Raw genomic sequence first — 63844 nt, forward strand, 5'->3', positions numbered from 1 at the left:
GTGCTTTTTTTCCCTGAGCTGTGATACACTTTAGATTCTAGCCAATCATTTTACGTTTCCGAGGATAGTAGGCGGGGCCAGGTACGTACGTTCTGTTAGAGCAGAGCTACAGATTAAAAATGTCCAAGGCGAAGCGGTCAAAAGTCTGGCTTTACTTCATAGCAAAATATGCAAACTCAGCAGCCTGCAACAAGTGCTTTAAGCTGATACTGTGATACTGTCAAAGGAGGTAACACCTCAAATCCGATGAAACACCTGGCGACGCATAGCGTTTTTTTTAAAAGCCCAGAAATGTGCCGTATTTGATAGCTTGCTGCGAGACCTCACACCTAGCACATCTACTGCGGGTGGGTTGCCTGTTATGCAACATCCCCCAAAAACACGAAGAGGAGAGTCCTGGCCCCTAGCCCTGCCAGTGTAGCAGAAATGATGACGGATGATGGTGGCAGCAGCCGTTCTTCTCTGCGTGAGTAGCTAATTTACGTTGAGTAGGCTAACCACGTTATTACATTAATGCATGTAAGGTGAACTAGCAAACATCATCATAGCTACATGCGGCTGTCCTCTTGTTTGATGGCAGATACTCCCTTCACCCTGGCTAAAAAGGCTAAAATGACCAAAGAAAAAGTGGAAAACAGTTAAACATGAGAGGTTTAGGACAAAGTTTGTGTTTTTTCCATTGTTTAAGCACTGCTTCCAGCCAAGAGTGATACCATATATGCCCCATAGCTGCAGAAAAGGCTAACATTGTTATATTTTTACAAAAAACAGCTGAACATGACAGGTTTTTGGACCAATTTTGTGTTCTCCATTCTTTAAGCACCGGTTTGAGCACCGTTTGAGCACCGGCACCGCTTCAAAAGTACCGATTTGGCACCGGTATCGGATAAAACCTAAACGATACCCATCCCTAGTCAGGACCGTGTCGGCTGTCGAGCTACTCGCTCGCTTCGCTCTCTCTCTCTCTCTCTCTCTCCGGCGGGAGCTGTCAGAGCGGCTTTTTGAACGTGGTCCCATGTTCCATGGTCCAATCAGCTGCTCACTACTCTTCATTAGGGGAGGGGCCTGCAAAGAGTCTTAAACACAGTAAAGAGACACAGAACAAAACAGCCCACACAGTGTTCTTATGGCCATAGCCGTAACACTGCCCTCTCATTCCGGCACTCCTGCTGGAAAAGCCAGAGAGGCAACCGTTAGTTCACACCTAAATCGCGACAGACTAACATTCACTGATAAACTGAAAACACTGATGGGTAGTCACGCAACGATCCAGCGTCGATGAGCGCTCAGCCACACTGCTATGTAGCTCCCCCCACTGTCCTGATCAGCTGCAGGTGTGTGTGATCCTTCTCCTCGGGTGTGGCCAGCCTCACACACCCACCAGGCTTGGTGTCCCAGCAAAACCAGGACACCACACACACTGTCTAAAGGAAACCCAGGGACACAAGCACAACACATAATCACAGTACACACCAGAAAGATACAAACAAGTCCAAAACTGCTCATGTACCCTGGGTCATAAGACCCAGGTGCCTGACAATGTTATAACATGAAGGCAAGACATTTCCTCTGAATAGGATTTTTATTTCATAACTTAATAATTCTCAGGAGAGATACCTTGCCATAAGTGTTCCATCGTTTTGTCTGTCATCGAAGAAAAAGGGTATGATGCTTCATAATTCAGAGGATACTCCATCACAACTTCTGTTCATGTCAGCAGTTTTTATATTTACCTTGTTTTCAGATGTTGCACATAAACATGATAAATAGTTAATGTGATTCTTAAAATGCTGGTCCATTGTACCCACAGCACAACAAGAAGACATTATTTGAGGATCTGAAATGAAGCCTGACAACCAGAGCGTTGGACTGTCTGGCCAGAGGGCCCTCACACCCTGCTGAGCTCACTGAATGGACAATTGAACACAACGCTTGCTTGTCCACACATTCTGTACTCTCACACACACATAGACACACAGGCATGAATAACAGAACACACACACTCAAGGGGAAGGGGAAAGAAAGATCATAATACAAACCCACAGGGACGTGTGTAGATGAAGGTAATGTTGTTGTTTTTTTAACATTCCCTTTCCTGATCTGAGTATTCTTCAATCTTAAAAGCACAGTTGCTTTAAATAGATTCATAATTTTAAATAGCCTAATATAAACTCGGCAATATACACACAAAAAGACACCTGACAGCCTGTGAAAACTACCAGAGCTGCTCCTCTCTCCACCTACTCATGAGATGAGTCAACCTTAGATTTCCCTCATTGTCAAGGAGTCTAGAAATACCTCATTGGTGAAGGGATTTTATACTCTATATGACTGTATTATGCAAGGAAAATCCACACATAAACGGGAATATTTGTTTAACGTTTTGCCAGTTTTATGTAGAGCACGAGTATATTTAAATATGAAATTTACCTTAAAAAAAAGTTTGACCTGACACGATCTGACAAGTGTATCTGCTACATGAAAAGTTGGGGACTGTCCTGTCTTCTTCCCACCCACGGAATCTCTGAGCTGTCAGAAGGATAATAACGCAGGGAAGGTCACGCTTTATAATGTTACCTGTCAGCCAGCCAATATAGCATCGCCCCGGAAGAAATTCAATTAGCTTGAAACGGCAGCAGGGAGAGAGGCGACATTAAAGGAATTGAACGATAACCAGCTTTTAATCCCGTCCTGGCGAGAGAATAGAAGAAAAGGGGAAAAAATCGTTTTCTATTGAACAGTCGTGACTTTGATGGAGGTGGAATTCTTTTAAGGTGATGTGCGGGGTAATTAGTAATGCGCATGTGTTTACAAGATAAATAAACCACCCTCACTTGCTTTGATGTGTAATGGAACCTTCCTTAGAGATCAGAGGCTGGCGATGACTGTGCTCGCTGAGACAGCTATTTACACCACGTCCTATAGGAGCTGAGCAGGAAAAGCTAGTGCTTCAGTAAAGTGGAATGGGTAACACTTTATACTAAGCATCACCATCAAAAATTTGTAGTTAGCTAAAGCTTTTTTAATAATTATTTTACTGGCAACAAACAATGGGATGATAATTAACTAATTGAAAAATGATTGGTTTGTAAGTGCTTTGCAGTGGAATATTAACATGTCACAGTCTGGCGGCAAAGCTGACTGTGTGGACTGAGAAGGTGGACCCAAGAGCATCACGGGAAGAGACAAAACAAAACTTAAGTGACAAAAATGGGCGATTGTGGTTCAGGGGGTTGGGAAGCTCATCTTGTAACCGGAAGGTCGCCAATCCCCAGCTCTGTAAGTCTTGGTCGTTGTGGGCAAGACACTTCACCTACCGCCTACTGGTGATGACCAGAGGGGCCGATGGCACGATATGAGTGTAGCTTTCCTCCACCAGTGTGTGAATGTGTATGAATAGTGAATGAATAGTGTAAAGCGCTTTGAGGGTCTCGAAAAGCGCTATATAAATACAATCCATTATTATTATTAAAAAATATAAAATATGTGAAAGCTGCAGCAATCGCATGATAGTACCAAAAAAAAGTACAAAAAAAAGTACAAAACAAAAGGCAGAGACGAAACTAAACAATAACTTAAACTGGGTGAACTAAGATTAAAACATGAAAAAACTTGAGCGTGCGACCTGGCATGGATACATGGGAAAAACCTGGAAAAACGATGTGAACTTAGCAGACGACCTGACGACGAATGACTGGAAACTCACAGGCTAAATGCACACATGAGGTGATCAGGGAAAGTGGAAACACATGGGGACAGCTGATATGAATGAACATAACAACGTCGCAGGGGGAGAGTAAAACTAAACACGTTGAACATGGGAACTTAAGAGCTCTTCAAAATAAAACAGGAAACATAATGAGACACAGACATGACAACACAAGACACGCAGACATGAAACACATGAAGGGCTTTTTGTGATTTAAACCCACTGATCATGTCCTGTTTCATTCACTTTTAAGTTTTACTGGGTGAAATGCAACACCAAGCCATGACAGCGCTTCTACTATGTTTATAGGTAATTGCAGAAACTCACTGTTATACCTCTAGAATATCCTCCTCTCTACACATTGACACTGATTTGAACCATAAATGTAAATTTGGATTCTTCACTCTATAAACCTTTTCTCCCTAAATCCTTTGCTTAAGAATGATTTCTTGAAATTCACTTTTTCTATTAAGACCATTTCTGATGAGGCTTCAGCAAACAACAAACTAAAGATACAGATATGCTCACATCCTATGTCTAAAGAAAAATCCTATTTTATGTCTTTAAAACTGTGTAATCATTTTTCATACGTGGATTCAACTAAAGAAATTGGAAGACATTTTTCGGGGGGCATTTTTGCATTAAATGTTCTAGCACAAGTACTGCACTGAAAATAAGTGAAAAAGCAGCCAGTGTACAGGGAAAAACTTTAAAAGACCTCCAGAAATCCTGGACAACTACTGCTCAACATCACTTTAAAAATTACAATCAAGGTTTGTTAACGCTCTTTTACTGGCATGATAGTTGTATGATTTCAGAAAAACTTCTGAAAACTGAGCTCTTTCCAAATTTCATCACAAACACTGATCCATTAGTGACCAGGAAGAGTATACACGATGCATGCTCATGCTAACAAAGAGGTACCTCTTAGAGGCTGAGAAGCTTAAATTATGTTTCAAGGTGTTTGCTGGAGTCTTACCTCGGAGTTTATTAAATAAAATGAAATCATGGTTAAACTAATAAAACACCACTGTCTCCAACACAGACAGCAGATTTGGACTGGCAGTTATTAATGAATATATTAGGCAATTGTATTTTGGAACTAAAGGCCAATGTGAGTTATTTTTTCTTCAATTACACTGTAGCACTTTACCTTCTACTCCATCCTAATATTGCCTAGGCCACCTAAATGACTAAATCTGCCTTTCTTGAAGTATTCAGGGAGAGTTTGTTGAAGCTTGGCTCGACTACAGTGTGCCATTGATGCAGTTATTGGAACTGCAGTCTCACTGAAAAGCCAGGGTTTAAAAATTATTGACTGCATGCTTTCTGAGCAACTTTCTTGCTCCTTGAGTGAAAAGCCGAAGTCCTTCGAGGCTCAAATCTTGTTCTTCGGGGGTCCCTGATCCTTCACTTCAAAGGCAGTTTGCATTAAAATCCACATTTCTTGTTCAAAGGGCACATTTCATTAACTTTGGCAAAAACTACTCTTGTTAAGTGTATAGTAAGTTGCCTGAATATCCTTCTATGATTTATTAAATTCTTTTACTTTCCGTTAAGTCCTTTCACAATAGTCGTCCCTGAGAGATGCAGTCTTTTCACTCAAACTGAAGGTTTTTTTTATAAGATGTTCTGCTCTGTAACTGCTGATTATTTTTTTTCCATTCACCTTATAGTATAGTGAGAAATGGATGCATCCTCCAGGGTTGGCTAAAAAATAATTCAAAAATCTAAATGAATAGCATGAGCATAAAGCATAAAATCCTCTAAACAGTTGTAGAAATTTAGCATAATTGTGGCTTTTTGCATGCACATTAAATAAAGTCAGTGCAGACAATGAGCTCAGTATTATGAAACAGTTACAAAAACCCTGACAAAATTAATATTGTTTTTGTGTGGTCAAGACTTGGCTCACATTAAAGCCCCCAGTAGAATACACATTTGTACAAATTCATCAAAGCATCTGCTCAAGCGCAAAATACAAAAGAGCCATACAAAACATTTTCAGTTCCTGTAGTCCAGACTTTCTGGTATAGTTGTATTAGGCAAAATGCACAGATAGATACAAAGTGTGCTACAAAGGATGCTGCTGCAAATTACAAACGAGCACTCAGAAAGTGCAACCGGGAAGTGCAAGGGCAAGGGCTACACTAAAACTTTGATGTTTTATGATGTTTAGGTTACAAAATGCTGACGTCAGCCTGTTTTTGCTACAATGTAATAATGTTAGACTGTCTATTGAAAAAACAAAGTGTGTTGTACATTTGTCTCTATGCCCTTTCACATGACTCAATGTAGGTTCTTGAAATTTTTTTTAAAGGTCAAATGGCCTGTATTTGTATAGTGCTTTTCTAGTCCCTAAGGACCCCAAAGTGCTTTACACAACCAGTCATCCACCCATTTACACACACTTTCACACACTGGTGATGGCAAGCTACATTGTAGCCACAGCCAGCCTGGGGCACACTGACAGAGGCGAGGCTGCCGGACACTGGCGCCACCCAGCCCTCTGACCACCACCAGTAGGCAACGGGTGAAGTGTCTTGCCCAAGGACACAACGACCGAGACTGTCCAAGCTGGGGCTCGAACCGGCAACCTTCCAATTGCAAGGTGAACAAGGCGAACTCCCAACTCTTGAGCCACAATCACCCGATGTGTAGCTAGGCCCTGAGGCCTAGTATATTAAAATGTTGTTTAGAAAGGATCCATAAAATATTTTGGGTTATAAAAGGTTTTTACTGATTTTCACATTTGGTGTGACCTTGACCCAATTTTCACCATATTTTTAAATGAGCTTGAGCTGTAAATCGGTATCTACTATCACACTATTCAAAATTTGAACATGACATCTTGAAAAGTGTGCACGCTAGGCTTCTAGACACAGACAGATAAACAGAACCGATTACATACTCTTCCCTCTGTGTGAAGAAAGAAAACAAAATGAATGTAAAAATACAATACTATTCCCTTGAAAGTATACACTGCCCAGAGAGTAAGCTGCCTTAACATTGTTTTTTATCTGATGGTGATAATTCAACTTCCCTCATGTAATGGTCTGTAATCCAAGTGACATAATTTTATCAAAAAGAAAGAGGAATACACCTTAAAATGAGTTGAAACTTTAACTTGTTATTTAAAACAGATTATTAAGGATTTCAAAATCTTATTTGTTTTTCATACGTACCCATTTTCACTGATATCAGCTTGAATAGCAGGAAAGTAACTAGGCATGTAATTCTTTTCTTTCTCTCTTTTTTGCCAGATTTTTCAAGTAATCTATATTTGACAACATCATAAAAACACTGGAAACTCTGAATTTGGTGCGCCACCCCAATAATTTTAGTGGCCCCCCAATATGGCAACCCGTAAAACTTCTGGGCGCGTCCCTGTTTCAGCTTTTGTTCTTGTCTGGAGTCGTTCAGGGCTCCGTCTTCTAAAATATTCCCTCTGAAGCACTTAGCCTAATTAGAGATCATTTATTCCCAGAACTAATCAGTCCAAGTGTTTTTGTGTCTTCTAAAATAATAACATAAAAGAAGACTGTAGCGCTGAGGGTTCAGCGGCCTACGCTGCTTACTTAATTTGACTTGCATGTTTTAATTTGTGTGTGTGCATGTTTGTAGGGCTGCTGGTATGCAAACTGCTGCCTAATTTGATTAGTTGCTAGAATTTAATTAGGAAAATAAGACATATTGTAGGATTCCTCTGACGATCCATCTTCACAAATGTTAGTCAAAGTTAAAGAAGTGATACTCCAGGTCACAGATTTATGTTTGACTAGACCTAAAGTAAGAAAACAATCAAAATCGCATGTTTCCTTGATGTAGTTAAACATGGTATTAACCACAACTATGTTGCACATCTATTTAATTAAGATCAGTGGGAAGCCTTTGTGTCAAGAAGCCATTTTTAAATGGTGTCTAAATGTGTGGTTTCTTGTACCACTACAGACATATGTTATGTTTGTATACGTCATATGTATACATATATACAGTGGGGCAAAAAAGTATTTAGTCAGCCACCGATTGTGCAAGTTCCCCCACTTAAAATGATGACAGAGGTCAGTAATTTGCACCAGAGGTACACTTCAACTGTGAGAGACAGAATGTGAAAAAAAAATCCATGAATCCACATGGTAGGATTTGTAAAGAATTTATTGGTAAATCAGGGTGGAAAATAAGTATTTGGTCAATAACAAAAATACAACTCAATACTTTGTAACATAACCTTTGTTGGCAATAACAGAGGTCAAACGTTTACTATAGGTCTTTACCAGGTTTGCACACACAGTAGCTGGTATTTTGGCCCATTCCTCCATGCAGATCTTCTCGAGAGCAGTGATGTTTTGGGGCTGTCGCCGAGCAACACGGACTTTCAACTCCCGCCACAGATTTTCTATGGGGTTGAGGTCTGGAGACTGGCTAGGCCACTCCAGGACTTTCAAATGCTTCTTACGGAGCCACTCCTTTGTTGCCCGGGCGGTGTGTTTTGGATCATTGTCATGTTGGAAGACCCAGCCTCGTTTCATCTTCAAAGTTCTCACTGATGGAAGGAGGTTTTGGCTCAAAATCTCACGATACATGGCCCCATTCATTCTGTCCTTAACACGGATCAGTCGTCCTGTCCCCTTGGCAGAAAAACAGCCCCATAGCATGATGTTTCCACCCCCATGCTTCACAGTAGGTATGGTGTTCTTGGGATGCAACTCAGTATTCTTCTTCCTCCAAACACGACGAGTTGAGTTTATACCAAAAAGTTCTACTTTGGTTTCATCTGACCACATGACATTCTCCCAATCCTCTGCTGTATCATCCATGTGCTCTCTGGCAAACTTCAGACGGGCCTGGACATGCACTGGCTTCAGCAGCGGAACACGTCTGGCACTGCGGGATTTGATTCCCTGCCGTTGTAGTGTGTTACTGATGGTGACCTTTGTTACTTTGGTCCCAGCTCTCTGCAGGTCATTCACCAGGTCCCCCCTTGTGGTTCTGGGATCTTTGCTCACTGTTCTCATGATCATTTTGACCCCACGGGATGAGATCTTGTGTGGAGCCCCAGATCGAGGGAGATTATCAGTGGTCTTGTATGTCTTCCATTTTCTGATGATTGCTCCCACAGTTGATTTTTTCACACCAAGCTGCTTGCCTATTGTAGATTCACTCTTCCCAGTCTGGTGCAGGTCTACAAAACTTTTCCTGGTGTCCTTCGAAAGCTCTTTGGTCTTGGCCATGGCGGCGTTTGGGGTCTGACTGTTTGAGGCTGTGGACAGGTGTCTTTTATACAGATGATGAGTTCAAACAGGTGCCATTCATACAGGTAACGAGTGGGGGACAGAAAAGCTTCTTACAGAAGACGTTACAGGTCTGTGAGAGCCAGAGATTTTCCTTGTTTGAGGTGACCAAATACTTATTTTCCACCCTAATTTACGAATAAATTCTTTACAAATCCTACCATGTGAATTCATGGATTTTTTTTTCACATTCTGTCTCTCACAGTTGAAGTGTACCTCTGGTGCAAATTACTGACCTCTGTCATCATTTTAAGTGGGGGAACTTGCACAATCGGTGGCTGACTAAATACTTTTTTGCCCCACTGTATGTATACATTATGTTTTGCTGATGTGACTAACATGTGACTGACATGTGTCTAACCAGCGGCCTGTCTTTCCTTGCAGGTCACTCAACGTAGTTACATATGGCTCAAACTGTGTGCAGAATGCAATGATTTTCATTGGTAAATCTCATGAACCCATATTTTGATCACATACAAAAAGTTGAGATGTGGAAGCAAAAGGCCTAAGTGGTACTAAAAAGAAAGCACGGGGGTGGGTGGGGGTGTATAGTGATCTACCTGCAAAAAACTCTATAAGTCTTTTTTTAAAAGTATAAATTTCAGAGTATTGTTCCTCAATATAAAATTCTTAAGACTTTGAATATCTCATCATTTACAGTAACTAGTATTGTCAAAAGTTTCAATAAATCTGGAGAAATCTCTGTGCGCAAGAAATAAGACTAAAAATCAGTATTGGATGGTGGTGTTGCATTAGTAACTGGCAGAATGGGCTCAGGAAGACTTGCAACCTTCAGTGGGGTGATCTAAAAAATGTAGCTATTTAAAGGCTTTATTAAAGGCTTAATTTAAAAATGAAAAGCATCATGTTCTGTTTTTGAGGTGAGAAACTCAAACTGCATCTAGCACACACTTTACCTTAGAGTCAAATATCATGCTGACATTCTCTTTGGCATCTGTCCTTTTGTCATGTTTGTTTTTTGCTTCTGACTTTCATTTCAACTGCTTTTGTTCCCATAGTAGGAAATCCACAACACACGCCCATGCACATGCTCTCTTTCTGCCACACACACACACACACACACACACACACACACACACACACACACACACACACACACACACAATTGTCTGGCAGCAAACAGTGTGCAAATGAATTTCTCATTACTGTAGGTCACTGAATTCATTTCTGAAATGGCAATTGGTATAATCTCTCAAGGGACTTGTTGTGAGTAGTGGGCCACATTTACCCAGTTACCCTTATACCACAGTGCAGATTAAGAAATACATTTACCCCCTATCAACCCACCAACTCCAGCCCATTTGTTCGCCTCTGACAATATGTATTGAACTGCTTTTGTCTGTAGTTAATTTTAACTAGGATGCGGCCGACTGTGAAAAGTGCATCAGAAGACAGGCCAAAAGCTTTTCCTGGAGAACAAGCATCCTCTCTCTTATCTCTTCCTTTTGTTTTTGTTTTTTTTAATAAAATACCTTCCTCTGGGTTCATTAGGAGAAAAGCTGGCTTTTTCCAGCTTTATTTGCTGTGATCCAAACTGGAGTGCTCCGTTATACTATTCAGAGTTCGCCCTTCATCTGTAGTTAATAGCTCTGCATGAAACACCTCTCAGAAATCTAAAAGTGGTCTGCCACACCCTGAAAATCAAACTTCCATCATTAACAAGAGGAAAGATGAGTACACTCCATTACTGATTGCAGAGATTAGGCAAAAAAAAGAGAAAAGAAGTGCTGATTTAACACGTGTGTTACAAAAGAGTTATTACTATAAGTTCACAGAGCATCTATCGTTGCTCCTCACTGCTAAATTGACTCCTGTTGTCTTACTCTCTTAGAACGACCTTGCGGAGACGACTCTCCTCTTTAACCCCGAGTGTTGTAGCTAGCTCAGCGCTGTCTCTCCCACACCTTGTCCCTGCTGTTGCTGATCTTATCGTTCAGCCTATCAGAGGACTAATGACCCCAGCAATCGTTGCTGACCTGTCAGGGGAAGTGCAGCTGCCAAAGAGAAGGGAGGAGAGTCCATTAAAAGATTAATGTAAGGAAGTGGACACTGTCCTCCTGGACCTGTGGAGCTCTACAGCAGGAGTGGGGAATTTGATTTATCGTCCCCCCCCCCCTCCTCACTTGCTGAATAGGCAGAGAAGGATGATCAGGGTGAAGTGGCTTGCTTTGTCAAGAACCACTGGAGGTATGTCAGTGTGTTTGTTTTAAATTTCAATCATAAAAGAAGCATCCTATGATGTTGGCATAGTTTATCTGTTAAAGCAGTTTTATAGGTTAAAGATTTAGTTGGGCTTAAATGAAATGTTTCCAATTTAGGCTGGCATTAGTCAGCAGAAACTTTGCTTTGGAGTCAATGTCAACGCCAGAGCCTGGCAGGCCAATTAACCTGTGTTTTTAAGAGAACACGCTGCCCTATTTATCATTCAATATGCTGCAATTAAGCATTCTGCTACTTTGGCAAGTGGTTTTAATATTTATTTGATCAAAGCGTAGAGTGGCATGAGCCGTGCAACCTGCCTCCATTACTCATGCATACAGCGTAATGTTGGCATCTGTGCAGGGGGAAAAAAAAGTTTCCTATTATATGCTTTTAGTAAAGATTTGCTGTCAAGCTAGAGGAGCCCTGTTTCCCTGACTCCTTTAGTGACGGCCTGAACTTTTATAATGGGCTCAAACAACGACGTCTTCACTGCATGGGTACTGACAGAGCCGGCTTACTGCTGAGATAGATGCAGGGGAAGATAAATTATCCTCACTTTTGACTGTCAGGTTGGTGCCTCTCTGTTGTTTACATCCAATCTTGCGTCTAGCAATGCATGCAGCTGGAATTTCCATGTTGTCTGTTTAAAATACAGACTCTGGTACTTCACTCACAAGCTATAAAGCAGTGTTGGCCATCAGCAGTTTCACACAAAAAGCAGACATCCCTGATAGACGATCGCAGCCAAAATGAGGGTAATCTGCTTCACATTCCTCCAGTTAATAATATCAATTAATCAATCAATCTTTATTTATAAAGCACTTTTCATACAAAAATGTAGCACAAAGTGCTTTACATGGTTAAAAAAAATATAAAGGTGAAATGTTAATTGGGCAAAATCCCAGGTCTCCCTTCTTCTTAATGTGTCATATTCTCATTCACTGCCGCAATCACAACACACGATTTTAAGAGAGATGTGATGTATGTGACGGCTTCACAAACAAACTCTGCAAAGATTCGCTGTCTGCATTCTTCAGGCATAATGGGCTTGCTTACCATTTGCAGTGTTTGCACCATTACCCAGAGATGACTTTGCATCTAAGCCTGACTGAGATGAACAAGGGCGTCAGATGTCAAATGACAACAAATGGGCTTCTGAAACTAAGTGCTCCTGGACAGCATAGAACGACCACAATCAGCAATCAGCAATGACACACACAAAGTGCTTGAACTAGAGCAATTTCCCTTGCCAGGTGCAGCATTGCTGAGTTGGTTTCTTTTTATGTTGTTCATTTAAAAGCAGACTTAAAGTGTTTTAAATGATTTTTAGCCACCTAAGAGAAGCTGGAAGCTTTGATAATTCTGGCATATTTTCAAATTATATATTGATACAGGGGACTGTTCCCATTTATTGTTGGGTAAGTAAAACCCTTGCCTATCAGAATTTACAGAGCAATATTTTTTTTAAATTCATTTTAGATCTGAAGTTGGTTTCAAGGCTCTTTTTCAGTGTCAGGGGAGGTTTGGTCTGGTCTCTACTAAACAAATATAAAATGGAAATACCGTATCCGGTTAAATACTTAACTTTTCTTTTTTATAAACTGCTAACTGTAAATATTTAGGCTTCTCTTTGAGTTATTTACTTCAGGTAAGTCATGTGAAGATGTTCATTATACAATGTTGCTACAATATTGTTTTTTTGTTATTTTAAATGTGATATATAATGTGATTGCTTATAGAGTATTTTTAGTTATAAGCTTAATTTGTCCTTTAATCATGCTGCCCTAGGCTGGGATTATTCAAAAGTGACTCATCAGCATCAGGACATTTAATTTCATCTGAAAATATATCTGAGGATCATTTTAGTCAGTGTTATTTGATCTATTTCCTTTTTTAAATCTATAATGTTATTACAGATTAAAAACACTCACAGCTTTATAGTGAAAATAACTACAATATTGAGAAGGTGTTGAGTGAATCCTCATTTCTTTATAAATTATTTTGGTAGTAAAATGGGAAATAAGTGCACTGGTTTATTGAGATATGTGCAAAGATAAATGGTAGTACATGGTAGTTCTAATGAGGAAAGTCAATATTTGGTATGACCACCTTTATTCTTCAACACAGCCTGAAGTTCTCCAGGGTTCAGGAAGGACATTCAGTGTTCTGAGGCAGCCTTCTTCTTTTGGCTGCCTCTTGTTTAATTTTCTGTCAAATGATTCCACACTGTGGCAGCAATGTTGAGGTCCAGGATTTGCGGAGGCCAATCCATGACGGAAGGAAAACCACACAATTGAACACTATCTAGAAATGTTTTTACAGCACTGATATCATTGTCATACTGCAAAATGAAGCTGTTAAAAATCAGTTGCTTTCCAAATTTCCACATGATGGATAAATAACTGATGGCAGTTTTGACAAGATCCTAAACACCATTCAGTCCCACACCATAACAGAGCCTTCACTATGTTATACAGACACTAGACCCTCACTGTTGTACTTCTCTCCTCTGTACATTATTGATTTTGTTTCTAAAGAAAAAATTGACATTTGGATTCATCATTCCATAAGATGGGGCAGCACATGTGCTCGATAGCACTGTTATCCCTGAAACTACACAGCAAAATCCGAAGTGTTGATGTGAGTTAAAATTACTGGTGTTAAAAATTTCGAGTTGAAAAGTGTTGGTTTGAGAGTTACAGTAACACTAACGGTGCTGAAAAAGCTCTGTAGCCGGAGTTATTTCAAAGAGTCAATACTATAACACTCATTTGGAGTTGATTTCCACATCCGGGTTTTTCGCGCTCATGGGCATGAGGAGTCCGCCAGAAGTTTGCTGTCAAGATCGAGGAGGTTGTTCAGGTAAGAACTATACAACAAGACCTATGTTATTTTATCATTATTAAATATTGTAACTAACTAGCCTATAACATTATTTATCAGAAGCATGCAATATTTTCCTAATGTGGAGTGTATTCATCTGCGGTAAGAGATGGGATTCGTTAGCTTAGGTAGCTAAACTATCCTCTATAACAAGTTAATATTGCAGCGAAAATAAATGCGTGCTTAATATAATTCTCAATTCTAGTTAGTTCTAATGTCATAAGAGAAATGCTTTCCAGTGTTCAATGCTTATTAAATGAAACGAGGGAGGAGTTAGCTATCCTCTGGATATGTTAAATGTAATGTTAAAATTTGAATTTGTGGTAGCCTAGTTGGCAGCTAAGACAAATGCGTTTAGCCCACTGCTTTTAAGGGAAGCGAACATTCGCCTCAGAAATATCCTATTTAAAAGTGAACTAAACAATCACATGGAGACGTTCAAGTCAAGTTTTGGAAAGCGTCAAGATAGGCTAATTACACGTGCTACCAGCGAGTTTAGCAGTAGCCTAGCCTACAAATCTTTGAAGTGGCAGGGGGTTATGGAATTCTGTTAGATGTTAGTGACCAAGCAAGGCGCGCTGCGTTTGTGCATGGGTTGCTTGCTAACGGTTAGGATATATCATACATGTTGTAGTAGGGCTGCTCAATTAATCGAATTTTAATCACGATTACGATCTGGGCTTTCAACGATCATTAAAAATGACTGAGCCGATTATTAGCCCCTCCCTCGTGCTTTACTCTCGCGCTGCTCCGTGTGGCAAATCGAGCGCACCTCTCTGCATTTCGAACACGTGTCACAACAATTAAGAGGACCCGAGGGAAGCTCGGAAAGCTAAGCAGAAGTTATTTGGAGAGGAGAGTGACTGCCGTTGGTTGAAAAGAGAGGTAAAAAAAACTTCAGTGGTGTGGAAACATTATGGGTTCGCGGAGTCAGACGTGGATCAAGTAGACATAGTGTGTAAACTTTGCTACAGTGTTGTAGCTGCACCACAGAGCAACACTGCAACGTTCACTAAACATAGATGTTTACATTTTTCATTTATTTTTTATATTGCAAACATTTGCACTGTTATCAGTATTTGCACACTATTTTATATTATTTTTTGACAATCTTTAAAGTCATTATTCAATACATTGTTATTGTTAAATAAATATCGTCAAATAATCGAGATCTCAATTTCAGTGAAAATAATCGTGATTATCATTTTTGCCATAATTGAGCAGCCCTATGTTGTAGTAGGCCTAATCTAAGGGAACATTTTCCCCTTTTCTACAGTTTTAGTGAAATAGGCTACCATCCAGTGTTTAAGACAAAGCGGTATAACGACTGAGGGTCGTTGACGTCGCCTCCACTGATAATCCTAGCATGTCGTGTCACAAAACAACCACCACAAAGTAGCAACTAGCCAGACGGCTGTGCATGTGTCAGAAACTCCCGATATAAATGTAAGACTTGCACTCATTAATTTACAGTATAAGGGATATTTGTTGTCATAAGTGAAAGCGTGATGAAGGCAGGTGTGCGTTCAACAGGAAATTTTATGTGGATTATCATCCTGACATGGTTTAAACAGAGATGCTTTTCCCCAAGTAGGCTACAGCGATTTACTCGCAACATAGCAGAACTAAGTATCTAGCCTGCGTGCAGACGAGAAGATCGCCGTTGTCGTCTTATAAACATGTGGATGGGTGGATAATTCATTGGATGCTATTTCTGTGTACCCAAGTTCAGCTATTTTAGTGCGCAGGGGGAAGCCAAATTATGTTCCTGAGGTTGAAGTGGTCTGTCACCCCTTCACAGATCATCACACAATGTATAGCCTAATATTTTCTTAAAGTTGTCCGGATTTGTTGCCACTTAAGCTATGGTTTAAATATGTTACGGAGTATAGCATGGTGGGAAAGGACGGAGAGAAACCCCCCCCCCCCCTAAGTTTTGTTGGTTTTGTTTTTGAGTTTGTTTTGGATTAATTGCATGTTTTTGTGTTTATTTACGGTTGTTGCACCTGTGTGGGAGGGGAGATTTTACTCTAGCCCAGCTGCCAGTGAGGCGGAGTTGAATACAGGGAGCGGCTGATTGGAGTTCCTCTTTATAAAGGGGAGAGGAAGCAGGAAGTGTTGTTGTTGTTTTTAGTAGGACCTCGGTGAAGCAGGAGAGCCCCGGAGATCCAGGACAAAGTGTGCGCATTTTTAATAGAAAGGATTCTTTTTTTTAGCCTGGCCTGGTTTTTGCTTTTAACGAAACGGAGGACGTGGAAAGGAGGACGTATTCCTATGGAGCTGTGAGAGGACGTGCTGGAAAAGAGAGGACGTGCTGGAAAAGAGAGGACGTGCTGGAAAAGAGAGGACGTGCTGGAAAAAAAGGGACGTGTTGGAAAAGAGGAAAACGAGCACTAGACTGGAGACCTCCTGCGCCCCGATAAGAAGAACTGGACCAGCTCGGGGAAGTTTAACTGCCGGGAGGTAATGTGGAGACCCAGCCTCGAACAAAGTTAAAGCCTGAAAAGGTGGGTGGCAAACCTGTTTTAGGGAGCTGCAGGATTGATACGGTTGGTTGCGTGTTCGTGCAGTGACCCTCTCTCCCCTGTTTGTAACTAGGCGAAGAACTCGGACCGCGGTGGTCTTTGGGCTTTGGATCCCTGGCCGGGGTTGTCTTCAGCCGGTAGTTTGCCTAGAGGAAGAACAAATAAATTTTGTGTAACCCATTGCAGTGTGTGCGTGGTGGTTTGTTGCTGGTCCCTACTAGAATTCCTATTCTTTTTGCACGGAGGCTCTCTTAACAGACTTCCCGTAACATTTGGCGTTTGTCGACAGGATTTGTGACCAGTATACAAACCTACCTGCCTTAGACTGATTAATATGGCGGATGAGTTATCTGAAACCAGGAATATGGCGTCACCATTTTTTATTGGTGCGCCCTGGGTACCAAAATTTTGTGGGCTTAATACGAATTATGAAGATTGGGAGAGTCAAATTAGCGCAATGCTCCGTGCTCAAAAGTGGTCGATAGAACAGCAATGTGATTTTGTAATGAGTGCATTAGGAGGAGAATCACGACGTGAAATTCTTATTCTGGAACAAGCGGAGCGGGATACGCCAGATAAAATCTTTCTTCAGCTTAAAGAACTGTATGGGGACAAAACAGCCGTGGGTACCCTGCGTGCCATGTTTTATGAATGTAGACAAAGGACAGAAGAGCCTATTAGAAAGTTCACGTTACGCTTAAGGGAGTTGGGCCATCGCCTGCAGACAAAAGAGCCACAAGGGTTTCGGCGGGCTGACCTGCACCTGCGTGATCAGTTTGTCTTGGGTCTTAGGGAGGGTGAGATACAGCGTGATCTGCGGCGTTTATTAAGGCACGATCCTGACCTCTCATTTGAACAGGTGCGTAAAGAGGCTCTGCAATTGGAAGCGGATGCGCTGTATGGCGTACATGAAGACTCCGCTTGTGCTGTAGTAAGAGGGGATTTAAAGTGGCAGGATACTCTGAATTGGAGAGATAAGTTTAAAGTGGAGATCCTTGCAGAAATGAAGGAGCAAATTATGGATCTCAAAAATACTCTTCAGGAGGAGCTGAGGGAATTTGTCCGACCAGCACCAATGCCACGGACGTTTTCAGCTCCTAGAGGTGAGCGAGAAAGGTGGAACCTTAGTTCCCCTCAATATAGGGGAGGTGTTGAAGTGTCCGAGCCACCCCCGGTGACAAAGCAAACCCCACGGTTAGTGGAGCGACCACGGCACAAGTGGGATGAGCATGGGCAGCCTATTTGTAGTAGGTGTGGAGTTAGTGGACACATGGCAAGAGAGTGTCGGGGCACTTCATCTCAGATGGCTTTAAACGAGTAAATCCAGTCGCTATGGGCCAGGTGATTGGAAAGGATGATAGTGGTCCAACTCAGTTAAACCACCCTCAATTTTTAGGGGCATGCCGTCAAGTAGAAGTATTCATTGATGGTAAAGAAGTGACATTTTTGCTGGATACTGGGTCTAATGTAACATTAATGCCACAAGCCTGTTTTAGGAGATTGTTTGGTGAACAGGAGCCGGGGAAAGAGAGTGATCTTAATTGGCTAAAGCTGAAGGCCGCGAATGGATTGGCTATTCCTTACGTGGGCTATGTGTTAGCTGAAGTACAGGTGGGAGACATTACCCTGAAAGATATGGGAATTGTGATTTCAAAGGACGACCCCAATAATTCTAATGCATTACCTATATTAGGTATGAACATCATCGTTCCATGTTGGGATGTGTTTTTTTTGAAACCTCAGACGCAGACCCAGACCTGGCCTGTTGGCTCGACTGTAGACGCTCAACAAGCGTGGGCATCTGCTTTTCAGGACTGTCAAAGAATTCAGGCAGCTGTCCCCGTACCACAAGTAGGGACCCTGCGACCCGCTTACCGCCACCCGGTGAAGATCCCTGAGCACAGTGAGCAGGTGATTTGGGCTAGGGCCCCACAGACACTGAGGAAAGGACAATGTATCTTGGTGGAGCCATTGGAAGGGCCTAGTACAGTTGCCGTTGCTCGATCGCTAGGAACTGTCTATAGAGGCCGGGTCCCCATCAAAGTAAGGAATCTCAATCCTTTTCCTATTACGTTACGACGTTATGAGGCCCTGGCTACATTCTCCACGGAAAATGTCGACATTCAGGAACCTTTTGAAGTCACGTTTGAGCAAACCAGGCCAGGCATCGTTGAAGTGGGCGTATCCCAGGTGAGCTCGGAACCATCTGGTAAAGCTCCTCACATTGAAGTTATGACACAAGGGCGGTCGAATCTATCTATGGAGGAGCAGGAAAAGTTAAATGGTCTCTTGAGGAAGTGGGGCGATGTGTTTGCTGCCGACGAAGAGGATTATGGCCACACAGATGTAATTACGCACTCTATTCCGACAGGTGTGGCACCTCCTATTAGAGAGCGGTATAGGCCAATCCCCCCTAAAATGTATCAGGAAGTGCGAGAATTGCTGAATAATATGATTCGATCAGGGGTGGTGCGAGAGAGTACAAGTCCCTGGGCAGCACCCATTGTCCTGGTAAGGAAAAAGAATGGGGAATTGAGATTTTGTGTGGATTACCGCAAGTTGAATGCAGTGACACATAAAGACGCCCATCCATTACCTAGAATTGAAGAGACCTTGACGATGCTGACTAAATCAAAATACTACTCCACCCTTGATCTAGCAAGTGGGTATTGGCAAGTGAAAGTTTCTGAAGCTGACAGGGAAAAAACTGCATTTTGTACTCCTTTTGGCTTGTATGAGTTTGAAAGAATGCCTTTTGGATTGTGTAATGCTCCAGCAACATTTCAAAGGTTGATGCAGAGTTGTTTGGGAAGTCAAATCACAGAGTCCGCTTTTGTCTATCTGGACGATGTGATAGTATATTCACCGGATTTTGACAGCCACCTAGAACATCTGCAGGCAGTGTTTGCAAGATTGAAGAGCTATGGGCTGAAGTTGCGACCTGATAAATGTGTTCTTTTCCAGCAACAGGTGAAGTTCCTGGGTCACCTGGTGAACAGTGAGGGTGTGGCTCCGGACCCTGATAAGATTGCCGCTGTACAGAAGTGGCCGGCCCCGCAGACTATTCATCAGGTGCGTTCCTTCTTGGGCTTTGCCGGTTATTATCGGCGGTTCATTGCAGGGTTTGCGGGTGTTGCTAGGCCTCTTAACTCGCTGCTAGTGGGAGTACCGAAGAATAAAAAACAGAATATCCCCATAAATTGGGATGAGGATTGTCAGCAGTCCTTTGATCTTCTGAAGCAGAAATTGCTCGAGGCTCCTATTTTAGCTTTTGCTGATTTCAGATTACCCTTCCGGCTTTATACGGATGCCAGTAAAGTGGGCCTTGGTGCAGTACTGTCTCAAGTACAAGATGGGAAGGAATGTGTGATAGCCTATGCTAGCAGAAGCTTAGCACCCGCCGAAAGGGATGATGCAAACTATAGCTCCTTTAAACTGGAGCTGCTCGCTTTGAAGTGGGCGGTGACTGAGAAATTTAAAGATTATCTATGGGGGTCTCTGTTCACAGTTTATACTGATAATAATCCATTGGTCCATTTATCGACTGCAAAAGTGGGCGCAGTGGAACAACGGTGGGTAGCCCAGCTCGCAAATTATCAATTTGATATTAAGTATCGGCCTGGCCAGGAAAATGTGAATGCTGATGTTCTGTCTAGAATGCCATTGCAGGTGCAACCCCAGGATTTGGTGCCTCCACAGAGTGTGGACGAAAAAGCATGGGTTCAGGCTGTGAACATCGATTGGGATCCAGGATGCTGGCAAGGCTTACAAGAGCAGGACCCCACGCTGCATAGAGTGAGATACTACATGGCCCGAGGAAAGATGCCATCTGGGGAGGAAAGACGCCAGGAGCCTACTGCAGTCTTAAACTACATGAAACAATGGTCACGGCTGGAGTTGTTGGAGGGTGTTCTGGTCCGCAGGGGGGTGGATTCCAACACCTGTGAGGCGTACTACCAAATCCTTGTTCCTTTGGAGGAACAGCAACCAACATGGAAGGCTTTCCATGAAAGGAATGGTCATTTGGGGGTGGCAAAGATACTTTCGATGCTGCGCCGTAGTTTTTATTGGCTTCAAATGGAGAAGAGAGTGCGGGACTGGACAACATCCTGTGAACGGTGTGTACGTCATAAAGGTCGTGGTGACGGTCGGGCCCCACTTAGTCCTGTTCTTACACACGCACCTCTCCAAACCGTGGCAGTTGATTTCCTGACATTAGGTAGACCGGCAGACTCATACCAGTACATTTTGGTCGCCACTGATTTGTTTACAAAGTATGCTTGGGCAATACCTACCAGGGACCAGACCGCTGCAACTACAGCGAAGATGTTGTTGAGACATATTATTCAGCCAATTGGATGCCCAGAACAACTGCACTCGGATCAAGGTGCTAATTTCGAGTCCGCCCTCATAAAGGAGCTCTGTCAGTATTATAATTGTCGGAAAAGTCGAACTACTGCCTATCATCCTCAGGGAAATGGGGCCTGTGAACGTTTCAATCAGACATTAATAAATATGCTGTCCACCCTAGAGGAAGAGAGGCGGACTCGGTGGGTACAATGTTTGCCCGAACTGCTCCAGGCTTATAATAACTCTGTCCATGCGTCTACAGGTTACACCCCCCATTACCTGATGTTTGGATGGAATGCTCGTCTGCCAGGCGAGCTGTTTATGGGGACGAAGAGACCCATGGAGTCAACCACGACGCAGGAGTGGGTGAGGAGACATCATGAGCGCTTGAGGCTGGCATACCAGATGGTGGAAAAGAGCAGCCAGAAGGCTGCAGGCCGGATGAAGGACAGGTATGATGTTGGAGCTAGGGCAGCACCATTGCTCCCGGGGGAAAGGGTTCTAGTCCATACGACAAGAAGGGACGGACAGGGCAAACTGGCAGCACACTGGGAGGAAGAGATCCAAATTGTAGTTGGCCAGCCAAACCCTATGAACCCAGTCTACAGAGTTCGGCCAGAAGGTAAAGATGGGCCTGTTAGAGTGGTCCATCGTAATCGCCTGCGCATATGTACTTTCTTGCCTTCCGTCAATGATAAAACAGGAGGTGGCGCCTTAGAACCAGGAACGGCAGCTGCGCATGATATAGCGACAGCCTCAGACCAGTGGTTACTTCTATGGAGTATGGCACAGCAGATGCCAGGGCCAGGTCACTATCCGTCCTCCAACAAGTCCGCCCCTGCAACTCAGGAGGGTTTAAGGAGATCTGCCCGTGAAAATCTCGGGAAGCCCCCACCTCGATATACTTAGTAGAGTGCCCGAGGACGGGCTAGGAAAAAGTTGGGGTGGGTGTTACGGAGTATAGCATGGTGGGAAAGGACGGAGAGAAACCCCCCCCCCCCCTAAGTTTTGTTGGTTTTGTTTTTGAGTTTGTTTTGGATTAATTGCATGTTTTTGTGTTTATTTACGGTTGTTGCACCTGTGTGGGAGGGGAGATTTTACTCTAGCCCAGCTGCCAGTGAGGCGGAGTTGAATACAGGGAGCGGCTGATTGGAGTTCCTCTTTATAAAGGGGAGAGGAAGCAGGAAGTGTTGTTGTTGTTTTTAGTAGGACCTCGGTGAAGCAGGAGAGCCCCGGAGATCCAGGACAAAGTGTGCGCATTTTTAATAGAAAGGATTCTTTTTTTTAGCCTGGCCTGGTTTTTGCTTTTAACGAAACGGAGGACGTGGAAAGGAGGACGTATTCCTATGGAGCTGTGAGAGGACGTGCTGGAAAAGAGAGGACGTGCTGGAAAAGAGAGGACGTGCTGGAAAAGAGAGGACGTGCTGGAAAAAAAGGGACGTGTTGGAAAAGAGGAAAACGAGCACTAGACTGGAGACCTCCTGCGCCCCGATAAGAAGAACTGGACCAGCTCGGGGAAGTTTAACTGCCGGGAGGTAATGTGGAGACCCAGCCTCGAACAAAGTTAAAGCCTGAAAAGGTGGGTGGCAAACCTGTTTTAGGGAGCTGCAGGATTGATACGGTTGGTTGCGTGTTCGTGCAGTGACCCTCTCTCCCCTGTTTGTAACTAGGCGAAGAACTCGGACCGCGGTGGTCTTTGGGCTTTGGATCCCTGGCCGGGGTTGTCTTCAGCCGGTAGTTTGCCTAGAGGAAGAACAAATAAATTTTGTGTAACCCATTGCAGTGTGTGCGTGGTGGTTTGTTGCTGGTCCCTACTAGAATTCCTATTCTTTTTGCACGGAGGCTCTCTTAACAGACTTCCCGTAACAAATATATGGTAAAAAATATTCTGTGCCCCCTTCTCTCCACCAGGTGCTGTTGTAAGACATGTTGCTGAAAGTGAAATACCTCAATGTAAAGAAGTACATTAAATTGCACGCAGGATTCACTTATCTAGAATTCATCAGTGAAGGTAAGATAACCTGGCAGAACAAAATTTGTTGCACATGTATCAGTTCATCATGTTTGCATCTCATCTATTTAAAAAACGAATTAAATGTTAACACATTTTATTTTAATGTGTGACATTAAAAACAGTACAGAGCAGTAGGCCTAGGCCTATATTGTTGCTGCAGACTTGTCTAATTTAACCATTTTAAAGACAGGTAAAACAGCTGTTAATAAATATTAGCTAAATAAAAAAGTCAAAATTAGTTTTTAAAAAAGTTTTTCAGGCGTTTTAGGTGACATTATGCTTATCTTTTTGTAAAGCCAAAACCAAGTTTGGACTTCCGGATGCTGCTGACCTTGATATTTTCGATGAAACTGACACAGCTGTCGAAGAAGACATTTTTCTGGAGTTACTGGAGGCCCAACCAGACCTATGCCTGACAATACGTGAAAAGATTTCAGATGAAGGTAAATGTTATCATAACTTAAATTTTCAGAGTATAGCCCACTCAATGTAGAGCCAAGTTCTTTTGCTCTTGATGCAGATGACATTGACCTGTCTTCATGCAATATACATGACAGTGGACAGGGCTGGGTCATATTTGTATAGAATGTTGTCTGAACATGAACATTGAAATTGTGTTATTAATGGCATTGTGGAGTAGCCTAAAGAAAGTTAACCAAATCATCTCTCCCAAAGATTTTTGTCCTTTAGCTCATTCCACACCATCCTCCTCGGATACATTATCTTCCCTCACGGACACTATATCACTTTCATCAAGTGACAGTGACCTCAGGGAAAAGGGCATTCCTGCAGGCCGCAGTAGATCCAGCAAAGACAGTTCTGCACCAAATGTTTCTGTGTCAGAGGCTGCAAAAGAGGTAATTGAGAACAGAAAATGTCTTTTGTATTTTTGAGTTGACACCATTTATACTGTAGATTGTTATACAAATTGAAATTCAAAACATGGTGGTTCCCAACTTGCCCTGTATGAAAAAATGTTAGTAGAAGTTAGTGCTTCTTGCTAGATATGTCTTTCACAGGTTTGTTGACATTCCTCTAAACTTTCACCTTTACTGACAAACAAGTTTTTATTGTTATTATTTTCCCTTTTATATGAGCAGATGGTTAAAAATGTCACGGTCTCGCTGGCAGACCGTGGGGATGTGGGGAAAGGAGGACCCAAAATGCAGGACTCTACAGTGCAACAGTGTTTATTTACAGTGGTGACAATCCGAACAACAATAAATCCCCCCCGTGCGATCCCAACTCCCGTTCCGTGTCTTCTCCTTTATCCCGTGCTCCGTGCTCTGTCTCCGTTCCCTGTGTACTCTCCGTGTGCTTCCTCCTGGTCGCCACAATTCCTCCTGAGGAAACACGCATACCAAAGGCAGCCGTGAGTACAAAACCTAACAGTAGACTTGCACTAACCTTGCACAATACACTTAAGACTGACGGGAAGTCACTCAACGATCCAGCGTCGAGGAGCTCTCAGCCACACTGTTTTGAAGCTCCTCTGACGAGGCTTGATCGGCGCCAGGTGTGTGTGGATTCCTGGGTGGAACCGGTCAGCTGGCAGGGCCACACCCACCAGGCCTAAAAGTGCCTGCCACGACCGCACCCTCACATACACAAGCACACACCCCTAAACACCTGACAGTACACCAACACGGAAAAACAGGACAGCAGACACAACCATAATAACAACAACCACAATAATGATAATAATAATAATAATAATAATAATAATAATAACTACAATAGTAGTCCACACTGCTCACGGACCCCGAATCCCTGGAACTGGGTCCGTGACAAAAAATGCCTTGACTAGGAAACCTGGTGGAGAGGAAATTCTTGAAGAATACAATGCCGAAAATTCACTGAGCCACCGCACCCGGCGGCAGCTTGTTAACATATTGGCAAGTGATATGACTGAGAGACATGGGTAAGAGTAATAGTACCTAATAAAAAAGTAAAGATGGGCCATATGGAATATTCTTGTAATGTATACTGCAGTAAAGACACATACATCTGATTTAACATTGTCAATTGTATTTCCTCTATAGCAGAATTCCCTCCCGTAAGCAAAAGGAGAAATATGCCCTTGGAATAATTACACTCTTTCCCTCATTGAAGGATCCATTTTCTCCAAACGGCTATGTAAGTCATGCAGTGATTGTAAAACAGCACATTATTTAGTTTTCATCATGGAATAATTACATCAGCTAAATGATTTAAAAGAAAAATCTTAATTCCTCTTTCGTAATAACTATTGTCATAAAACTGTATTGAAATTGTGGATGTTGTTTAACATGTATTGCACCTGTTACATGATAATAGTCCTTGGGTTTCTTTTTGCTGAATCTGCAAAGTCTGTAAGATCGCATTTGATGTTTATTTTTCATCTATGTTTAAATGTGACAGGAGCATTTCTACGACGGAGTGAAAGGCACTGGATATATAGCGTGGCGCCTCAAAACCATGTCCAGGTCTACAACCAAACGGCCAGTGAAGGAAGTCCCAGTGCATCAAGAACAAGGGCCTAAGCGCAGAAGATTAGCAACCACATTGCCTCAGCAACTTGATGGAGATGCCTGCAAGGAGGCCATCTCATTTCTTGTTCACTCTCCTGATGAAGCAAGTGTATTTCAGAAGATGAAAATGACGTTCCAACATCGCCAGGATCTGGTGCATGATCCACAAAGAACTGCAGATGTCTTCAAAACATTTCCACGCTTTTTGGATGTCAAAGGACTAGTAAGTCAAATCACTTGATATTTTCAACTGTTAATCCTTTTTTTTTTGTTTTGCTGATGTGGATGGCAACAGTAAAAGATGTGATCATTGGTCATCCCAGTCAGGCTATATCCCATATTGGTCAAAATCACATTGCAATGTAAACAATGTTGAGCACTGTCTTTATGTCCTGTGTGTATGATGAACAGGTCAATCAAGACTTCCTGCTGCTGTTTGGTGCTGAAACAGCCACCAAGTTGCTTGAGAAGTGGGACATGTCATTCAAGCCAAAGGTTATTAAAGAAGCCAAACAGCTGACTCAGTCAACTGACCTGTGTCGTTTGATAAAAGCTGCTGAGAAACCAACAGAGAGTGATGTAAATGGTAGGCGTCGCACCATGCTTGTTTGATTTTAATAATATTTATTTTTACCTGTCATTTTGAAATTGTTTTATAAATTCAACCATACACAGACTGGGACAGTGACATGGCCTCTCTGCTGCTACTCCTTCAACTTTTGCCACCCACAGCTGGACGAAAGAGGAGAACCAAAATAAGTCCAACTGATGCAGCACACAAAATGGTGCACTTTCACAAGGTAAATATGTTGTCTCACTTTTTAAAATCCTACAAAACACTTTTTCAGTTTTTGCACTTTTTAGTTTTCCTCTCCATGAAGTATGTGTCTTAGTATTTTGTAATAAGTTAGCAAGGCACATAATGTGAAACTGAATGAATGGTTCATACTCAGCAAGTATAAGCTAGGCCTATATGTCAATATCTCATTTGTTTTTAGTCATGCTGCAGCATTGATGAACACTTGCAAGCAAGAGATGGTAAACAACCATACATCCTCGCTGTTGGTCGAACCCAGAACAGCATTGACACCTTCTACATCGCAGTGGACAAACAGCTCATCCCCTGCCAAGCCACCAGCTCACTCAGTGCTTTTGATGAACTTTTCAAATCCCACTACGTGTTCAACTTATCTTACGACGAGTCACTGGTTCATCTCTACAGTTTTGTGCAGACCACCATATTCAACATTGATGCCACCTCAACAGATGAGTCACCACGTGTTCGTGAGTTGCGTGCCAAAATGTTGAATGAGAACCATGTTTAAATGTTTTATCTGTCAAACTCTGCATAGCACCAGTCAGGCTTTGATAAGTCATTTGCGACTAGGTCACAGTTTTTATCCAAGCACCAAATTTAAGTTGGCTTGTTCACAAGATGGTTGCAGCCGTCAGTTCACTACATATTCTGGTTTAAAAAAACATTTAAATAGTGTTCATGATGAAGATTGTTGTCAAAGTGGTGATGCAGAACCCTCAGAGTCATTTCAAGCTGATTTTGACAGATTACAAGATACAGACATAGCAGTTGCAGGAACAAGTGTTACTCAGAGCCTAGAGGTTGGGTGTTCTGAAAACAATGGGTCAGGTCAAAGAATTAAAAAAAATTCTGAAGCAATTTGCAATAAAATTATTGGTAAACTCAATGGTAGTGGTTTGGGAAATAGTTTTGTGTCATCACTTGTTTGTGATTTGGAAGATTTTGCAGATGGACTGCACTGTGAGTTTAAACATAAAGTACTGAACGTTGTGCCAACAGAAAATCCTGTTAGATCTCCAGTGGAAAAATGTCTTGAGACTTTTGACAATCCAGTTGAGAAGTTCGACACTGAAGCTAAAAGAAAGTCATATTTCCGTGAAAAATGGGGAATTGTGGATCCAGTGGAAAAGACTTTAGGAATACGCTATGATACAAGGTTAAATAAAAAATCAGGCACTTATGACCAGGTACCAGTAAAAGACACTTTTGTGTACATTCCAATTTTGGAAACAATCAAATTTATATGTCGCAATTCTTATATTTGCGAGCTGCTTGCTAAACCATGTGTATCAAAAGAAGACAGATATGAAGACTTTTGTGATGGGAGTTACTATAAGTCTCATCCATTGTTTTCAAAACCACAGACTTCTTTGCAAATTCAGCTTTATTATGATGACTTTGAGACTGCTAATCCACTTGGTTCCAAACGTGGTGTTCACAAAGTTGGTGCAATCTATTTTGTCCTCAGAAATCTGCCTCCAAAGTTAAATTCTGCATTGATGAACATTCATTTGGTTGCATTGTTTCATGCAGAAGATGTGAAAAAATACGGCTTTGATCCTATTTTACAGCCTCTGATTGATGACATAAAGTTTTTGGAGAGCCATGGCATTGATTTACCCTTCTCATCTGAAAAGGTCCATGGCACTATATGTCAGATAACTGGGGACAACTTGGGGATGCACTCAATTTTGGGTTATGTTGAGTCTTTCAGTGGACGTTACTTTTGTCGTTTGTGTTTAATTGCAAAACAGGATGCACAGAGTGTGTATACTGAGGATGATCCAAAGATCATCTTACGAGGGAAAGAACTTTTTGAAATGCACTGCAGTGAGTTGCAATCTGATCCTCAAAAGCTACATGTGTTTGGCTTAAGAAAGAATTCTACACTGAACACTCTTCAATTCTTTCATGTTTGCCAGAACTTTTCCTTGGACATTATGCATGATATTCTCGAAGGGGTAGCACAATATGAGATAAAGTTACTGTTGGAATATCTGTCAGACAATTTTCTGCCGAAACCTGCTCTTTTGTCACGGATCTATGCTTTTGACTATGGCTACTTGGAGAGCAAAAATCGTCCAACAAGGGTGAACTTAGACAGTAGTGGTAATAGTATAGGTCTTAACTCCATTCAGACTCTTTGTCTGATAAGAAACATTCCTTTAATTTTTGGTGATATTGTGCCAGAAGGAAATCAGAACTGGACTATGCTATTGCTATTGTTGCAAATAATTAACATCATATTCTCTCCATCTGTTACACATGGCATGACTGTGCTTCTAAAACATTTAACAATGGAACATCATGACTTGTTCAAATTGTTGTATCCAGGTAGGAACATGATTCCCAAACACCACTTTATGTTGCACTACCCAACTTGCATCAGAAAAATTGGGCCATTATTGCATGTATGGAGCATGAGAGGTGAGGCTAAACATAGGGTGTTCAAAGACACCCTTAAGAACTTTAAGAACATCACAGTGTCACTTGCCAAAAAACATCAAACATCCATAGCATACAAGTGGGAGACATGTCCTTTAAGCCATGTTGAGTATGGGCCCTTGAAATCATTTGATGTTGATAGTGAGGAAAATAGTGAAATGATCTCCCTAGGCTTGCCTGCTGTTGCAGAAGAGGCTTTCTCTGCTAATTGGGTTAACATTAATGGGACTGAGTACAGAACAGGATTGGTCATTTGTTGTGGTTCTGAACATGAGATGCCGGTGTTTTGCAGAATAAAAACAATAGTTTTGGTCAATAGTCACACCTACTTCATAGTTCAGAAGCTTGTGGTTGAAAATTTCAGTGAACATTGCCATGCTTATAAAGTGTTTGAAACGGATGAAAAAGATGTTGTTAAAGCAGACTGTATTGAAATATACAAGCCCTTTGATTTGCAAAGTGCTTATGGTGATGATGATGGTCTGTACATTGTGCCATTATTTTTGTTGTGAACGTATGCTGTATGGTGCTTGGAATTTAATATTTATTAAAATTCTTATGTGACCAATTTTATGTTTTCTCCTTTTATCCTGTAAAGGGACTTAACAAGGACTTTCACTGAATGTAACACAGTAGTCATACAGTAATTGCACTTTAATGCATTTTTGTATTCAGACAATTAATACAGACTAGTATTTAAAAGCTCATATATGTCACTTTAAAGTGCCAAAATAACACTGTAAAAGTTACAGAATAACACTCTAAGTGAAAACAGTCAACACAATCCAGTGTGAAAATAAACACTTAAAAGTGTCATAAATAACACCATAGTTGTTGTGTAGTAACACCCTCAGTGAAAAGAGTTAACCCAAGCCAGTGTAAAAGTGAACACTTATCAGTGTCCTAAAACAACACTATAAATGTTAGGTAGTTACACTCTGAGTGAAGACACTTCACACCATACAGAGTGAAATTTTAACACTATGGGTGTTATATTTTTAACACTACAATGGAGTTAAAATAATAACACTTTGCAAAGTGTTACTTTAACTCTAAACCAGTGAGAATTATATAAACACTGGAAAAGTGTTAACTTTAACACTATAGGAGTTGAATTAACACTGGAGATTTTGCTGTGTAGGTTCTATTACAGCCTGGGGAAGTTTGCATGTTCCCCTTGCATTTTTGGGGGATCTCTGTGGGTACTTCTGCCCACAGTCCAAAGATATGGATGGAGTTAAGTTAATTGGTGATTTTAAATTAAGTGCAGGTCTGAATGTAATTGTGAAATCTAACCCATTAGCCCTGTGACAGACTTGCAGCCTGTCTAGGGTGTAGCCTGTCTGACCCTGAATTGTATAAACAGAAGAAAATGGACGAATTGACACGCCACAAGACCTGTTGCCACTGCCAAGACCCAGAAACATGGTTGCCACTCTGTGCCTGAGCGTAAGCATGAGGGCCTACAGTATATAATCTCTGATTTTGTAGCAGCAGCGCACATGGCATGGGTAACTCGTGAAAATTTTGAAGCAACATGTCCTGCCACCAACACAATGATGAGACAACGCCAAACCACATGGTTCACATAATGAAGAGCAAAGATTCCAGATGATAAACTAAACTGCCATGAGTCCACAGCTGTTACCTATTTGGGCATTATGAAAAGGCAGATATGACAAAGAAGGCCCCAAACCACCACTACTGAAGTGCTATTTCAAGGAGGAATGACAGGTTAAAACAGGTTTTGGGAGGGTAATTTTATGCCTTAGTTTGACAGTGACGGTGAAGATGGGACATTTGGGCAGAGAGAGTGGTGAGGAAATGGAACAGAGCAAATGTTCCAGTACGGTAGGAAAGAAATTGGGGACTTGCAACTCAGTGCATTTGTGCCCGTGTGGTATGTGTACTAATAATTCAGCTACTGGGTTGCCAGATGAAATAATTTAAATGCAGGTTGCTAACTTTCACTTTCTACTGCCCTGGAGGGACAGCCTTCACATAAAATTCTAATGGAAGCGGGGTGGGGTGGGGGGGTTCAACTCATTACACAAAAATGAAAATCACCAGCACAAATGTCGCTTTCCTTTGTCTTTCATCTAAAACATACTGACAGATTGCAGAGACACCACCTCGGGGATGGAGCCAGTGTCAGAAAAATGAATGGGAATAAATCCAATAGGCCATTCAGGTAATGTTTGTCATATTTGCTCAAAAAACTATTCCTTCACCTTCTTTGCACCAACTGCTGTGGGTCAGAGAGTCACGTCAGACTTGGCTTTCCTTTTCTTGCATAATTCCCCCATGCTGTCTGTATTCTTGGCCTGTAAAGCTTATTTTTAACCATCAGCAGAGAATGATACTAGGCAAGAATGTCTCCAAATCAGACGTTATTAAATATGACTGCTTAAATACATAATAAAAATCAGGTGAAAAATCTGAGATATGCTCACTTAGCCATAGATAAAATGTCTTCCTGCTGCAGGGTACATCTAGAACACTGGATTATGTGACCATTTTAAACTTACTGTGTGGCATTATTTGTAGTGATGTGATCGTCATGACTACAGAGTTAACTCGAGCATGATTGCGCTTTACACAGGGTGTATCAATCATTTGATTTAAAAAGGCTACATATTTTTTAAGTAATGGATATAGAAGCTTGCATTAAATTCGAAAATAAAGGGCTGAATATAGTTTTACATATACATTACTAACAGTAGGATATACAACGTTACAGTGAACGACTGCAGAATCACTTGGACATCAGATTATTCTTTTTTGATTTTGATACTGATTTTATTACCGTGTCCTATCCCTGTTAAATACATAATAAATTTAAAAAAAAAGAAAAACTAAAACCATGTCATTACTGGGACACAGCTGTTAAATAGCCATGTTTCAATTCAATATGGGCACAGATTTTTGTTGTGGAGTACCACTTTTACCCCTCACTGCATTTTAATGCTGGGTTTAAAGTGTCTCTCTTTTATAATTAAGCAGGGGGTACTTCAAAGAGGACAAATTAAAAAAGGAATCCCTACAATCCAAAACAAATCCTGAAATACTGACTTTTAGATCCAAAACCAAAGAAATACTTTAAAACAACAGCTGCCATTACTGCAGTGGTGCGTCACATATACAATTTGTGAAAGAAAGAAGTTTGTTTTTCTACTTTTACTTTCCCTTCTATGTTTTTTCTTATTTTGAAGACAATGTGTTCAGATATCTAGGACGGGCTGTGCATCGCTCAGGCGCTCCAATAGCAGTGAATAAAAACTGAATTTGCAATGCGCAGCTCAAAAATAAAAATGAAGGGAACACTTAAATCATACATCAGATCTTGAATGAAATTTTCAAGTTGAAAATCTTGACTGATACTATTTAATTCATTAATAACAAATAAATAAATAACACGAAAGTTCAGTTCAGTGGAAACCATAATCCTTTATCAGAGCTAAAAATCAAAATAGCAGGCTGATTTGACTCGGGTCATAATACTGTGCATGGCTCTGTATCTGTTTGCACTCCTGGCAACATCTGGGCATTCTACTGATCAGATGGTGTCCTGGTGGATCTTCTGCCAGACCTGGATGAGGGTCTACTGAGCTCCTGGAGATGTCGAAGATAAATTTAATTTGTGCCTGCTCCTTTAGATTCAAGATATGAAGTATCATAGCTATGTTTTATCACCTGAGGAGCGGCCCTCTTCACTAAGAAGCTCACCGGCATCTGAATAAAATATCATCCTCTTCTTCCCCATCTCAAGACTCATCTCCTGAACTGAACCCAGGGCTCTAACACACAAAAATATGCACTAACACCCCTTTTTATTCCCAATATTGTGGTAATTACCTATTCTCAGATTAGACATGCAGCCCTACCTTCTGCAGACAGCTGACAATGCTGGTTATAAGCTAATGTCATCTAAAAAAAAAAATCACACTTCCCTTCTGATAAACAGTTTGATTACATTATCACATTGTATGTGTGCATTGACGAAGTCTCCCAGTCTAACAATGTTAGATCCAAAAGTTCAGGATATCCTCTGCAACTCATCTGAGTACCGCTGTCTTCAGACAGCAGTGAGCTTCAATGACTCAATGACTTGTACTGGACTCCTTTCACAAAATGTTACAGCCTCCTACCGAGTAAATAAAGGTGGGCACATGTTGACAGCTGAGATAAACAGCAGAGTGACAGCCTACCCTCAATACAGATGAACAGTAGCCAGATTTGTTTGTCCTACAATGGCCACCAATGCCAGGAATATGCACTTAAATTGGGAAGCATAAGAAAACAGAATTCAGTTCATCATCCTGCTACTGACATTGAGTTGCACGATTTTACACACTAATTTTTTTTCTATTTATTAATTTTTTAGCAGTGTAAGATCACACTCTTTACTGGTTCTGTGAGCTCGGAGAGGACCACAATATTTGTCATAAGTGGATTTAAATTAAATGATTTTGTTATTAATAGTGGTCAATATTACAGTGAGTAAACGGACTAATATGCTCCCTGTGAACTGTAGTAGTTGTAATATTATCCTCCTAAGACCCGAACTCTTTCATGGCATGCATTTTTAATTTCTCTTTGCTATTTGGGCTGATTGGGACCTGATGAATGTAAAAACAAAGAATTATCTTTTTACCTGATTTTGCTCTACAAGGGCCAGATATCCACATATGAGGACATTCATTTTAAATTTCGATAGAACAGTGGCAGTATAATGTCCTCATAAGAGATATCAGGCCCTTATAGAGTAAAATTCAGTATTGTGGTCTAGAGAACCCAAAATGTGATGTCCACATATGTGGATGCCAGGTCCTAGGAGGTTAAAATTGTTATAATATTAGTTACTCAAGGCAAAGTAACCTAATAAACAAAGCATTAGGATAAAAAAACCCCCACATACATTCAAATGCATATAAGTTACCTTGAGTAAGTTAGCTGCCTATCTAGTTACCCATGTATGTTTATCCCGATGAATTCACCAGGGTTATTATCACGACAAATATACCTATTCACACGCACCTCTAACCAGCATAGTGTCTCCCTTTTTTCTTTCATGTTGCAGGAAAATACAAATACCAACTCAACAAATGAAACCAAAAATTGTCCATGAGAGAGAGAGAGCTAGAAAAAAAAAACATTGGGTAGGAGGGCAGGAAATGGAGGAGTGTTAGCAAACAGAAAAAAAAAAGCGATGGGTCAAAGATTCAGTCGTTTTGGATTGTGGTCAAAAGCGCTAAAAGCTTTATGCTTTAACAGGACTGTTAGGCAAGATACCTCAAGCCTCAGTGGCTCATGTTGCTGAGAGCATAATGATTGGTTGGCGCGGTATTTTATATGCAGCATGGGTAATTAAATTGGTGGATACTGTTCTGGAATCGATATGAGCCCACTGACATAACGTATTACCGCCAAACCACTGCGTCCACGCAAGTGTGTAGAGGTACAAAGTGAGAGTCGGGGAGAGAGAAGGTGAGGAAAGAGAACATAAGAGGCGGAGAGTGGGGGGGGGGGGGGGGCAGAGTGGGCAGCACAAATTGCAAGCTAAATTTTTATTATGACAGATGAGATGGGTTATTGGAATCCAGGCAAAGCTCTTTGACTGTCGATGCCATTACAGGACACGGCTGCTTTAAATCTGGGTCACCTATCGACTTAACCTCGCATTGGGCATCAGCGGGGCCTCATTGCCGTGTAATTATGCCTGGAATAAATAGGGCATTTGGCTTGTGGCACTACACCACATTGCAGCTGGTATAATGGACAGAGTGGAATCCATTTGTTCTCCTCTGTTCTTTTCTAATCCCTCCTCTCAACTTCTATTAACTCTGTACATTTTTCATTTCTTCCTCTGAGCCTCTCACTCTACCCTTTGGTTTTCTTGCCATCATTGTTTTTTGGGGGGTTTTGTGGCGCGATTTATCTTATTCCCCGCTGTCCTTGAGCACAAGAACAAGGGGAGGGGGGTGTCATATAAGCCTCAGAAGGAATGTACCATTAAGAAAGAGTTGTTAGCAAAGCGCTGTACGAAGTGTAATGTGGGGGGAAATTACAGGCTCAGTCCACACACTTTGTGAATTCATCCACTGCAGCCCAATTAGGGAGCATAAATATTCTCTCTGCAGTCTTATCATCTTTCCTACTGTTGTTGGTAGTTTTGAAGATATTCCGGGTGGCCATTTGGCTCCATAATGCCCTTTCAAACCAGATCTAAGTGCAGCACATTACCGTCTGCAAAAACTGTGCTTCTGGTGCTTTGGGCGCACAGCAGCACAAAGAAACCTAAGCCCCCCCTTAAGCTACTAGCAGGGTGTGCTCATACTCATATGTGTGACTATCTTTGTGTGTGTGTGTCTTGCTGCGAGGTGACCGGCTCAGTAATTGTTCCTGGAGGCTTTTACCTGGCGGCGTTGCCTGGCCATGTCAGTGGCTTTTCTTTCTTTTTTTTCCCTCTTCTCTCGCTTCAACTCCAAATGGCCTCGCTGGCCATTTAGAGCTCATTACCAGTACTTCTGTTAACTGTTTCAACTGTCATGAAAGGGCGGTAAAAAGGGAGTACATTTTTTCTTTGTCATTAATTATATGCCAGACTTTTGTTAGTAGAAGTACGCAAGCTATTTTCATGCACATCACAAAGAGAACAGACGCTCGTTCTTTTGCCTTCATTAGAGTGAATTCTGTACAACTTGGCTTTTATTAAAAACAACAGGGGGTTCCAGTCTCCGCTTCTGTCTTTATTGTTTTATATCTTTGTTAATTAATTTGAAAAGGTCCTGATTAAAATAATGGAATTGTCGGGGAAGACTTTGACTTAAGCGTATATGAATTCAGCAAAGCTGTTTGAAAAGTATTTTTCTGAAATGTTCAATAATTAAAGAGTTTCGTGAGTCACTGTTGGAACATCTTGTTCCAAAGCATGAGGACGTTTCTAAAAATGTTTTTAAATGTAGTTTAATCCCCTTTAGGCATTCTGAGTAGTGCTCTTCTTCTTTGTTTACTGCATGAGTAATCTTAAAGTGGGTTCGTTTTGGAATCAACAGAATAGATTGGTTTCATGCTTTTCATGATGCCGAATATTGTTTTCAGCTTTATGGGTATCAGACTAGTGATTCAAGATAAATATCAGAAAAGCCCAGAATTAATTACACATAATGGCTATGATACACTTACTGACCACTTTATTTACAAACCTCTTGAACTGCTTGTTGAGGGAAATATCTAATCTGCCAATCATACAGCAACCACCCGGTCCATTTAGGCATGTAAACGTAGTCCAGGTGACCTCTTGAAGTTCAAACTGAGCATCAAAATGGGGAAGAAAGATGATCTGGAGTGATTTTGAATGTGGCATTGTTGTTAGTGCTAGACGGGCTGCTGATACTGGGATTTTCCTGTACAACCATCTCTAGGGTTGGAGGAACTATGTGGGGGGATACCTTCTTGATAAACTTTGGATCAATGTTGCTGACCATTGTAAGTGATCATGCTCCTTTCTTTATTACAGTTCAGTTTCAATTAAATTTATTTATATAGCACCAAATCACAACAACAGTCACTTCAAGGTACTTTATATAGTAAGGTAAAGACCCTACCATAATGTAGAGAAAACCCCCAAAATGAGATGACCTTCTACGAGCAAGCGCTTGTCGACAGTGGGACTGAAAACCCCCCTCTTAACAGGAAGAAACCTCCAGCAGAACCAGGTTCACGGATGAGCAGTCATCTGTTGTGATGAAATGGGGATGAGGGGAGGAAGACAGCACAAAAAACATACCGTGGAAGAGCGCTAGAGATTAATAGCAATTGTAACAATCTTCTGATTGTACCATGTTAGGAAGCTTCAATCATTTTAAACTGGTTTCTTGAACTTGACAATGTTCTATACTCAAATGACCTTCACCGTCACCAGATCTCAATGCAATAGAGCACCTTTGTGATGTGGTGGGATAGGAGATTCACATTCTGGACTTGCAGGTGACTTGTCTGCAAAAACTATGTGATGGCACCATGTCAGTACGGACCAAATCCCTGAGGAATGTTTCCACTATCTTGTTTGATCTGTGCTATGAAGAATTAAAGCAGTTCTGAAGGCAAAAAGTGGTCCACCTCAGTACTAGCCAGGTGTACCTATTAAATGACTGGTGAGTGTTTGTTACAGACCAGACCTTTTTATAGTTCTGGTATGGTATATCTTTACCATCTTGCTTTAGGGGATGTATTACAAATGAGCCATTGTATTGTTTCCTGCAATGGAGTTTACGCAACCTCTTGCGTAAATGTGCATTCTCTGTTGTTTTTCTATCTTCCACTGAACACAAGCACCTTACTGAAGAGTGGACTAATGATGCTAAATATAAACTCTAGTATTAATTCTCTACATACTTTTTACAGGAAGTTTCCCTCTGGAGTTATGGTATGGTCATGGTGACAGTAGTGCTTTTCAAGCTTATCTTCACTGTGATAACGTTACACAGAACCTTTGCTGACAAGCCGGATATTGTGGGGAAAAAAGCAAAAGAAAAAAAAAAGCAGCAAAGAAACCAGGAGATCAATGTCCTTTAGGGTAAAAAAAAACTTCAGATTCAGTTATTTGCAATTGTCAGTGGAAAAGATTAAAACACGTTTCCTCACACTGAATTCTTGTGGTCTATTTGAAAATGACTGCTGTCTTCCAGAGGCAATTGGTAGTATAGTATCAGCAATTTTTGATAGGTGGTTGGGCACAGAAAGAATCTAAAGGCCATGGTTATCATCTATTATTCAACCATCATTTTTTAGCTGCACTTTCTCCTGACTCACAGTGGACCTTTTGAGGGTTTGCCATGGAAGACTGTTACCTTATTTGAAAGAACCCTATAGATTTTCTTTACATTTCTGAACATTTTATATAAAAAAGAAAAAAATACTGCATTATGCTTGAGTAAATGAAACGCAGACTACTTAAACACAACACCAGCAATCACTGGGTCTGGTTAAAACATCCAAAAAAAAAAGAGAAAAAGACTCTATGCAGGGAAAAGTCTGTGAAGCATGCTGGCCATTTTGACTGGTCCGTTGGACCAAAATATCTGAACAGATGGTCTTCCAAGGTTTAATCTGACACACTTTGGTGATGCCCAGCTTTATTTTTTTTGACCTATCATTAAACCAACACCTTAAAAACACAAGTTATATCCAACACCTGTTGTATCAGTTCTGAATGTCAGTATCAGACTTTTGCTTTAGTGTCACAGTGAGTCTATAGTTCATGGTTTTAAGAGACATATGTTGAGTACAGAAAAAAGAAAAATTATAATACAAATCCAGGCTCCGGAAGTGTAACAACTCTGGCAAAATGAAAAAAATAAAAATTGTCTATTACTTTAACTTCTGACCTCGTGTTTAATAGTGTGGTTGTTAACACAGAAACGCTTACATATATCGGATATCAGCATCCTGCTGTAAGTCTGACCCTGTTAGGATGCTGACTTTATTATTTAGTTCAAAGCGAGCAAAGCTTTAGACTTTAACTGTAACAATCCTTACTCGACAGGTTATTTGACAAGTTCTGCCTTTGATCACGGGCATCAGAGAGATCATCAAGGCAGATTGGTTGAAGCCCATATAAATCACTGTTACAGTTATGTAGGACATTTAGGAAGCTGCTGGACAAACATGGATAAAAAGGGACATTTCTTTTATATTTTGCAGTTTAAAAAAGTTTTTCATGTCTTCAAGAAATCCCTGGTTTACCTTTTGATGGATTCATCTGTATCAGGGTCATTACTGTCCAGTTTTCTATTCTAGCACTCCCCTGTCCTGCTTGAAGGCCTGTTTCTGTCAGTTCTTAACAGGGTGTTCTGCTGTTCTTTTGTGCCCGACAGGCAGGCAGCTAAAAGCTCATTTTGGGTACAGAGAGAACACATGGAACCTGTGGTAGAAACTCTCTGAGTGCTCATCTCAAGCTGACAGCAGGCAGTCCCTCAAGCATTACCGTAGTTGGCTGTGACTGATTTCTCCGAGGCAGACAGAGCCACGGGAGGCTAAATGTTCTGCTTTGGCTTGTCCGTTTTGATTTGCTCTAGATGTACGGCTGTTTGGCATTTTGTCTTTTGAAATGTGTTGTATTCATGCAGTTAGCTGAAGTTGTTTACAATCAGGAAACGTCACTCAAAAAGACAGGAAGCCAGGACTGTTACCTGTTAGGCAAGACTGAAAATATAGATGTGATTTCCCCCCGTCTTTCTCTTTTAAAAGTCAAGGTCTCAGATGCCTGCTGCCTTCTAAAAGCACATGAAATGCTTATTGGCGTGCACACTGAATATCACCTGGTTGGCAGATGGTGGACAGAGAGATGGGTTGATTCATGCAGCTCATGTTTATCCACTCGATTCCCGAGATATTAATTTTGCATTTCTATTTGCAAATGAACTCTTACTTTAACAGTAGCAGCAGCGGTGATATACTGTGTATGACTTTTATCATGCAATGTGTTTACTCTATTGTCAGCGTGACCTATAGAGGGGTGTTTACAGCGACAGTCTACCAATAAAGGAATAGACAGCCAGGCTTAAAGTAAGCATAGGGTGTATTGGAGACACTTATACCCTGTGTACACTGCAGAATAGTTGCCAAGGCGACGTTATCATCCATTATCCATCATTGGAAGCCACAAATCCAGGCTCTGCTATTTATTCTGCTGTTTTCTCAGAAATGGAGGTGACAGATGGTGTGATGGTGGAGAAGAGTACATTATTGATCTACACAAGACCTGACTCGTACCCTTGCTCGTTCTCCGATGGCAATCCCACAGGCCTTCCACTGAGCAAAGCAGTGGACCTATCTTGTTCGGTGGTGGTTTATGGGGCCTGTCACTAAGATGTGGAGGAGCATGTAGCATAGAAAAACTCCCCAAGGATTAAGGGAGTGTAGCAGGGGTTAGGTGGGTATGGGGGGGTCACAGGTTACAGGCTGTGAGTGTGAACGATTTAGGGTTGTGATGCTTGGTTTGGTAGACTGCTGACGTTTATGTGAGTATATTGTGGCAGGCAAAATTGTTGCTATAACACTTAGACATACTGGCGCTTTGAGCAGAGAATGAAAAGTAATAGAAAACAGCCTTTGACTGTGCTCTACACAGTCAATCTTGAAATCCTTTAAGAGACACCTGATAGCAGAAAAACTGTAGAAACGGGTTAGAAAAATTTGAAAGCATAGTTCGTGACTCTGATTAATTACTTGTACACTGATATTTGCTAATTGCATTATTTGAAAGAAAGAAGATGCATTAAGAAAATAGACAAGAGCAAAACTGTTTAACATTAGCAATCATTTTAATGTGCATAGTGTTTTCAGTGCTCATGTTTGAGTAGCTTGTGCTAAAACTACAATGACCAACTGAAATGATTGTGAGTTTATAAAAGTTCAACCATACATTATACTTGTGGTCTATTTTTAAAGATGTATGTCTTTAGTGAAAACTATTGGGTCTGGCGTTTAGTACCAAGTAGCAATTGTTAAATTGTTGCTTTTGATCTGGAAAGACACAGTGGTGCATAGATTCACCCTGTCCCCCCACCGCAAGAACATTTTTGTTTTGAAGCGCTTTGTCAGCTAGGGCCTCAGTCTTTGAGGACTTTGCAGGTTCTCCTGGTGACTGCATGGGTTTCCACATTGGTCCTTCTCCCCATAGTCCAAAAACTGCTATTCTAAATTAAACTTTGGCATTGGTTTGCTTAATACTCTATGTCTTTCTGCATTGACTCAGGATATACAGCTGACCCCATCAGCCCAATAACATCTTTGATACACAGGCAAAAAAAGAAAAAAAAATCAGGAGGCATTTAATAATAATAATAATAATAATAATATTAATAATATTAATAATAATAATAATAATAATAATAATAATAATAATAATAATAATAATATATTAATAATAATAATAATAATATAAGCAAAAACATTAATAACAATGGTATTTTTAGGTTGTCTGACCATAGCTGTAGTATACACAGTGTTGGGTAAGTTACTTTAAAATAGTAACTTAGTTACATTACTAGTTACTTCTCTCAAAAGTAACTCAGTTACTTCAAGTTACTCGTTACTTTCAAAGTAACTAGTTACTAGGGAAAGTAACTTTGGTTTTACTCAGAATTCTCTTGTTAATGTGTTGCTTCCATAACTTTGCCAGTCTTCTAGCTTGCTTACTTGCCACAAGTGCACTGTGCCACCTACCAATAGAAAGGAAAAGATAATGTGCATATTTCCACGAGAGAAATCCCACGCCTGGACCGTCATTGACTGCTGCCATGATTCTAGCCTACGTCACAGCGTCATGTGCACCTTTTACATCCAACACAAAAACTGCAGTCGTGGTGCTTTCGATTGTACTCAGAACTCGGAAATTCTGCCTTCTGAATAGGAAGATGTAGGTAACACCAGACTGCAGATGAGCTGCATACAGAGCTGGACTGGGACAGAAAATTGGCCCAGGCATTTTGACTAGAGACTGGCCCACCATTATAGGAAAAATCATAAAGCCTTTGAATGAAAACAAACACTGTTGTGACAGTGATGTTCACTGTTTTGATGGTATATATGGATCAATCTATCAATCGTTTGTTGTAAGATTCAGATAATTATTTTTTAAAAGCTAGACATTTTAAATGAGAATAAGAAAGAAAAGTATTTCTTTGTGCCCCCCTTTCCCTGTTAATGCCCTACATGCCCCCCTGGCAACACTTTGCTAGATCCGCACCTGCACAGTTACCAGCTGTCAGCTACCTAAAAAAGGATCCTGGGGTTATTTGTCTCTCAGAAACAGTTCATAACTTCCCTTCAACTCATTCATGTCACCTAAAAGGTAAACCTGTTTCTCCATCACCTGTTCAGCTCTGATGATCCAGTAAGGACATCTCCTGGTTTCATATACATGTTTCCCTCTCACCAGATAACCAAACCATATCATGACCAGCAGCTTTTTTGAAGCTGTGGCTCCAGCAAACATCAGCTGATACTAGAAATTAATATTAAATAAATTCTAACAACAGCTGATCAAGCTTAAACATGCTGCTGTTGTTTATCGCGCCATCCGCTGGTTTCCTCTTTCGGCGCAAAGTGAGCGATAAACAAACAAGAGAGCCGATTAGCTGATCATTGATCAGTTTTCATGATTGAAGTAGAAACGGGAGAGGGAGGGGGGAGAATGAGAGAAGAAGAGGCAGCTGTGCAGCGTAAACACAGAATAACTCCAGCTTTGTGCCTTTTTCATTGTAGCTGAATTACAGGACAAACTGTTCCTTTTCACCTCAATAAGAAACGCGTAATATTTTTTCTGAATACCAGACGGGACAGTTGGCAACTCTAATAACTTATGAACAAAATAAAGTTCAACATCATTAACTTCATAGCACCCACCCAGCTGTATAGAAACTCCGTCATGCTAGCTAGCACGCAGTACGGAAAAAGTCAGAATAACGAAAATAAACTCCACCTAAGCTTGGTTTATATCTGACCCAGAGAGACTGCAGGTCATAACTTCTTACCTGAAGTTCAGTTCACACTTGGACCGGCGGCCGCCTCGGGTCTCTTTTCCTTCTGCGTCCCTTTTCCTTCATCCACATGCTGGCCTCCACCACTTGCTAATGTTACTGCATCTGTGGAAGCTCCGCGATAGCCACCACACGAAGTAACGAGTAACGACCCTATCTAAATCCCAGTAACGACTAACACGTTCCTGATTTTGGCATAATAACTAGTTACCGTGCTCGTTACCACAATAATAACGTAGTTACTGTAACGCGTTACTTAATAACGCGTTAGTCCCAACACTGAGTATACAGATATGACAAGTTATTTCAAAATTCACTTAGGTGGTGCAAGGTTGTCTGAGGTATTGCTGTACTTCTGTTGACGTGGCACCATATTTTCATTGCTTATCAAATATAGCGAGTACGTTTTTACTGCTTCAGTTTCTGGATTTAAGAAAAACACTTTTTAGACAACAATAATTGTGTTACATAAATTATCAGTCTATTAACATAATTCAATTCAATTTTATTTATATAGCGCCAAATCACAACATAAGTCGCCTCAAGGCGCTTCATAGATACAGAGAAAAACCCAACAATCATATGACCCCCTATGAGCAAGCACTTTGGCAACAGTGGGAAGGAAAAACTCCCTTTTAACAGGAAGAAACGTCCGGCAGAACCAGGCTCAGGGAGGGGCGGCCATCTGCTGCGACCAGTTGGGGTGAGAGAAGGAAGACAGGATAAAAGACATGCTGTGGAAGAGAGACAGAAGTTAATAACAGATATGATTCAATGCAGAGGGGTCTGTTAATACATAGTGAGTGAGAAAGGTGACTGGAAAGGAAAAACTCAATGCATCATGGGAATCCCCCGGCAGCCTATGTCTATTGCAGCATAACTAAGGGAGGTCCAGCCCTAACTATATGCTTTAGCAAAAAGGAAAGTTTTAAGCCTAATCTTGAAAGTAGAGATAGTGTCTGTCTCCCGAATCCAAACTGGAAGCTGGTTCCACAGAAGAGGGGCCTGAAAACTGAAGGCTCTCCCTCCCATTCTACTTTTAAATACTCTAGGAACAACAAGTAGGGCTGCAGACCGAGAGCGAAGTGCTCTAATAGGGTGATATGGTACTACAAGGTCATTAAGATAAGATGGGGCCTGATTATTTAAGACCTTGTATGTGAGGAGCAGGATTTTGAATTCAATTCTGGATTTAACAGGAAGCCAATGAAGGGAAGCCAAAACAGGAGAAATATGCTCTCTCTTTCTAGTCCCTGTCAGTACTCTTGCTGCAGCATTTTGGATTAGCTGAAGGCTTTTCAGTGAGTTTTTTGGACATCCTGATAATAATGAATTACAGTAGTCCAGCCTGGAAGTAATAAATGCATGAACTAGTTTTTCAGCGTCACTCTGAGACAGGATATTTCTAATTTTAGAGATGTTGCGCAAATGGAAGAATGCAGTCTTACATATTTGTTTAATATGTGCATTGAAGGACATGTCCTGGTCAGAAATGACTCCAAGGTTCCTCACAGCGTTACTGGAGGCCAAGGTAATGCCATCCAGAGTAAGAATCTGGTTAGATACCATATTTCTAGGCTTTTCAGGGCCGAGTACAATAACCTCAGTTTGATCTGAATTAAGAAGCAGAAAGTTAGCGGCCATCCAGGTCTTTATGTCTTTAAGACATTCCTGCAGTTTAACTAATTGGTGTGTGTTATCTGGCTTCATGGATAGATAGAGCTGGGTGTCATCTGCATAGCAGTGAAAATGTATGCTATGTCTTCTAATGATACTGCCTAAGGGAAGCATGTATAATGTAAACAGAATTGGTCCTAGCACTGAACCCTGTGGAACTCTATAATTAACCTCAGTGTGTGAAGAGGACTCTCTATTTACATGAACAAATTGGAGTCTATTAGATAGATATGATACAAACCACTGCAGTGCAGTACCTGTAATACCTACAGCATGTTCTAATCACTCTAATAGGATATTATGGTCGACAGTATCGAATGCTGCACTAAGGTCTAGCAGGACAAGCACAGAGATGAGTCCACTGTCAGAGGCCATAAGAAGATCATTTGTAACCTTCACTAAAGCTGTTTCTGTGCTGTGATGAGCTCTGAAACCTGACTGAAACTCTTCAAATAAGCCATTCCTCTGCAGATGATCTGTTAGCTGTTTGACAACTACTCTTTCAAGGATTTTTGATATGAAAGGAAGGTTGGAGATTGGCCTATAATTAGCTAAGACTGCTGGGTCTAGAGATGGCTTTTTGAGTAAAGGTTTAACTACAGCTAGCTTGAAGGCCTGTGGTACATAGCCAATCATTAGAGATAGGTTGATCATATTTCATCATAAGAGTTTGCTGTTTAGCTTGCAAATCAATGGCTATTAGCCATTGCTCCTAGCCGCTACCTCAAACATGACCTAACGCTCAAGAGGGTATTTGCTAATAGTTAAACGGCTAACGTTAGCACGTTGCTAGGTTTGCATGAAACACTAATACTTACATGTTGTAAAAGCTGGAGCTGTAACTATTTGCTATAACTATCACTAGCCCTTTTGACTAGCACTGTTACCCTTTACATGACAACACTACAGTGCACTTCACAAAGAGCTCAGCTTTAGCCAAACTGGCCAGGTAGCTTCAGTCTGCTATGTGGTCCTCACTAACAACGTTTTAGTGAAAAAAAAAGTGTAAAACATATATGGACATGTTTAGGATATGTGCTGTAGGTTAGCAAGCTGACAGCATGTCTCTCAAATGCCACTTTGCCACTGCCATGGCAACCATCCACGTCAAGGTTGCACGCTTTTTTGGAAAGGATACGACCTTGAGGCGTACGTTAGCATGTGCTGTGTCATATACTTCACTACTTCACATTTCAGTCTGAATATAAGAAAATGTCTTTTTACTTTATTTATCTTTGATTTTTTCCTTCACCTTTAAAACCACAGCTCCACTCCCACCCCCCTAATCCACCCTCCACTCTCAAAATAAGAGCAGTGTGGCTCTCCCATTCTGCGACTGGTACAAAGATGGCCTTCCTCTGTTAGGAGAGATATATGAGATGGAAGATACGAAGCCAAGGCTCTTAATAAAAATCATCCATTTTTGTCAGAGCTGGCCAGGGGGACAGTTTCCAGCAGTATCAATAAACAGCTTTTTTTTCTCTCTCTTCCTACCTCAATCTCCTATTCTTTCTATCTTTCTCTCTTTTCTGAGCAACAGCATGCATCATGCACAGAGAGAAAGAGCATCACCTTTGCAGTCACTGTTATCTCCTAAATCATTGTGTCTCTTCCCGAAGGCTGACCTCTCCGCTGTACATTTTGGGACTATCACATGGCAAGGCAAGTCACACTTATCATGAGGTAAAGGGATGACTACCACACTGCCATTTATTTCTTGATTTCACCGCAAAGGGAGAGTGTAGGTGTAATTGAATTCTCGTCTCTCCCCCCGCCTCCTCTTGGGCATATAGACCCACTGTAGAAGTAAGTCGACTGTCCAGAACTGTACCACACATTCGTCAAACTAGATTATTGTTATTTCCTCACACTCTGTGTGAAGCTTTATAGTTATTATGCTGCTGTATGAAGAAAAATGTTGCAGCAGCAGAGCTGCCCCCACACTTCAAATAAGGCTGTTCTTGATGGTTTGTGAATCATTTCCTGTAAATGTTGAGTAGACTGCATGGAGGATACCAAGGGGTAAATATGATAAGAGAATGCATAAACACATCAGTCATACTGGTGTTGCGGAGGTTGCTGATATACTCCTGTAGGTGGGATTGTCATGCCTGGGGATGATGGTGCGACTCCTCTCCAGGAGAGCATGAAACAGGATTACAAACACATCGGCAAACCACAACCTTTATTTCAGGACAACTCCTTGTCAAAAATATATGGTTGCTAACTTTAACCTTTTTATGTCTGATTTATTTGTCTTGACAAAGCGCTCACTCTAATGTAGAGCCGTCTAAAAATACAAACGAAGTTTAGGTAGCGACCGGGATCCGCTTTCAGCTTTGGTCTCTTTAGTCACACTTACGCCTCAGGTGTAGCTTTTCACACTGAGTAATTTGTGTGATGTCACCTATTTTCTGGAGGTACCAGTAAATAAATAAAAAAAATTATATATATATTTTTTCTTTTTTTTTTTTTATCCAAGCATACCATATGTCTTTTTTATCACCACAGAAGAATGTCTAAAGCAATTCAAAGAGAGCTTGTCACATGTGTGAAAGTGGCTCTTCAGCTTGACTGACAGCTCAGCCATTTAGATCTCCGCTGTAGCAACAACTTCACCGACAGTTTTTCAGTGACGGGTGCTGTGAAAGGTGAAAATAAAAAGTTACTCCCCTGCTTGAAGGCATCCGATTGGACCACGGCCTCTGACTGCACGCTGATACGAGTGGCTGCTGCAAATTCTCGGTTACCCACCGTTTGTCAGCCAGCTCCCATCATGCCTCGTGCCCCTGCAGCTGTAGCTGTGAGCAGCAAACACCTTGTCACAAACAGGAGCCATGATGATATGCCCGTGAGTTAAGTGCACACGCTGTCGCATCCTGAACTCGTGCGCACAACCCCGCGTGACACGCAGAAACACAAATGCACTTCTTTCTTTTACGGCTGTCAGATCACATATCCAAAAAGCACCGGCGACGCCGTTACAGGCTTCCCCACTGTTTCGCTGTCTGACCACTTCCTGACTCCAAACTACACAAAAATCCAATCGCTGCACAGGTTCTAGTGTGAAATGAGAGGCAGCAGACACTCACTAATACGATCTGTCACAGTCTGTTGGATGGGAGAAATGTGGACCAGGGGTAGCTCATCTTGATAAGCGCAGGAGCCTTTGCTGTTTTTACACCATTTTAATATGGTTACACACCACAGAGATGTATCTCCTCCCACCGGCCGCATGTTTTTCAAAGGACCCCGGCTCCTTTCTTCTCCTCGCCTCTCCACGTCCACTCCAGCTCATGTTCCCTCCATGAGTGTCACCAATTTCTTTTTTGTTCCCAGGCTGCTTTTAAATTAGTCTGTCTCTCCCATCTTCAGCTCTGATGTTATTTTCATAGAAGCCAATTCAAAGTGAATTGCATGTTAATTCAAATATGGGATCGCTGTCCCTCACAAGAGATAGTGGACACAAAGCAATTGGAGCCCAGGAGCTGGGTTAGACATGTCTGGCAGACAAGCCCCAAATGTGTCTCCTGCCGGGCTGAGTGACAGAAAATGCAAATAATTTGAGCCTCACTCAGCCCGTGTCTAGACACTGCACTCTTAGTGACTTTGAAGCTACACACTGCACTTTTTTTTAGTAACATATTTTGTACAGAGACATTTGAAAAGCCTGTGTTTTTCTCTCCCCCCCCCCCACTGGCCCATGGGTCACTAACTTTATTATAATGTGTATCATTTATTATGCATCAGAGATAAAAAAAAAAAAAATCCGATTGAAGACGTTATGAATTTTTAAAGGGCTCACGGTCACATATTTCTAAGTAGCTGTACACACACATATTAAATAATTAAAAAAGAAAAATCCTGGCCACCATCCACTTGGCTGTGACGTGAATCCATAAGCAGCAAGCCTGTTCCTCGGTTACTGCTGTATTGATGAACATTTACATCCAATATGTTGCTCCATTGATTCTTCATTATTCCAATTCCCGAGACTATTTCAGTGTGGCATGGCAGCAAGATGTACACAATTAATTTGTGCTTTCTATTAAAACCAAGTCATTAAAAGCATGCTGCACAACAATTTATAATTAAAATACCAGCACAAGTGAGAGGTGAAAGTCTCATTAGTATTGGTGCCACGTGCTGTTTATTTCCTTGACTAATTTCAAGAGCCAGTTCTCGCAGTTACCGCGATGATTTATGTGCTTCACATACATGTATGTATACAAGGGTGAGTGTTTGGAGACAGCAACAATGTTAGGAAAAATAGGCTTCCTTAATTGGAAATAATAGCAGGTAACATCAAGGTCATTAATGTGCCGACAGATGATTATTCTGTGCACAAGCGTAAGCTCATTCATCTAGCATCACAGTGATGGTAGATGAACAACATGGAGCTGTGATGCTATAAAACGGAGAACAGAAATCCTGGCGCGCAAAAGTGATTTTGACCTATTCATGGTTTGTTAATGGATGTACAAATATGGGAAAAAGTAAGAGGAAAAAGATGAAAGGGTGAGAATTTGGTGTAAACAACATGAAAGGATAGCTCCATCCTGTATTGTATCAATGGTTCAGGCTCATGATGGTGTAGTGGTGTGCAGGATATTTTCTTGGCACACTTCAGGCCCCTTAATGCCAAATGGGCATTGTTTAGACATCACAGCCTACTTGAATATTGTTGTTTATCATATCCATCCCTTTATTACTACAGTGTACCCATCTTCTGATGGCTGCCATTACACCATATCGTAAAAATCTCCACAGTCACCTGATCTTAATCCAATAGAGCACCTTTGGGATGTGGCAGAATGGGAGATTTGCATCATGAATGTACAACCAGCTAATATGCAGCAACTTGCCGGTTGCTTTCACGTTAGCGTGAACCAAAATCTCTGTGGAATGCTTCAATCAAATTATTGGATCTATGCCATGAAAAATAAAGGCAGTTCTTAAAGCAAGGGGGTCTAAAATGGTAGTAGCAAGGTATAAGTAATAAAATGGACATGAGCATATATTTAGACCTGAGGGCGGGATGTTAAGTTTTCAACTGATGCTAGAAAGTTTGTTTAGCAAATGGCATAACTCTATGAAATGCACGAATGGAACATACAGGTACAAATACCTGTTAATTAGTAGCAGACTAAGTTCTGCAGTTTCATTTAACAAGACTTTAGCACAAACCTCTGCCATAGTGGACTGCTATTCAAAGTAGCTGTCAGATAATTCTGTTCAAATGCCCTTAAAATTCAAAAACACCATAAATACAGTCAAAAACTCTAGTTTAGAGAATCAGTTCCCAATAAATTATCTGAATTTCATGAGGTGGACCACAGTCCAAGCACTCCCCTTCTGGTCATGTGTCTCTCAGTGCCAAATGGTTGTGTCTATTAGCACCACACAATTATTTGTTTTCATTTCCATCCTCCACCCTCCCTGCCTCTTTTTCTCTGGTCGTCAGCCTCTCTCTCGAAGCTATGAGGGAGATCTGCCAGGCCCAGGAGCTGTCCTCAGTGAGGCCTTTACTAAACTTTAGCCTCTGCCCTAGCTTGCTGCATCACTATCAATAAACATCTGTCCTTCGTATTTGGGGTGGGGTCCTTGCTAGTAAAATTAGTGTAAGTGAAATTACCAGCTACAGCTGCCTTATCTGAGCACCTCTTAAAGTTCCTAAATTTAAGCCTTAAAACAAAACAGGACAGAACTGTTTTTTGTGTTTGTTTGTATATAAACATTTAATTTTATGTTTTTTATGGGAACTGAACTCACTTTTTAAGGAGCCATTTGAGGAACTTTAATTTTTTGCCCTCCTATATTGGCTTCTTTTTTCCAGACCCTTATGGCTTGTCTGTTACTCATTTCTGATATGAGTCTTTAGCTTTGAAGCTCTTATATTTGACTTATGTTGTGGTTTATGTCCAAATCCCATTAAAATGAATGGCATTCACATCAGCTCAAGCTGTACCTTGTGTTTAATATCAGGTATTACCGTGCCATTTTCTTAACCACTTATCCAAATCGATCTGTGGGGCATCTGGTTGGAAGCTGAGTACATCCAGGACTGTCTGACAGTACATCACAAAGCTTTCCTCACACAAAGACTTCTGCTGTTTTCAAATGCACAATCTTCACACCATGATGTGACACCATGCTAAACATTGTTTACTAAGCATGAACATGTTACTAATTGAATCAATATTAAGGTTTAAAAAACAAAAAACAAAAAAACATTATCAGTGGCAGTGACATTAGTCAAATTAGCACAGTGACATTCCAGACTGTTGATGTTCTCCCGGCGCACTGAATTGTTAAAGTATCAGTCTTCTGTCAATATATGTTGAGTGTACAGTGTCACAGACATAGATCTATGCCACAATAATGAGACACAATTGATTAGCTTTGCTTCTCAAATGAGCCCTTCACAAGGAAATTGAAATAACACTGAGTCACACCATACGGACATGATTAATGGTGTTTTGAGATTGGGATCTAGTGGTATTTACATAATCAGCAAGGGAGAATTAGCTATTTCCATCGTTGCGTTGTCTGTGAACAGTGGCTCTCCTGTTACGTCAGCCTTTTACTTTGATTGTGCAGCATTGTCTTCAACACTTGATTTCTCAAAGGTTTTAATAAAATGATTGCACAGATAATGAAGAGCGTTCTGGATTTGCATCAAAGTTAAGATGAAATGGCGGCTGGGTGGGTGCATGGTAGAACTACAGTGGGGCAAAAAAGTATTTAGTCAGCCGCCGATTGTGCAAGTTCCCCCACCTAAAATGATGACAGAGGTCAGTAATTTGCACCAGAGGTACACTTCAACTGTGAGAGACAGAATGTGAAAAAAAAATCCATGAATCCACATGGTAGGATTTGTAAAGAATTTATTGGTAAATCAGGGTGGAAAATAAGTATTTGGTCAATAACAAAAATACAACTCAATACTTTGTAACATAACCTTTGTTGGCAATAACAGAGGTCAAACGTTTACTATAGGTCTTTACCAGGTTTGCACACACAGTAGCTGGTATTTTGGCCCATTCCTCCATGCAGATCTTCTCGAGAGCAGTGATGTTTTGGGGCTGTCGCCGAGCAACACGGACTTTCAACTCCCGCCACAGATTTTCTATGGGGTTGAGGTCTGGAGACTGGCTAGGCCACTCCAGGACTTTCAAATGCTTCTTACGGAGCCACTCCTTTGTTGCCCGGGCGGTGTGTTTTGGATCATTGTCATGTTGGAAGACCCAGCCTCGTTTCATCTTCAAAGTTCTCACTGATGGAAGGAGGTTTTGGCTCAAAATCTGACGATACATGGCCCCATTCATTCTGTCCTTAACACGGATCAGTCGTCCTGTCCCCTTGGCAGAAAAACAGCCCCATAGCATGATGTTTCCACCCCCATGCTTCACAGTAGGTATGGTGTTCTTGGGATGCAACTCAGTATTCTTCTTCCTCCAAACACGACGAGTTGAGTTTATACCAAAAAGTTCTACTTTGGTTTCATCTGACCACATGACATTCTCCCAATCCTCTGCTGTATCATCCATGTGCTCTCTGGCAAACTTCAGACGGGCCTGGACATGCACTGGCTTCAGCAGCGGAACACGTCTGGCACTGAGGGATTTGATTCCCTGCCGTTGTAGTGTGTTACTGATGGTGACCTTTGTTACTTTGGTCCCAGCTCTCTGCAGGTCATTCACCAGGTCCCCCCGTGTGGTTCTGGGATCTTTGCTCACCGTTCTCATGATCATTTTGACCCCACGGGATGAGATCTTGCGTGGAGCCCCAGATCGAGGGAGATTATCAGTGGTCTTGTATGTCTTCCATTTTCTGATGATTGCTCCCACAGTTGATTTTTTCACACCAAGCTGCTTGCCTATTGTAGATTCACTCTTCCCAGTCTGGTGCAGGTCTACAAAACTTTTCCTGGTGTCCTTCGAAAGCTCTTTGGTCTTGGCCATGGCGGAGTTTGGAGTCTGACTGTTTGAGGCTGTGGACAGGTGTCTTTTATACAGATGATGAGTTCAAACAGGTGCCATTCATACAGGTAACGAGTGGGGGACAGAAAAGCTTCTTACAGAAGACGTTACAGGTCTGTGAGAGCCAGAGATTTTCCTTGTTTGAGGTGACCAAATACTTATTTTCCACCCTGATTTACGAATAAATTCTTTACAAATCCTACCATGTGGATTCATGGATTTTTTTTTCACATTCTGTCTCTCACAGTTGAAGTGTACCTCTGGTGCAAATTACTGACCTCTGTCATCATTTTAAGTGGGGGAACTTGCACAATCGGTGGCTGACTAAATACTTTTTTGCCCCACTGTATATGTTGCATACAACTTCAACAATAGTAAAAGCAGTGTAAAAGTAGCGCAGTAAAGGTGAACATTCCACATATGCACGTGTTTAAAGTTTCTCACTAAAACACATGTTCACAACCAAGTGTAAAGACTAGTAAGGGACGATATAGCTTTAACTACTGTTTGATAACGTTTGATTGCTGTCACCTGCAAAAGGTTTTGCATAATTCAGTTTAGTGCACATAACTGCAAACATCACATCTGTCCAAATCCCATCCCAGTGTTGTATATTCATGTGTTTAAATCTGGTTTAGGAAAAATGATTTTTATTTATTTTAATTGATGTAATGGTAAAGGTGAGTTTCGTAGTTGTAGTAGCTGAGTAGTAATTTTCAGCATGTGATCATAGGCAGATTTTAGACGAGACTGCAAGTTTAAATAGTAAAAAGCCAGGAGGATAAAAGGGTAAAGAATGCATGGGGAGAAAGTAACCTTACTGCTTAGTGTGAGGCTATTTCTAAATTATGTAAAAGAAAATTCACAATATGAAAGATACACATAAAAAGAGTATATTGAAATAAAATGCACCTTAAAAGCAGCCCTGCTATGGCACAAATAGCAATTCTGGTTTGATTGTTAACTGTAAAACCTAGCATAAAAGTAGCTAAAGGAAAATAAGTCACAGTATTCATAACGCAATTTATTTTATTAGTGAATATTTAATCTGTGAACCCATCAGATTCAGCTTTTGGGGATAGCAGAAAATGACTATCCCTTTCAAGACTTCCTCTTTCTTGATCGTTTTTCACAAATGCAGATACAGTTTTAAAAGCTAATATAAAATGAAATGAATAGTCAGCTGATGGTTTTGATAATACATTTTCTCATTTGCTCTCCATACTGACTGACTGTATTCACCAAAGTACAAACACACCTATAGAAACAAGTATATGGACAACAAGTATATACCTAAAGTTTTTCTTCATTTATCTGTTTACAAAGATTAGTGTTAGCTGACTTCTGTGAAGTCAAAACTGACACTAGCTCCAAGCTATTTATCATATCAGATCTGAATCTGTTGTAGCACAGAAACTTGTACTTTCTTTCTTTTACAAACGTCTACTCCTGTTTTGAAAGCTAAATCAAATCATCGTGGATTATTACTACCCTTTTGATTCTGAGGCACTGTACCTATCACCGCTCTTTGGCATTTTGGGAGCTTAGCAGTTTTTAAATAGAAAATTAAAGTTCAAACAGGGACTTCTAACTGAAATAAAAAAAGATAGATGAAACCTTATGCAAAGACCTGAAAGTAATGTCTGAGGTTTGTTTAACACACACACACACACACACACACACACACACACACACACACACACACACACACACACACACACACACACACACACAGTGAGAAGTTATGCCCTGGGACAACTAAAGCTACTGCATGTCCTCTGCTTGTTCCAACACAGAAAGGTCACTGCATGATTTATGCACTTGTTTTGTGAGTTAGATGGGAAAGTGTTTGTGCTTTGGGGAACTTGACCAATTGAAACATGAACTATGAAAATAAAATTCAGTTCATGGATTGATTTGCAGCTTAAGCTGCCCAACTGAATGTCACTGGATAAATACATAGAGTGTGCTTGTGTCCATCTGTGCATTTATGTTTATATTTCCAGTTTAATGTGTATGTTGGTGCCTCACGGCATGTGCAAGGCATTAGGGTGTTTCTATGAATTGTGTTATATGTAACCAAACAGATGCTCCCTGTAAACATTACTAGGTCATGATGCAGCTTTTTCTTCTGTGGGTTTTTCTTTTCTTTTTTTATGTGTTTGCAGTTATTAGATAAAGACAGTAAGTGTGTATGCCCTTATTTATATGGCGGTGTGCTCAAATGTAGCTTGATTTCTCCATCTAATGCTAGCATCTGTCTTGACATGACAGTTCACGGTTGGAGACATGTATTCTTTAGCATGGCAGCTCACAAGGGAGAGACACAGATGGGTTTTGACTTCGTAATGGTAATGGGTGACTGAGGATGAAGTTATTCTAGTTGACAAGCAGCTCCATGTCTGCTGTAATCAAATATCTCCTGTGAGCTCTTTTTTTTCATACAGTTTTAGAATTTTCTGGCTGTGATTAATTGAATAATTTAGGCATAGCCTACATTTAGAAAAGGGGGGAACTGCCTTTAAAATAGAGAACATGCTTAAAAGAAAACAGTGGATGAGTATATTTTGATAAGTTTAATATAATATGAGAAGTGTTTTATTTATCACAGAGTCCCTGATATGTGTGTTATCAAGGCTTGTTTAGTGTTTTGTTAGATAAATCATGTGCACTCTTATCTTCTGAATCAAATAACAAACCTATAGACTTTTAGGAGTTTGCACAGGTTTTCTTGGATGTGCTTTACTAGATGTTTCAAATAAACAGTATTTCAGTTTAACAGTTCATGAAAATTCAGAAAATTCCAGTTTTTGGTTTAATGCTGATCGAATCCTCCCTCCGTTACAGTAGGGGTTACACAGAAGAACCTTCCTTAATTTAATAATAATTTATCAATCTGATTATCATTTGCTAAACATATTAAACACTAGCACCAAAGTAGTTTAATTAAAGTTTCCCCAGATTCAGAGGCCTAGAAACCAGTTAGGAACTATTTGACAGCCACTGGTTGCTGGTTGGCGAGTGGTGCTTGGAGGTGGCTGACTGTCTCTTACAAATTAATTGTTAAAGCCCCAATCACACAGGCCCAGACACTGATCCGTGACTGTATTGGAAAGCACTGGTTGCTAGGGAAAAGCTTGTATTCTTCAACCAGTTGTTGGCTTTCGCTAGTGTGAAGATTGATTTCAAAGAGGTGGTGCGCTGAAATATCTTTCTTGCAGCTCTTTTGGTGACTAGCAGACAGCCACGGCCGTCAGTGGTTTGAATTAAAGACACTGAAAGTTTTCGTGGAAAAATGCAACAAAAACTTTTGAGGCTTTGAAAATCCAGGTCGATTGTTCAACAGTGTGAACAGTGTCAACCATACCTTGCACCTGCACTGATACCCTGGTGTTTATTTTTCCTTTTAAGTAGGAGAGACAAAAAATGTTGTTGTAGCGTTTTTATAAGTGGATTATAAGTGGAAAGTTGACTAGTGAAACATCCATGACGCACACCAATATAACGAACAATACATGCACAACATGCCCTAAAACTGCAGCCTATTTACAGAGTAAGATGTGGACTTTCTCCCCACTTTTCCACTAATATATGTACCTGAAAATGTCATCCTACTTAAAATCATGAATAGTATGGTTTTTGGTCTTCTTTCCTGTAAAATATAGGCACTGTAAAATTTAATTGGTTCCCAGAACTTAAAACAATTATGGAAACTCGTTGCCACAAAAAAGTAAGTAAAGCTTACTTAAGATAAGGATAGTAAGGAAGGATAAGTAAGGGCAACTTACTCACTTGGTTACATGCTGTTTAAAATGACTTACAGTATAATTATTTATTCTTTCAAATAAAAATCTTGATTGATTATCCCCTTATTGTAATGTATGTATCCCTAACCCTTTCTAGGAAAAAGTACTTATATCTAAATATCAGATAAAATATATAGAAATTCCATTGTAGGGGAATTGCACCTTTAATCCGAGGACATATAATAAAGTGCCACCTTATTAAGTAGCTGTACACACTAAATCTTCATCTATGAATTTATTAGAAGTTAATAATGTGGAATTAAATAAAATGAACAACTCTGGCACTTCAAAGATTTTAATTGAATAGAGAGGCAGCGCATATTAGATAACACATTCATGCCAGAGGTAAATAGATGGCACTTGTAAGCACAAGCTTGTTTAGCACGACAGCTGTGTTGGATACATTACTGCATTAAATCAAACCCAATTACTGCTAGCTCATTGCCCCCGTGCCCCGAGAGGTATCTGATTCAAACGCAGAAGTATGCAGTTCTTCAGTGTTACTGTTAAGAGGAACAATCTTCTAATGTTCATCATAAAGACCAAAACAAAAATTGAGGTGACAGTCTGTTTTCAAAAGGCATGTTCTGGGTATGATCTATAAAATGCGCACTGAAGTCCCAATCGTTTAAGATATCAGCAGCTACTTAGTTTTTAGTGCTTTTGGGATTTGTGGGGTGTGCTGGAGGCTTGCTCTGCTGTGGCTCAGAGTGCTGATGTTTTTATGTGTTGCTGCTGTGGTTTTTGTCACTTTAGAGGGTCAACACATTGATATCCACTCCAACGCTTACATGCACTATGTTACGCTGATGGAGGAGGCTTTTTAGGGACAGCACTACAGGGAGTGGGTCTGAGTGGTAACCTCTGAAATGGAACAATGCGCGATCGCTAGTGTGTATGTGTGTGTACTCACAGCTGAGAGTATGCTCACAAAACCGAGGCTACACTGAATGACAGATGGATGGATGAGTAAACGATAGAAAGGGAGAAATGATATTTAGAGAGTGTGAATGTACAAAACAAAGAGAACAATAAGAGCAAATGGAAGGGAACTTCAGACTGTCAGAAAGCAAAGAGTGGCACACTCACTTTGCCTGAGCAAAGTGCCAAGCCACCAGTTTTTTCCAGCAAGACACACTGGAGGTGTCTGTCAGGTCAATTAGCACTACTGTGCTTACATTTTCCACCTGACTTCCTTCATTAGTGTTTTTGTCTGCAGCTTTGAGGCTGCTCAGTGTGTCTGCATGTTTAGTCATACTTCAACCCTTTCCCCCACCTCTCTCGGTGAAAACACAGTTTATAAATCTGCTGTGAATGTGTCAAACATTCAACTTAGAGGAGATCATAGTATTATTTTCCCCCCTCCAGGTAATTCCTTCTACTGACTTTGCGACCCCCTGACTAGTATTCAGAATTTGTACTTGCAAGGATCTGCAGTTAGTGTCTACATCAAGATTTAAACAAATGTGATACCTAAGTAGTATCTGCACATATAGGAAAGAAATTGAACAAAGCAAATGACTATGCTATGGTATCTATGTTTTATGGTGTTTGCACTATCATTCATAAAAAGCACAAACCCTAATCTAACCAAACAAACAGTACAGTTTCTCAAATAGACCCATGAGGCTCCTCGAAAAGTAACTCAGACGTAGCACAGAGTAGAAAGAAAAAGCAACAAAATCCAGGAAGCACAGGGAAGGAAAACAATACACAATACAACATGACAAATGAAAAATGTGATTGTTCATACAAGGACATGCTCAGGGTTAACAAAGAGAGTGGAAACAGCTGGGAGATAAGAAACAGGTGACGATAATCAAGACAAAGCGGGGGAAGGACATGAAATTAAACAACACACAAGAGACAACTCGCTATAAAATTAAAACAAGAAAAACATAACAAACACAGAAATGAGAACTTCACAGCAGGAAAATTCTTACAATTTAAATATGAAACAACTGAAAAAGGAATGAACAAAACTAATGACTGGAGAAACACAATGTAATGATTTTACAAAACAAGAAGTAACAGAATAAAGAGATACATACAAATTATCAATCCAAATGATTACCTAGAAAGAAAGACAAAGAAAGAAAGATCAAATTACAAAATATTATATATAGAGGAAACAGGCAAGGAATAAAGAAATAAAACACATGAAACTAAATAGCAATTCGAACTCATAACTAACCAAGAGCAAACTTAAACATGAATCATACAAAAAGACAACAGTAATTCTTGTCTCAATTGTCTTAAAACTCGACACCTACAGATCAAGACCCAGGGATCTCAACAACAGGAGCATATCCTAATCCCCGAATTGGCTGTTGGTGTTGTTTTTTTTTATCCAGACGTTTTACAGTCTACTGAAGCGTTAAGAAGAGGATGTGGCACTAATACCGCAGTAGGCAAACAGACATGTGTTATCCTACCAATACATAAAGATATTAAACCAATTTATAATATCTGCTCACAATGGGCGATGTTCCTCAAAATGAAATTGTTATATTTCAAGGAAATTTGCAAAGATGATATTTCTGACAATGTAGACAAGCTGCTATCATTGATTGCTGACTACCTAATTTGAAGTCTGAATCTATTGCCACACACTGCCTCAGAGTAGTAGCAGTGACACAATGTACTTCAAATGTAAGCACAAACATTTCCTGGGTATTTTTTTCCCTGGAAAATGTAAGTGAAAGTATACAACTGCTTACCAGTAACAGTAACTTAACTTAGTTTGTAACTCTTCAGGAACCTCCACAATATTGTCACATAATAAAATTGAAACTGAAAAATATACATGTTGTATGTTGAGTTAAGACTTTTTTTGCTTGAAGCCCAGGAACTTTACTTCTGATTGCTCTTTCCATAGAATATACTAGCGAGTGCACACACTATTGAATCGATAGTATCTCCCCTTCATATGCAATCATAGCCTGTAATCATTGGTCTGTTTTTGCTTCAAGTGATGAAACAAGTTTGCCTGATGTTCCACCTTTTTGAGCAGACCTGCCCTACTTTCTGATCCAGCCTGCACACCTGCTTCCCATTTACTCGTCACTCCTCTGGATAAAAGGCCTGCTGAAACCTCAACTCTTTGCCAGATTGTTGTCATCCTTGTGGTGGTACTCAGGCTCTCTAACTAACTTGGTTGTTAGAGAGCATTTGTTTTGCAAGTACTTACTGTTACTTGACCTTGTTCTCTTATTTTCGCTTCTAGTTTTTCCTGGCTTTGGCTGGATCAAAGTTTTCCTGCAAACTAGAGAAATTCCTGAAGTTGGATTACCTGCAGACCAAAATCTGGCAATCACCCATCAATGCCCACCCTTGAAAACTTACCTACCTACTCTCAACCGCTTCAGTCATCCATAAAAATGTACCTACTTTATACTTACCCATATCCAAACAATATTGCTTGCTTTTGTTAATAAGAATAAAACTTGCATTAGTCTTCTGGGTCTTGCTGTTTAGTCTACTTTTTTTGGTGTGTGATTTTGACAGTTTGTTGTTTCCGCCTTTAACAGGTACAGCTTCCTGACATATTTTGCAAATTGTTGTTCTTTGTTGGGAGTCTGACCTCTTGTACCTCCCTTTTTACACAGTAAGTCCTCATCAGAGGCCGTCACACTGCTCTCCCTCTCAGACATGTCTGTGCTTGTCTCATTGACGTGTGTACTACGGGATATAATGATGTCCCTGAATGACACTGTTTTATTATGGGGAAAAAAAAATTGTAAAGTTCAGGTAGCATTGTGGATGTATGACACAGCCCTGATGTCCACCTGTTTATATTAGACTTTTTTTTTGGACTTTTTCTTCTCCCACCCCCATTCTCTGCGGCCTGCTGGAGCGGGAGGGCTAGGTGGAGTTGGCCGTCCGACTGCGGTCTGGAGTGTGGGGCCTCCCTGCTGCTACGGAGTCGGGGTGGTCTGCCTCTCCCCACCGCAGGGAAAAGGGTAACACCACCTGGGTCTGGGTGCAGTTCCCCCCTCCAGGAGCAAGGGTACCTAGACCCGGTTTGTAGAGTACGCTTGGGGAGTGTGATCGTGTGTACAGCGTCTCTTTATGTCTGTCTCCACGTTGGTTGAGTGTGGAGTGAGTGCATATGAGAGCATGAGGGGGGGAATGGATGTTTGTGTCTGTGTGTGCCTGTATGTCTGTGTCTATATGTCAGGTTGGGTATCAGACGCCACCTCTCTGGGGACACCTCAGGCCCTCCAAGGTTTGGAGGCCTATCTCCACCTACTACCACTTCCCCTGCCGGTGGCGGACTCCCTCAGGTGTCGGTGCGTTGGTGGTTCTTTGTGTCTGGGGGTGGGCGTCCAGGTACACACCGGCTCACTCCTTGGCGGCCGCTTATCGGGGCCTGGAGCCTGGGGCTCGCTCGGGCCCCTTCGGGGGTGGGGTGCCCCCGGCCTCTCGGCCTGGGGCTCGGTCACTCAGGCACAGCTGGTGGCCGGCGTAGCTCACGGGCGCGTCACTGCAACTCCCCCTGGCTTCTGCTCCGCGGCTGCTGAGTGAACCCTCATCTGGGACTCTCCTCAGCTCTTACTGGAACAGTGGCGTGGCTGCCCCTCTGTTGGTCTTCCATGGTTTCTTGTGTTCTGGGTGCCTCTGGATGTCTGGAGTTTTGATCTCCTCCATACCTGCTTCACACCCTGGAGGACGGGGCTGTGGCCCCCCCACACTCCCTAGCAGATCGTTACATGGAGAAACCTTTGGAATACAAGCGCGCTGATCCACACAGGTATGCACACGGGTGTTCACTGCTCGTAGACCCAAATTACACCTTTCTTGGCTGCTACTTCGAAGCACATCTGTCCTGCGTGCTGCACAACAACATTGAATATTTAGTATTTACTGCTGTTTACACTTAGCTAGATTAATGCGATGGTGTTGTGTTTAGTATGTTGCTTTGTTTTTTGTTTTTTTTGTCTTTTTTTGCTTGTTTTCTATTCTTCTCTCAACAGGTGATCCAGGAGATTTTTATTTTTTTTTCTCCCCCCTTTTCTCACTGTCCCTCTCCCCTTCTGTTTTTCCTTTCCTTCCTCTTTCTTTCTCCCTTTCCTATCTCTCACTCATGTCTGTCCCGTCTGTAACATCTGAAAATAAAATATAATAAATAATAAAAACAAAGATCGACCAAATGGACCAATACGGCAATGCCACGATGATCCATTTGGCAAAGTAAATCCATTGGGTATCCTTGTTGGTCTTCAGACAACAATTCTGATGGCTAAAGAACCAAATGGGACAGGCGAAAAAAAAAAAAAAAAAAAAGACTTTTTTTTTGGTCCCGTGTGCACTTTGCAGTTGCACTTTGCTCTTGGCATTCTATCCAAATAGCAAGTATACATTAAAACACTTTAGCAACATCATAATGAATAGAAAGACTTAAGGATTGGGATAGAACTATAGTGCTATCTTTGTAATCAATAATCAAGTGCATATGAGGAAATTGCTATATAATGGGGATATTGTCTGAGTGGGGAAAATCAGAAAAAATCTGTAAAACCAACAGCATATTTAGTTATGGTCTATAGTTTTATTGATCCTCTCTGTGTGAGTTGCTGAATGATCCTGGATCATCCCCAAAGGTCCACTTATGCATAATTTAAATTCATACAGCGTCCATGACATGCCCTGTCATGCGAGATGGGGGGGGCGCAATATGCTCTGAGAGTTAATATTCCCTATTGGTATCCCCAATGTCCAGTCCCACAGTCTATACTGACTCAATATCCGAGAGGCACAATTACAGCATAAAATGCTTAGTCATTTGAGATCTTCAAGGATTCCTGAAAATAACAGTGTGTTTTGATGTGTCGGACTTTGAACACACATGGGCGGCTGTTTTATGAGGGCCAGGAGATGAAAGACAACGAGGTCTGAATGTGTGACAGGAAGGCAGGGCAGTGATTCCCTTTCAGGTTTGTTTCAGGCCACCTGCTGGGTCCTCCAAACAAAGCCCCACATGGCAGATCAAAGCACGTCACCATCGCTTTGTTTTGTTGAGGTTTCACACAATTAGCAGTTTATTTATGGGCGAGGAATCCATGTGGCAATATTAGCAGCTAACTGACTTGAGCCAGTGTCAGAAGTCTTTTTGTATGAGACAGCTGCGTATTCATTAAAGACTGATTACTGGGTAAGTAAACCAAATCGCAACGTGAAAAAGCTTTTAGGTTTTATTCTCATATGGCGTTGGTCATCTTTAGAAATATGTAACTAGGTATCTAAGGGACAATATGTTTAAACCTTACAATAAATATGGTATCAGGATAAAAATTGGACAAAGCAATAGTTTTCCAAGAGCTCTATCCATTTGTCTTCTGGTTCTCTTGGATTGCTTTAAGGCTTTACAACCTTAACTGAGCGAATAAATAGCCGTCACACTCCCCAAATAGTGTGATCGCCTGTCACAGCCCTTCACATCCATTTGCTTTATTGGACGTGGCTCACGCCTCCAGATATTTATATCTTTTTACAGTCATGTACTGTAGTGGCTAACAAAAACAAAAAAAAAACAAAAAAAGGAAAGAAAGCAGTGAAGGAGAAAGAGGAGACAGGAAGGCTAGGCAGGCAGCTAGACAAGTAATGGTGTGAAATAAAGAGGAGAGATGTGTGGAGCTTTGGCTGGGGACTGCCTCCAGATCCATCTTGCCCTGCTTAAAACCCTAGCGCCTGGGTAATGGCTGCGCGGCAGGTGCTTTCAGAGGTTACGGCACAGGAGATGAGGGATCTAGGAGTAGAGAGGCCAAACTGAGAGGTGATTTCCCCAGCAGAGGCCTCTTCATTTTGGGGGGGAGAGGAGATGTCGGCATTGCTACTGCTGTTGGAGCCTGGAGGAAAACAAGCAAATTGCTCCCCACAGGAACAGGGCACCGGCAACAAACTGCATCTGAGATGATATAGGGTGTTACCTGCTCCATGGCCCTCTGTTGTTTTCATGTATCTCTGCACACATGAAACATTAATTTGATATATAAATGATTCTATCTACTCTTTTCTTAACCATCCATTTATCCATACATGCATGCGCTATGAAGGAAAAAATAGATCTCCAACTGGCGTATATAATACACACAACAAAAGATATATAGTTGTATAAAAAAGCAACTGCATCCCACAGCGCCAACTTATTTAATGAGGTCACCGTGTTGACTAGAATAGATGGAGTCCCAGGCACATGGTAAATGATACAGCCAAATGCATGAGTGTGTGTGTGTGTGTGTGTCTATGTGTGTGCGTGGTTGTAATTCCTCTTCTGGTGTTTGTGTGGAAAAAATTACTGATTCCTTTGCTTTAGGTCAAAAGGCAGTTGTTTCGAGCATAAAAGCCAACCTTTACAGAATGTCTGAGGTGTGGCATGACAAAGGCATTGGTTCTACATTTAATTCAGAGGTTGTACACTGGAAGAAGACGAGGTCCGCCATTAAAGCTGTCATCTTGCATTGTGAACAAAGCAGGTAAACCTCTGTGAGCAGAACAAATGCAACACTGGATTCGCCCCTGCTTCACTGATAGGAGGACGTACCGCTGCTGCAAAGCTGCAAAGCTGTTAAGTCCACTCAAGGTTTATCCCTTTCAGTGGTAAATAATATCTTCAGCTTCTCAACAGCAAGAACCCCTTGCTGAATCTCGCTCAGTGCATTTACCTGAATCAGCTCTAGCCATCTTGCATTTGTTAAAGGCTCTTTGGCACCCCTCGAGTATGGTTGAAGGTAATTGAATTGAGCTCATTCTTTGTGCTGATTTCTTATGTTACCGAAAGGGACTTGGGGAGGAAAGGCATTCTCAGAATGAGGCTTTTTTTTTTTTAATTAATGCAAAGGCTATTCATGAAAGGGATTATGAAAGTCATATGCAAAGCTGAAAGGGGAGAGAAAAGGCAGCAGGAGGCACTAGGATCATATTTTCTGTAGAGATAAGATAAGATAAGATAAGATAAGATAACCTTTATTAGTCCCACACGTGGGAAATTTGTTTTGTCACAGCAGGAAGTGGACAGTGCAAAAGTTATGACGCAAAAATTAGAATACAATAAGAATAAATACAG

At 41.1% G+C, this 63844-nt stretch overlaps 1 protein-coding gene and 2 long non-coding RNA genes across 4 annotated transcripts; all 3 read left to right on the top strand.

The window, feature by feature from the left end:
* The first annotated feature begins 13837 nt into the window (after window positions 1–13837).
* On the top strand, window positions 13838–24079 carry LOC309691714. The gene is made up of 4 exons (XR_014272094.1): window positions 13838–14085; window positions 22893–22992; window positions 23292–23438; window positions 23671–24079. It is a non-coding gene; the product is annotated as an uncharacterized lncRNA (long non-coding RNA).
* LOC309691715 lies at window positions 15994–16813 on the top strand. Its single transcript, XR_014272095.1, has 2 exons — window positions 15994–16613; window positions 16705–16813. It is a non-coding gene; the product is annotated as an uncharacterized lncRNA (long non-coding RNA).
* Window positions 24080–24791: 712 nt separating the features above from the next.
* Window positions 24792–29863, top strand: LOC309691713 (uncharacterized protein). Of its 2 annotated transcripts, none has more exons than XM_082509588.1 (6): window positions 24792–24916; window positions 25041–25131; window positions 25396–25728; window positions 25917–26091; window positions 26181–26305; window positions 26504–29863. In XM_082509588.1, the coding sequence occupies exons 1-6, from the start codon at window positions 24900–24902 to the stop codon at window positions 26828–26830; spliced, it is 1068 nt and encodes a 355-aa protein (XP_082365714.1). In that variant the 5' UTR covers window positions 24792–24899; the 3' UTR covers window positions 26831–29863. The 2 variants fall into 2 exon arrangements, with proteins under 2 accessions (XP_082365714.1, XP_082365713.1); XM_082509587.1 differs by having other exon boundaries at window positions 25038–25131; window positions 26504–29862.
* The last annotated feature ends 33981 nt before the right edge of the window (window positions 29864–63844 follow it).

The sequence above is a fragment of the Aulonocara stuartgranti genome, assembly GCF_965226115.1.
Source record: "Aulonocara stuartgranti genome assembly, chromosome: 17".
In the NCBI taxonomy this organism is placed as follows: domain Eukaryota; kingdom Metazoa; phylum Chordata; class Actinopteri; order Cichliformes; family Cichlidae; genus Aulonocara; species Aulonocara stuartgranti.

What these genes read in the sequence shown, in the direction of transcription:
- LOC309691713 (XM_082509587.1), top strand. An exon ending in TTTTGGATGTCAAAGGACTA is followed by an intron (nt 25,729 to 25,916) that starts GTAAGTCAAATC and finishes TATGATGAACAG; the next exon opens with GTCAATCAAGACTTCCTGCT. An exon ending in AAATGGTGCACTTTCACAAG is followed by an intron (nt 26,306 to 26,503) that starts GTAAATATGTTG and finishes ATTTGTTTTTAG; the next exon opens with TCATGCTGCAGCATTGATGA.